This window comes from Chiloscyllium plagiosum, unplaced genomic scaffold (genome assembly GCF_037043375.1).
Source record: "Chiloscyllium plagiosum isolate Xiang-an unplaced genomic scaffold, Cpla_swu_hap1 HiC_scaffold_52, whole genome shotgun sequence".
Classification (NCBI taxonomy): domain Eukaryota; kingdom Metazoa; phylum Chordata; class Chondrichthyes; order Orectolobiformes; family Hemiscylliidae; genus Chiloscyllium; species Chiloscyllium plagiosum.
Window position 1 is genome coordinate 267,508 of NW_028270190.1, and position 72,089 is coordinate 339,596.

Consider the following 72,089-nt stretch of genomic DNA (forward strand, 5'->3'; position numbering starts at 1 on the left):
AATTCTCAGGTCCCACAATATCTGGAATTCTTCTCAAGCTGCTTCCTTTGACTTAATGCAATCTTTAATTTCTTATGTTAACCCTCATCGAGTTACCTTCCCTTTCTTTGGTGTTTGTAACACAGAGTTATATATGTATGTGTCAGACTTTGCAGTAATTCTATCAACAACAAACATTGCTTTTCTAATACTCAATGTGATATCGCATTTTGTGCCCATTCCCTGCAGTTTCCTTCCCCATCCTATGCATCCTAAATCGTGCCTAATCTCATCGTAATTGCCTTTCCCACAGCCATAACTCTTGCCCTGTGGTGTATACCTATCCCTTTCCATCGCTAAAGTAAACACAACTGAATTTGGTCACTATCACCAAATTACGCACTCACCTCCTAATTTAACACCTGGCCTGGTTAATAAACATGTACTAAATCCAATGTGGCCTTAGCCCTTGTTAGACTGTCCACACACTAAGTCAGGAAACCCTCCTGCACACATTGGACCAAACCTGACCCATCCAAAGTACTTGAACTACACTATTTCCAGTCAGTATTTGGACAGTTAAAGTCCCCCATAACAACTAACCTATCTCTCTCCCTCCTATCGAGAATCATCTTTGCTATTCTTTCCTCTACATCTCTGGAACTATTCGGAGGCCTATGGAAAACTTCCAACAGGGTGACCTCTCCTTTCCTGTTTCTGACCTCATCCCTTACTAACTTAGTAGACAAGTCCTCCAACGTCCTTTTTTGCAACTGTAATACTGTCCTTGACTGATAATGCCACACACCGCCCCACCCCACTTTACCATCTTCTCTGTTCTTACTGGGCAATATAATTTCTGGAACGTGCAACAACCATTTCTGTCCTTGCTCTACCCATGTCTCCAAAATGACCACAACATCGAAATCCCAGGTACGATCCCATGCTGCACGTTCACCCACCTTATTCCAGATGCTCTCTGCGTTGAAGTAGACATACTTCAAACCGACTTCTTGCTTGCTAATACCCTCTTGCGACCTTGAAACCTTGTTTCAGACCTGTCTTCTCTCAATCTTCTGTACACTCGAACTGCAATTTAGGTTTCCATCCATCTGCTAAATTAGTTCAAACCCACCTGAAGAGTGTTAGCAAATTTCCCCAAGCACCCCTCAGAATATTTGTGCCCCTTCTGGCTCAGTTTTAGAGGTCCCACCTACCCCGAAAAGAGCCCCAAATATTCAGGAATCCACACCATCCCTCCTACACTATCACTTAGCCATATATCCAACTCTCCCTCGAGGCCAAAGTGGGTACTGAAGATGCTGGAGATTGGAGTCAAGACTAGAGTGGTGCTGGAAAAGCACATTAGAGCAGGTAACATCAGGAAGCAAGAAAAATCGACGTTTCAGGCAAAAACTCTTCATCACGAGTGAGGCCTATCTCCTCTCTCTCTCTCTATTCCTCACCTCAACCCCACGGACATGGGAAACAAACCAGAGATAACAACTCCGCCTGTCCTAGCTCTAAGCTTCCATCCTCGCTCCCTGAATTTCTGCCTTAAATCCTCATCTCTCGTCATACCTATGTCGTTGATGCCTATGTGGACCACGACTTGGCGCTGCTCCCCCTCCCCCTCCCCCTCAAGGATTCCGTAAACATGAGCAGAGACATCACGATCCCAGGCACCTGGGAGGCAACACACCACAAAACCTCCTATCTGTCCCCCGAATTATACAGTTCCCAATTACTAATGCTCTGCTCCTCTTCTCCCTTCCCTTCTGAGCAACAGGAATAGACTTTGTGCCATATACAGGTCCCAATGCTTACCCCGGACATTGAGAAGATTAAGCCTGTAGGGGTGTTGTCTTATTGGGAATAAAAACATTCCCTACTTCCAGCTCATATTGGACAATAGAATTAGTCCTCCCCATTTTGTTCCTGCGGATGTCCTCAGACTCTTGCAACTAAACTTTTATTTCGTTCTTTCCTCCTGGGACAGATATCTCACTATCCTATCCCATTCTTCAAGGAATTCCTCGTTAGTTTACATATTTTGATGCACATCAAAATCGAAGCCATCTGGATTGCTTCTCTATACAGGGCAGCAACTAAGACCTGTTTCTTCAGTCCCCTGTCCCTTTTGTTGTAAGGTTTCAACATACTCACATTAAATCCGATAGAGTTTGTATTTTGTCTGACATCTTTACCAGATTGTTTGTCTGACTCAACTTCTTCTCAATTTGTTAGCGACCACTCAATCTGGCTTTGAAGCGCTCTCCTTTCACTTGTAACAATACCCATGGGAAAACGTACGCAGTTTCGACCTTTTTTTGTCTGCCTCCTGCTTCCGTCTGTGCTTTCCCCTCTTCAGGCAATTCACTTACTCGATTTAATTTCTTCCTTCACTTCAGATATACAATCCAAATGTGAAATCTCTGACGGCGGTCCTGTCAATTGTTTTCTTTCTTAGTTCCAAAGGCCTTCTCACTTCATACCCGAATATTGACTCAAAGGGAGTAAACTAAGAAGATTCGTTAGGAGCATCTCTAATGGTAAACAAGATGAAGGGGATACATTTATCCCCATCATTCGGGAAAGCCTGGCAGTACACTCTTAACATTGTCCTCAGGTTCTGAAGCCACATTTCCAGGTCTACATGGTGGTACAAGCTTGGTTTAACATGCTGCATGTCTAAACTGTCCATGATTTTCATACATAGTTTAGCAGTAAAATTAGACCATTGGAGTGACTGAATCTCCCTGTGTAGCCCATACCACGTAAACAAAATGCCCTTTGCCTTAACAGTAGGTAATGGAATTGCCTCCGAAAAACGGGGAGACCCAGCCAATACGGTTGGTAAGTACTGAGTCCCACTTTTAGTTTTAGAGAGGGTACATACTCAAGTAAGCGTATAACCCATGTGAAATGTTCTGCAAAAGTGACAATAAGCAACAAAGGTGCTGGCTTTGTTATTACCTGTGGCTTCCCTACCATTTGGCACATATGAACTTATAGCATATTTTGCCAACCTTCTTGTGCAGTGCAGGCCAACGGACGGAGACCTGCATCTTCCTCACACTGCGATTAACTCCTACAGGCGATTCGTGCATTACTCGCAATGTTTCCTCAACATAAGCTAATTGCGACACAATCTGGTGCACTGCCGCCCATTTCTTCTCTGCATGAACCTGCTGTTATGTCCATTTTCACCTTCGGATTCTGTCCTTAGGATAATAATACTCGGGAATATATTCTGATTCCTTTTCTGAGTATGCACCATCATATAGGTCTGTTACCGTCTCATTTCTCGGTTGTAAGTCCATTTGCTTTTCAGGACAAGGCAACTCTGCCTGATCCTCGACCTGTTCTCGTTTTTGTTGTACCATGACATCAAGCATGGTACCTAACCGAAGTTCATTCTTGCTGTAACTTACGTTAATGGGATCTTCTTTCTACACGGCCTGGAATAATTCCAATAATTTTGCTTTGAACTACTCAATTCCCTGGTTTTCCTTCGGTTTTCTGCATGACAAGGAACATTACCCTCCGGGTGCTCTAGTTTCCTCCCACAGTCCAAAGATGCGCGGGTCAGGTGAATTGGCCATGCTAAATTGCCCATGGTGTTCGGTGCATTAGTGGGGAATAAGTGAATGGTTCTGGGTGGATTACTCTTGGTAGGGTCGGTGTGGACTTGTTGGGCCAAAGGGCCTGTTTCCACACTGTAGGGAGTGGAATCCAATCCAATTGCGTAACATGTCAGAAAGAGTGCTGATACTTTCATTTTACTATTGGAGACTGACCAGATACAGTATCTCTCAACATTGTCAATTCTTTCCTGTCCCCACACACCCCCCTACCCCCCACCCCCCTTTCTTCCTGAGTAAATTTTACCCACAGAGGTGAAGTCTTTATAGAGATCAGGCACTATCTCAATACCCAGCCCCTGCATAGGCTCTGCACTCTCTTGGAGCTCCTCGACTTTACTTCGGGTTTCCTTGACGACTTCCACTAAGCCCACTGGTTTAGCTTATTTTACACCATCTATTTCTCTCGTGGCTTTCATTAACGAAAAGCACTGGTACTTAACATTTTCTACTTTAACACCTGGTGACTTTCACCTCCTTTTCAATTCCTTGGGATTCTTTTTTACCTGTGATAAGTATTTCCATGGTAATTCGCTCTTCTCCTGATTAATATCCCTCCCGGGATGAAATTCCTGTTGGAAACTAAATTTCACCTTCTGCACAAATGAATATTCATCTGCCATCCGAGACACTCTTCTCACTTTTTGAACCTTCTCTTCATCCACATAAGTTCTTATCACCTCTGGAAGTGAGCTCTTAAACTCCTCCCACCGAGCAATCTCTCTTACAGCCTTATATGTCTTGTCTATTGTTCCGTTGCACATCTATCGGAATTCCCATGTTTAACTCTTGAGATCTCAAAGTAAATCCGACCTTGTTCCTTCTTTATATTTATACACTGTTGTCTATATGGTTCTGGTTCCAATACATAGGCACTCAAAATAACATGTTTGGCATATGCATAATCTCTGGACCCCCGTGACAGATTTGCGCATATCTCACTAGCCCTGCCTACAGCATTAATCAGTATGAGGCGAAAGTGAGTACTGTAGATGCTGGAGATTAGAGTCAACATTCGAGTAGTGCTGGAAAAGCACAGCAGGTCAGGCAGCATCAAAGGAGCAGGAAAATCGATTTTTCGGGCAAATTCCCTTCATCAAGAATTCTGATAAAGGGCTTTTGTCTGAAATGCCGATTTTCCTGTAAATCAGCATTATACATACGTTCACTGGGCACCACACCTGCCTAGCCTATTTTATAAATATGATATCCCTACCATGTTTTTGTCTAAGATGGGTTTGTTCATCATCACTCTCCACTGCCCTAAGCTTGCCGTATTGTTTCATCATTGTAAACTGACTTTCGTGTTCACTTTGCTATTTCCGAAGTTCAAATTCTTTCTTTCTCCCTCTCTTTCACTTTTTGCCCAGCTAGGAAACTTCTCTCTCTTTCTTGATCTTCTAACATGGCTGTTCTTTCATTTTGAAAATTTCTTCTCTCTTTCTCTCTCTGGATCTTTGCTTTGCGAAGATTTTTTCTGTGGAGAGTGTGGTGCTAGAAAAGCACAGCACGTCAGGTAGCATCCGAGGAGTAGGAGAATTGACATTTTGAGCATAAGCCCTTCATTGCCTGGAACGTCGATTTGCCTGCTGCTTCGAAGCTCCCTGACCTCCTGTGCTTTTCCAGCACCACTTTCTCGGCTCTAATCTCCAGGATCTGCATTCCTCACTTTTGCCTAAGAATCTTGTCTCCCTATCTTTCTCCTCTATCTCAAGCTGTTTCATCTGCCATTGAATTTTAGCCATTTCCAAAGCAGCAAATGACCTTTCCAGCAGATGTCAATGTTGAGCTATTTCGGTAATACCCACATCGTTTTTTTTTCCCAAGACACAGGCGAGTCCAGCTCCAGCTGTCTGCTAACTGTAGCAGCTTTTCCTTGCTCACGGCTTATAAAACTCCCTAAGTCACTGCTTCAAACCCCAGAATATACTTAGTAACTGAAAGTGTCATTTCTCTCACTTTTAATCTCACCACCGGAAGCATCTGAAATTAAACAATTTTTTCTCGCCTACATTTTATTTTCCATTCCAGCACAGTAATCGAACAGTGTGATTAAATTTGCTGGGACGTTTCACATCTCAAAGCTGTTCATTAATCTGTCGAAATCGGCCCACATCCGCCTAAATATATCTCACCCTGTTCAAATCCCAGAATGGATCGCTCCAAACCTGCCCAAACCCCGGATGATGAGCTCAAACTGTCCCGACACAGAGGATGAACCCCTGTATTAATTTAAACCAAGCAACCCCCAGAGAAGCTTACCTCGCCTCGTTAAACGTTAACATGCGTGCATGGGTGAAAGAGAACTCATAATTACCACTATTTAAAGAAAAATAATCAGTTATTTGCTTAACTCTGGCAGTGAACGTGAACCAACAACTATAATCAATTCCAAACTGGCTTTTCTTAACTAAACACCTCCTGACCACAACTCGATAAAAATGCTGTTCTAATAACACAAATATTACAGGTTACATTAACTTAATGTCTCAGAGTTCATGCAGATGGTCTTCTCATCTCCCTTCACCCTTCTCTCCTTGTCTTCCCAACTTTGCTGTCTTCTTCCTTTTTGCTTTGAGTATTTGTTTTACTGGAAAATGTAGCCTTTGCTAGATAGTGCCGTCTGGTTACTTTTAGAACTTTTCATATGAGATGGACAGTGAGCTCTCTCGGTGTATGGCAGTTTGTGTGACAGGTTTCAACATAGCTGCGTTTTTATACCTCCAACACGATTCCCTCTCATTGGTTGGATGTCATCAATACAATAAATTCAATTGAATTTAAGTATTGTGGGAACAATTTAAATTGATTGGTTGAGTTTGAAGTATTACCGAAACAGCAACCAAAGTTCAGGAGATTATTTAGCAGCCAATTGTTCCAAGTATCTATTTATGAACAGCCCGTCTCTTGTACTTCGTCTCTTTGGACTTAAGAATGATATATAGACAGACAGATCGATAGATAGATAGATAGATAGATAGATAGATAGATAGATAGATAGATAGATAGATAGATAGATAGATAGATAGATAGATAGATAGATAGATAGACAGATAGATAGACAGATAGATAGATAGATAGATAGATAGATAGATAGATAGATAGATAGATAGATAGATAGATAGATAGATAGATAGATAGATAGATAGACAGATAGATAGATAGATAGATAGACAGACAGATATATAGATAGATAGATAGATAGATAGATAGATAGATAGATAGATAGATAGATAGATAGATAGATAGATAGATAGATAGATAGATAGATAGATAGATAGATAGATAGATAGATAGATAGATAGATAGATAGATAGATAGATAGATAGATAGATAGATAGATAGATAGATAGACAGGTAGATAGACAGACAGACAGACAGACAGATAGACAAACAGATAGATAGATAGACAGATAGATAGATAGACAGACAGATAGATAGATAGATAGATAGATAGATAGATAGATAGATAGATAGATAGATAGATAGATAGATAGATAGATAGATAGACAGACAGACAGACAGACAGACAGACAGATAGATAGATAGATAGATAGATAGATAGATAGATAGATAGATAGATAGATAGATAGATAGATAGATAGATAGATAGATAGATAGATAGATAGATAGATAGATAGATATATAGATAGATAGATAGATAGATAGATGGATAGATAGATAGAGAGATAGATAGGAGTAGTAAAGTTTATTACCACGATATTTCTGTTCAAATCTTCTTTACCATTATGGTTGGCAGAACTTTCAAAGCAGAAGCATGAAATATTTCGAATGGATGCAACATAGTTGAAAATGAAAGACTATTCCTGCCAGCACGCGCTTAATTTTTAAAATCTTGCATCCAACAGAGATAGGCGATTGCTAAAATGTAATTCCCTGACTTCAGCTCGCCCTTGCAGTGTAGAATTGGGTATTACTTGCACCGGAAAACTGGGATTTGCTCTCTAATTATATCGTTGGCTTGTCTAAATCACATGACCTGCAGAGAATCAGACAATCAGCTTGTCGCGACCTTCTGAGCAGTACAAAGTGTGTGAGAAAATTGTTGGCCGAGGCAGTGACTCTTACCACCTGTGAGGAATGTCAACATACACAGAAACGATGCACATGACTGGAAAGATGCATAAACTGATGCAACATGAATGAGAAGGCAAGAAAGGTGCGGCAAGAGACAGCATATGGAGTCAAATATCCAGGAGATTTATGGCAGGGTAACAGGTATGGTATATCTCCAACCCAGCCACCCCGTGGCTCGACACTTCAACTCCCCCTCCCACTCCACCAAGGACATGCGGGTCCTTGGACTCTTCCATCGCCAGACCATAGCAACACGACGGCTGGAGGAAGAGCGCCTCATCTTCCACCTATGAACCCTCTAACCACAAGGGGTGAGCTCAGATTTCACCAGTTTCCTCATTTCCCCTCCCCCCACTTTGTCTCAGTCCCAACCCTCGAACTCAGCACCACCTTCCTAACCTGCAATCTTCTTCCTGACCTCTCTGCACCCACCCGCACTCCGGCCTATCACCCTCACCTTAATCTCCTTCCATCTATCGTATTTCCAACGCCCCTCCCCCAAGTCCCTCCTCCCTACCTTTTATCTGAGCACTGCTTGGCACACTTTCCTCATTCCTGAAGAAGGGCTCAGGCCCCAAACGTCGATTCTCCTGTTCCTTGGATGCTGCCTGACCTGCTGCGCTTTTCCAGCAACACATTTTCAGGTGTGACAGACATGAATGTGACAGGTTGGTGTGTGGTGTTTAATCATTTGATTTATCTTGTGTCAATTTATTATATTGCAACGCATGTTCACTGTGCTTAACGGAACACACTTTGAACAGAATTGGCAACTCAAGACTGAAAATCCGTAAAAGTGCTATTGACCATCAAAACCAGCAGAATTGTACTCTTGTATAATCTCCAGTCTCAAAATCCTGGCTCAGCATATCTCCCACTCAACCATTACAATGAAGCCAGGGGATCAATCCTGGTTCAATGGAGAGTTTTATGGAACATTCTAGAAGCAGCAGCAAACAAAGTTGTCAATGTGGTATCAAACTGGAGAAGGTACTGAGCAGGATTACTTGCATGTTGGACAGTATAAGCAGCAGGTGTTAGACAGAGCCACCCTCACATTTCGCTGCAAATGATTTGCCAGAGTCCATTGAAGCATGAATAAGCCTCTAAAAAAAGACAAATCTGTCTTTTCTCCTGATTTAAATTAAACAAACCAATGTATAAGGCCTAAAGTCTGAAGTGATAACACAACCAGTCTTGATTGGTGATGGACAATTTTTGGTGGAGTTGTTGGACGAGTTGTTCAGAGGACTTTGTGCATGCCTGAGACCGCAGAGACACGTTTATTTCCAGCAAATGCTTAGAAGGACAATTAAAAAGGATTGACTTCACTATCATTCCATTGGAAATTTTGCCACACGTCTCTGTTCCTTCGTTCATCTGGCTTGGAGATGGCTTTGGACGTTGCAACTTTTCTTATGTTAGGTGGTAAGAGGACAAACTCAATCCTGTCAGCGTAGTGAAAGCAATCTTAATCGTGACTGGGGGTTAGATTCATAGTGTGTGAGTCCTCCCAGTGTTGTAGTGGAAGGCAATTCTTCTCATGCAATGCCACATGTCAGACAGACAATCTGAAACAGTGGCATCGTCCTGAATTATAGGATTCGTGTATCGCATTTTCAGGTGATATTGTAAAATGTCAGAATTGATAAGAATTGGATGAGGCTGGGCATTTGCTATTAATTCCATCATTTGTGCCATTCTTGCTCACTAGTTAAATGTGCAGAAAGTTTCGACACGGGCATTGTTTTGAAAGGATCTCCCTCTCCTTTACTTTCTCTCTTACACGATCAGTTGATTTTGGTATTTCTTAAAGTGACACTTGAGCTTTCTCAAATTTACAACGGGTTTCAAAACTCCTGGAACGTTGAAACAATCCAGTTTATGTCAACGTTGTGGAGGAAGATGTTTAATCCGGTGCTGATGTATGACAGTCATTGTAATCACTGAGGCTTGCTTTCGGTTCAGGGCAAAAGAAAAAACCCGATGATTTGGATATTCTTTGAAGAAAAGCAACTTCCAATTGATCAGAATAATTCCAGGCGAGCAATATGGTCATTCTCTTCGAAATGAGTATGGAGTATTTCCGAGAATCAGTTACCTCAACTTAAAAAATGCAAACAGGTATATCTGAAGAAACTAATGCAGGCTGGCAGCACATGTTGATAAAGAGAGTTGATGTTATCTGTCTCATAAATCTGAGAAGTTTTCAGAGAAGTCACAAGTCTTGCTGAAATTGTCAAGCAGGATTTCTTTTTTAACCTCAGTTTTCCGTAATTCACATCTTCTTTTTCGTTTGTGTTATTAGAAGATTACTTTGTTCAAATTCCAGATCTGGGGTGTTTGGTCATCAGTTTTTCAATTATTGGAAACTGAGTTCTCGGTTTTGTGATGGTATTTGTTTCTCTGTGAGAAGTCTTCACACTTCCCTGCAAATGATTCGTAAGAGTCCGTTGAATCAAGAGAAAGCATCTGGAAAAAAAAAGACAAATCTGTCTCTTCTCCTGATTTGAAACAAACAAAATAATATTACCAGTAAATGCATGACACATTTGTAACTTTCAGAACATTTTAAGATATCTCAAACTGTGTCATATATGGTGAAAACGAGTTTTTCCTTTCACCTAAAGAAAACGAATCTGCTTCACATGTCAATAAAAATCTCAAGCCTCCTCTATCTCTATATTAGTGAATAGCCACCACATTTGCCACATTTAAATGAACTAACCCGCTACATTTGAAGAGGGACACTGAATTATCCAGTTGTGAGCAAAGCAGCATGGCTAATAAGTGCAGATACTGCCTCGCTTGGGGGCACCTCCACATCACGAGTGGACAAGAAACCGCTTATCCCTGTTCATCCAGGGTTGTCCCTCAGGCCTGATTGCTTTGTCTGCCAGATTTCTGGATCACCGTGGAAGCGCTTGTACCTCACATTACCAGAAGTCAAACACCAATTCACCACTACCCTCCCCCCAACGCAGTATCTCTTTCCTTCACAGTTGGTAATGGTCATAAATGACGGGTCTGCAAAGCCAGCAAACATAATGCATCAACTCGGTCTTTTGGGCAGCGGTAAGGTTCAGAGTATTAAACTGATTGAGTGGAAGTGTGTGTAGCTGCTGTTGCCGCTTCTCACCAGCGATGTGTCTGTCTCAGCACTCCATTCCTCACTCGCACCATCGCGTTCTCCCTCTTCATTCTGGATGCATTAATAGACCTAAAGACAGTCCACACTTCAGTTGATTGATGGAGTGGAAACAAAGGGCCAGGCAGCTGATTTTTCATAGTATAATGTCTTTATTAATTAATCGAATAATTGCTGTCAGTGGAAGCTTCACCGCACTTTTGACCTGTTTTCTGAACTTGGACTGAGTCACCCGATAAATAAATGCATCTGCAGCAATTTACGTTTCACAGTTTCCAGCTGACTTCTTCGAATATATACAAAGACACAACATAATCATTGAGACCAACACTTGTGAATCTGTCATACGTGTAATATGTGTTTGGAAGGAAGAACTGGAATAAAGATTACTGGGCTAGTGAGAAGATTATTGGCAGTGTAAAAGAGCGGACAGATTTCGGTGTCCACGTACATAGATCCCTGAAATTTGCCACCCAGATTGATAGAGTTGAGAAGACGGTATGTAGTGTGTTAGTTTTATATGGTAGAGGGAGCCACAAGTCATGCTGCAGCTGTATAAAACTGTGGTGCAGCCGCACTTGGAGTATTGTGTACAGTTCTGGTCACCACATTATAGGAAGGATGTGGAAGCTTTGGAAAGGGCTCTGAGGAGACTTACTCAGATGTTGCCTGGTATGGAATGAAGGTCTTATAAGGAAAGGCTGAGGGACTTGAGGCTGTTTTCATTAGAGAGAAGGTTGAGAGGTGACTTAATTGAGACATATAAGATAATCAGCGGATTAGCTAGGGTGGACAGTGATAGCCGTTTTCCTCGAGTGGTGATGGCTAGCACGAGGGGACATGGCTGTAAGTTGACAGGTGATAGGTATAAGAGCGATGTCACAGATATTGTCTTTACTCAGAGGGTAGTAAGGGTGCAGAACGCACTGTCTCGCCAACCTTAAGAGCATTTAAATGGTCACTGGATAAACATATGAATGGAAATGAAATTGTAGGGCAGATAGACTTCAGATTGTTTCTACAGCTCGGTGCACAGAACATGTACTGTGCTGTAATATTCTATGTTCTATGTTCTGTAACATCAGAGCTGAAAATGTGTTGCTAGAAAAGCGCAGCAGGTCAGGCAGCATCCAAGGAGCAGGAGAATCGACGTTTCGGGCATGAGCCCTTCTTCAGGAATCTTTCGGCTCATGCCCAAAACGTCGATTCTCCTGCTCCTTGGATGCTGCCTGACCTGCTGCGCTTTTCCAGCAACACATTTTCAGCTCTGATCTCCAGCATCTGCAGTCCTCACGTTCTCCTGTTCTGTAACATCGGTCAGCCACAAAAGTATGAAACTGCCACGCATGGTGAAGAGGAAGACTACAGATTTCCTTCTGCTCTCCAACTCTGGGTCTCTGTGACATCGGCTCTTGCTCTGGCCCTTCAGTCCCTTCTGAACCTGACCAGTCAATAAACTATGCCTTACAGTAAGAGCATTAAGGAATATAATTGGAGAAAATGGGCAAATTCTTATTAAAATCGTATTAAAAATCGTATCTAGCCAGTCAACACTACTCGTCAATCCAGGGTTAACACAAAAAGCTTGCATTTCTCGAACAAAACAATGATACATTATCAACACTCTTTCCAGGTTCTTACACAAAGTAGAGGGGAATATCCCTGAAAAAAACACGTTTTGGAGAAAAGCAGAACTGCAGTTGCCAGAATTTCAGTCTGACAATTCTCAGCTTCTGGCAACAAATGGCCATAAATCGATCAATGTTAAAGGTAACGGCCAACCAGACGGAACAGAGTGTCCAATCCTTTAATAATCTTATATGTCTCAATCAGATCCCCTCTCAGTCTTCTAAACTCAAGCGTGTACAAGCCCAGTCACTCCGGTTTTTCAGTGGAAGATTGTCCTGCCATTCCGGGAATTGTCCTCGTGAACCTACGCTGCACTCCCTCAATGGCCAGAATGTCTTTCCTCAAATTTGGAGACCAAAACTGCGCACAATATTCCAAGTACAGTCTCACCAGGGCCCTGTACAGCTGCAGAAGGACCTCTTTGCTTCTACACGCAATTCCTCTTGTTATGAAGGCCTGCATGCTATTAGTTTTCTTCACTGCCTGCTGTTACCTGCATGCTTGCTTTCATTGACTGATGTACAAAAACACGTAGATCTCGTTGTACAAACTCCACGTGTGGAAATATAATCAGTCTGACTCAAGTTTGGGAGAAAGACGGATTCTAACCTTGCAGCTTTAATGCATTGTCTGAGCTGAGATGTCACCTTTTTTTAATAAAAAATCTTAAGTTATCTCGAGAGTGTGACTGGGATTTCCATATTAATGAACTGATGCAACCCATTCTAAAAGATGGAAGACTGAACAGACATCAAGGTTTGTTCAGTATATCATTTCAGTTACATGACACTGTAATCTTTTGTTGTAAATTCAGTGTCTTATGATCCTCTCCCAAAGCGATCTGATGAAGGAACAGCTCTCCAAAAGCTAGTGCTCCCAAATAAACCTGTTCGACTATAATCTGGTGTTGTGTGATTTTTACGTTCGTCCACCACAATCCAAATCTGACACCTCCACATCATCGTTACCTGAGGGCGCATAGGCCAGTCGGAGAAAGAGTATTTCAATAGACCCAATACTGAAAACTGTCAGAGACCTGAGGCAATGCATCAAAATCCAGCTCGGGCGATTGGGGACACAATTTTCTGAATAGGAAGATCCTGCTACCAGAAATGATCAACTTGATTTGCTAAATCTGGGAAAATGTCAGAACTGGAGTACACTGTTCGATCTGAATAGGTTTATCACCCTCCATGAATTGCATTGTGGTATTAATCTGAAGTCCACCTGTCATTGGGAAGGGGAACATAAACATAAACTTGGATTTTTAAAAAAAAACGCTCTAAGTGCAACTTACATGCATGCAGGAAATGCTCTCCTTATATCCAGGTTTCATTATTGTTCAGAAATTGAAAACTGGAATTACTGTCCATTTCATGAAAAAAGTAAGTTCAGGGAAAAAAATATATTGATGCACACGCAGGCAGATCTGCACTTGGAATGCAAGTCCTGTAACCCCAAATAACCACAAGTCAGGTCTGTGATATCATACTGCCCACTTCTTTGGATGAGTGAAGCAACAATCAATGTCGGGAAACATCACACACGATAGGATTAAACAGGCCATCAGAGAGACAGTACATCTACCAGGCTATGCATTCTCTCAGTCTGCCACTGGTGTAATGACAGCATTGATTAGCATCAATAGAATGCACAGAAGTAACCGCTTATAACTTGTTCAGCAAGACTTTTGAAACTGCTTTCTAGAATACCTGGATGAGGAAGGACACCGGACGCGTGGGAAAACCACATTCTCAAACATGGTAAAGGCAGTTCTCACTTAAAACATCTTTTACCGTTCCTCCACTGTCAAGCGAACAATTTTATGAAACGTCCTTCCTAACAGCACTCTTTCTGTCGTTGCATCGACCAGGCTCCTTTTGTTCAAGAAGGCATCGCTTCTTCATCTTTGTCAGTTTTACATCAGCATTGGCTGCACATTTCTAACTCAATGTTGCCGTTTCGATGCACTTTCTGACAACGATATCCGTGGAAATAGTAACTCATCACAATCCGAAGCATTTGAACTCTGCATGAGTCTGAAGAGGCTGGATGGTCCTAATCTGAATGGAAACAGAAAATCCTATAGCTCATGCAGCAACATCAGTAAGCGTGAAGGAAATTTCATTATGATTCGCTCATCAGACGTGAATATTGAGGAATGAGCCAGCATTAATTTTCAGTCACTGCTTGACCTTCAGAAGGTAATTATTTCAAAATGATTACTTTTAATCTCATTGTTAGGTCTATAAAAAATGACTATCAATAAAATATTGATAGTCTGGTGTTGATATTAGAACGTTAATATTTTAAGAGTATGATACCAGAAATTGCAAAATATGATCAGAATTAAATGTTGACATTATCAGCTCTTCGTGGTTGTCATTCCAGATGTAAGACACAAAAGGAATGTCATGACTAAGTCTTTCTGCAAAACTCTCCAGCATACAATATTATCAGTATGGACACCGATTGCAGAACTTTGATTCCATGATGCACAAGAAAATCATTGTTTCAGGTATCTGCAGAAAAAATGTGCAGTACAAAGAAAATTAAAATAGAAAATTTTGCAGGAACTCACTGGTGTGGGAACATTTGTAGAGAGAAAATTACGATAACGTTTTATGATCGTTATTTTTGGTATTTTTGCACGGGAAAATAGTAAACAAGAGAGAGAGATAACTTTAAGGGAATGACGCTCGTGCTCTTTAAAAGGACAATATCCTTTCAAAGGAGCCTAGAGTGCAGCAAGAAATACTCCTATTCAGCAATCATAAGGTACAACCATGAAATGGAGCAGTAGATCACTTGAATAAAGAGGGGCAAGAAATGGCTGAAAATGTGTCTTCAATGTTCCTGTTGCTTGTATTTGGTGGGGATGCTGAAGGATAAGGTATTCAGTGTAATGGTGGTTCAAGTTAAAGCTGCACATAAGAGGACAGCAGTCATTACTCTGCATTACTCAGAATAGCAACAAGATATTATGCACACAATACCGAATCAAACCCAGAAAGAATATCACAGATTTAAAAAGTTAAACTTACTGTCATAAAATCCCTGGAACCCCCATTGCAGCAAGCACAGTGTAATATACTTACATCACCATGTCAAATAGACAATAGCCAATAGGTGCAGGAGTAGGCCATTCAGCCCTTTGAGCCTGCACCGCCATTCAATATGATCATGGCTGATCATTCCTAATTAGTATCCTGTTCCTGCCTTATCTCCATAACCCTTGATTCCACAATCCTTGAGAGATCTATCCAACTCTTTCTTATATGAATCCAGAGACTGGGCCTCCACTGCCCTCTGGGGCAGAGCATTCCACACAGCAACCACTCTCTGGGTGAAGAAGTTTCTCCTCATCTCTGTCCTAAGTGGTCTACCCTGTACTTTTTAGCTGTGTCCTTTGGTTCGGCACTCACCCATCAGCGGAAACATGTTTCCTGCCTCCAGAATGTCCAATCCTTTAATAATCTTATATGTCTCAATCAGATCCCCTCTCAGCCTTCTAAACTCAAGAGTACACAAGCCCAGTCGCACCAGTATTTCAGGGTAAGTTAGTCCCGCCATTCCAGGAATTGACCTCGTGAACCTACGCTGCACTCCCTCAATAGCCAGAATGTCTTTCCTCAAATTTGGAGACCACAACTGCACACAATACTCCAGGTGTGGTATCACCAGGGCACTGTACAGCTGCTGAAGAACCTCTATGCTTCTATACTCAATCCCTCTTGTTATGAACACTAACATGCTATTAGCCTTCTTCACTACCTGCTGTACCTGCATGCTTACCTTCATTGACAGGTGTATATGAACTCCCATATCTCTCTGTACTTCCCCTTTACCTAAATTGATTCCATTGAGGTGGTAATCTGCCTTCCTGTTCTTGCCACCAAAGTGGATAACCACACATTTATCCACATTAAACTGCATCTCCCATGCATCTGACCACTCACCTAACCTGTCCATGTCACCCTGTAATCTCCTAACATCCTCCTCACATTTCACCCTGCCACCCAGCTTAGTATGGTTGAGGCATGCTGAGAATTAGATAATTGCCACATTTATGCTCCAGAGTGCCCCTCCTTGTTGAACTACGAGGCAGAGTATCCTCAGAAAACTTTGTTGAGAAACGAGGAATTCTACTGAGACTGTGATGCAAAAGCTTTTCTTCGTTCAGTGTTGAACAAAGACGTTACGTCATCTGGGTTAGTTCCCTTTAAAATCCTCTGATGTAATACTGAAGACACAGGGTTGTTTGTCACAGCGAATGCGGAAAATAGCCACATCAAATTCTGATTGGCTGTTGTAAAGAATCATTTGATCCAGTTATAATAACCTCTGATCCTCCAATAAAATACCCCTCAAGTGCTCATCCATAGCTTTCAGCTCTACTGTGCTCATTGACAGTGAGTTGACTATTGTTTCGGTCATATTTCCATAAAGGACATCTGTCACAACCAATGCAGATCTTTGTCTGAGAAATTTGTAATGGGAAAAATCCATCAATAGCTTCCAAATTAAACTTCGTGAAACCCTCAAATCTGCTCTCTGCCTGAATTCTGCATATGGTAGCATACATTTACTGCTGTTCCGGACTCGTTGCCTTTTCGTCTGTGATCATTCATTTCATTTTCAGGAACAAAATTGCTAAAAAGAATATAAAAACAGTCAAATCCTGAAAACATTGCATTCTCTGAATCAAATACAAATCCCTAAACCAGGAAAAGTCTACAAAATTAATCAAACTGCCAAACAATTACTGCCCTGAAACATTTGAGCCACTCTGACGAATATTCCAATAAAACTACACAGTCCACCAAACGAACACACCGAATCAAGGCAATGCAGTGTCTCAAACTATTTCAGCCTCGTCACCTGAAAGCTGGCTACAGACAAAACGACTGCAGTTGCTGGAGTTCGTGAAGAAGGGTTACACTCGAGCCATTGACTTATTCTCCTCCTGATTCTGCCTGGCTTGCTGTTTTCTTCCAGCCTTCTGCTTGTCTACCTCGTCACGTGAAACTGCCATTAACGATTTAGAATGAAGGGTCTGCAAATGTGTTGGAGGACTCTGGGATATATAGGTAAACATGTAAATGGTGACAAAGTTTTGGAATTGGAAGATGTCGTGGGTTGTTATGGAAAGTATCAATGAATGGTTATGTCAGAAATATTAACTCTCCTGCTATTCAGATGCTACCTGACCTCCTGTGTGTTATCCAGCACCACTTTTTACCACTCAGCTTTTACACTGTCCAAAAATATGTCAGACGCGTCTGCATGAGATACCCGAATCTCATCGTTATGTGCAGGATATTGGCAATGGTGTCATTGGTTACCATTAAAATCTTGAATTCGAAGTCGGAACGTGACCTGGTTTGAATCTCGGTTAAACACAGAAGATAAACCCAGTTTCTGGATTAATAGTTTCGTGTTAATACCACAACGAAATTGCTTCCTCTCAATTGTCTCCTATCAATTCCAAGGCATAAAGAGAAAACCGGACTTTGACAGTAACGCTCCGAACATGCACCAATTATGATCCACAAAGTGCTGTGCACAATGCTTGCCTTCATTCTTTGCACGTTAAAATATTGAGCAGAAATGGAAAACTGGAATGACTGTAATTCTCTTGAGAAAAGTAGACAGATATTTTTTAAACACCAACTCTACAGATAATGGACTGTTCTGCAACTGGAAATCGCCTCTAATGTTCCCAAATTCTGTCAGATTGTCCTAGACGCAAGTAAATAATTCAATGTCATGCTCCATAATTGCCTGGTTGGAAATCCCTTGTAATAGTTTAATGCCCTTCTTGACATGATTATTACACTGTTTAAATTTAAAGCATGTGTATAACTTTGTACGTGGTTATTACTTTTGTGTTTCATTTACTGATTATTTATCTGTAACTAATTGCTTAATTATTGTTTGTGCATGTCTGTGACATATAATGAAATGATGCATGTTCAAATTGAGCATAGTGCAGCAATTCATTTCGGATATGAACCAAAATGGTGGGATCTATTCATCATGTGTAAACTAGCGAATTAGGAGAAAAGACTGTAATGTATAAACTTCAGAACTTCAATAATAGCTCGGACTCGAAATAATCACATGGAATAACCTGTTTCAGACCAAAGCCAAGAAAGTGCATAGGGATTAAAAATAATTGTCCTCCCGAGCAAAATAGTGAGTCGAAATTAGGTGAACAAAATTACCTCAACATTTGCTTGATAACTGACTGCCTTGGACAACAAGGACAACCGGTTGCTCCGCAGAAGAACTAAGAATTATGTGAAGTAAGCTGTGACTTCAAACAGGTAGTCTTATGCCGAATGTGAGGTGACGTGAGAGTGATACCACTTAACATCAAGGCTGTATTCGAACAAGTGTGACATCTAAAAGCTCCAGAAAAATTGCAATGAATGTGTAGCAGGGCGCAAACTGTCCTCTAGTTGGAGTCACATCTGGGACATCGGAAGATGACCGTGTTTGTTGAATGACAGTCATCTGAGGTTCAGGACATCTCTGCAGGAGTCCCTCGGGTTAGTGTCCTAGGTCAAATCATCGTCAGCTGCTTCATGAATGGCCTTCCCTCCATTGTGCTATGAAGGTGTCGGAGTGTACTGTGCCTTTATAAGAGTGTAGGACGAAGGAGGCACACAGAGTGATGGAGCATTTACAATGTAGCATTTTCGTCCAGTAGCTAGCACTGGCTGAGTTGGTATGAGACAAACAGCAACTTCGAATTCGGACAATCAGTTTGAATTATACCCCCAAAATACCAACCTCCAATCAAGTCTGAATTTAGTATATTGACAATATTAAAAACCCAATGAAACAATCCAATGCTTTGGAGTCTAAGACCGGGAAAAATTGAACAATTGAGAGAGAACTGCCAAGCCACCAGCACGTACAGACTGCCTGAAACACAGCTGTCTTAAAGGTACCGTTATCTACCAATAACCTGTGAAATGGAACTTTCCAAGAAGAAGAAAATTCAAAGTTTGTGAGAAGATTTGTAGCTCGGGTGCCCGTTGCTGTGGTTCTGTTCGTCGAGCTGGAAATTTTTGTTGCAAACGTTTCGTCCCCTGGCTAGGTGACATCCTCAGTGCTTGGGAGCCTCCTCTGAAGAACCACAGCAAGAAGAAAATCTACAGAGGAAGGTACAAAGGCAAGATTCGACAGCTCCTGGTTTTGAATTGTGATTTTTCTTTGGTCAATCGTACTCAGGGGTTTTATTGGACTAACATTATAAAAGGGAAAGTAAAAGATAAGTAGGAGGAAGGAGTTGTAAATACCTGTTGGTTAATTATCCTCTGTGAAACTTAAATAAATACAGTTGTTATTTTTTACTTTAAATAGTTCTTGGCTTCTGCACGGGATAAAGCTTTTCTGGCTTAAACTAATCAGGTAGGTTTACCCATATTGGAGCAATTGTCAGGTCAAATGTGGGAATGTTCACTGATGATTCCGCAATGTTCAGCACCATTCAGGCCGCTCTATCTTCTGCAAGGCAAAAATTAGGAATCTAAAAGAAAACGCTCCGCCTGCCTGTATGTGTGAAACTCCAAAGACTGTCAAGGCATTGGTCACTCTCAAGGATAAAGCAGCGCACTCCCTCTCCCATAAACTCACACATACTATCTACAAGAAATTCACCAAAGGTCCTCAGCCAGAACGTTCCATGACCATTTTCATGAATGAAGATAAGGGCAGCACATGTATGGGAGTACCACCATCTTCTACTTCCCACTTCAAACCACTCACACTCCAGACGTGGAAATATAATACTATTCCTTCACGCTCTCTGCGTGAAAATCCTTGAATTCCCTCTTTAATAGAATGGTGATCAACCTACTACAGATGAGATGCAAATGTTCAAATGAGCAGCAAAACACCACCTTCTCAAGGGCAACGAGAGCTGTTCAATAAGTGCTGGCCAAACAGAAATACCAACATCCCACAAATGAATAAGAACATGAATTAAGGAGCAGGGACCTTGTTTCTTATGAGGAAGCAAACTGCAGGCTTGAGGATGCTGAAAAAATAATTAACCATTGGAATGAAAGACTCTAAATAATTATCAATGCCCTGTCTCTGCAGACCTGAAGTACGGATTTCTGTATAACAGGGCAGCAACCGAATTTTTTGACAACTGAACTCTGGCGGCAACACTACACAGGGATCTATCAATGGACACCAAAAGACAGTGTTGGTTAGAACCGTCGCTTTAATCCAGTATAAATCGGGAAATAGATAAGGTCGGTTCTGAGGCTGAACGTGCTCAATTCTGGATTCTCAGCTTAGTTTAAATAGTTGAAGTAAATGTCTCCGCATTTGATGGACTGTGAGGCCTCTTAATAAGAAGCCAAATTACGTGTTCTTATATTTTTTTGAAAAGTTCAGTACTTTGCAATCACGAGGATACAAAAAAAGGACATTTTGTTTGTTTTCCTTTAGCCATATATAACGTCTCAATGAGTTATTTTGTCAGATAGTCCAGTGCATTTCCTGCAGTATTGACATAAAATATGCCTATCACAAGTTTGCGGCAGCAATATGATTGATTATTTTTCCAGACATAAATAAACTTGACCGGGATTTTAAACTGGAGCATTGGATCTGAGTATCTGCAATGGATTAATTTATTTACACGTCAAATGTCAACTCTAACGCTTTCTTTAAAAAAAAACATTGACCTTTGAAAATACGGATAGCTTTTCCATGCAATGCAAAACTTCCAAACAAAAATAATATTTTAAAAATATGCAAAATCAAGATCAAATATCCAATCAAACATCGAAGGAATATCTGCTGAAAGCACGTTTTTGCACAGACCGAGGGACCAAAATAATTCTCTGTTGGTAACATTGTGAAATTCCGGGTCAGCTACAAAGAGAGTCGGCTAAAATACATTTGTCATGTCCGCTGTTCTTTTCTTCAAATAATATATTTTGTTTTCTTCCATAGAGATTTCCCCACCATCATTAGCTCTTCTCTGAATTTGTTCTGGGTTGCTGCATAAATGCATGGGTTCAGGAAACAACTCAACAACTTCAACATATTTCCTGTTTCAGTCGCGATGTATTCAGGGTTGTTAAAGTCACCGCGATAGTAATTAGCGTGTGACAATCTGGTAATGACCAAACTCATAGAATGTGTCAACCAAAGCAATATGAAACTTCCTGATATCGAGAACAATAAAATTATGGTATTCCTCCGTTTGTCCATTCTTGAATTGCTTTGCCTCTCAGTTCTGTGGCCCTGGAGTCCAATGCGAGTTCTATTTGCCACTACAACACGGTGGATGGTTAAAGAATTAAACAAGAAAATTAGGAGAAATGGAAGCCAAGCAACCCAGGCGCTATGGAACCAAACAAAAGTTATCCCTGGAGATGAAGCAATGAAAGTTGCACTTGACCGGCAGCCCCATTCAATTTTATTAATGATTTGCACTGGATCATATGCCAACAAAACCGGGATGTTCTTTAATAAGATCAGAACGGAGACGATTATTAATATTGTGATTGCAGTTTTTTCAGTGCAATGTTTGGTCTTAAACTTCTGACAGCAGATCACCACAAATCTGTCAAATGTGAAGGAAACGGTGAACCAAACAGTTAGATCCAGACCGATGGTTATCAAGTATGCAATGAGCTTGCACACAGGTGTGTGGGACAAGAAGGAAAATGGGAAGTGATAACTCAAAATACGATACACTATAATACTATTGATAATAACCAATAGATCCGATGTTGCCATGGCCACCATGTAAGCCGAGATGCATTTGGACAGACCACAGTTTCCTCGTAAGAGAATTAAAATAGTCATCATGTTCGCTGTCAGAGAAACAGAAATGTTCGTTAATATTGCAATGCATTGTTGAAACAGAGGTGAAGGTACTTATTAAAAGGATGTGAACATATTCTGACTGATTTACAATCTACGAAATTTACCCAAGCATTTATTATGCTGTTCAAGTCATCATTCTATGTGGTATTGTCGGACTGTCTGAAGGTCAACAAATATATTTTCAGAGGCCACTTACGCTGAATTATTATTGTTAAACTATTAATGCTTCTAGAAAAAAAGCTTCAGGAAAAGGTGTCCTGGCACGATTTTTATATTGTTCTTTTAACACTGAGATAAAGCGTATGTGGCATTAACAATGAAAATTTTAAATCAATTAAATACAAACTGGTTGAATGTCTTACCTGGAAGACTTACAGCTGCGAGAAGTGGATAGTAAATCTCTTTCAACAGCACAATCGGTGCTTTTGCCATTTCTGAGAATGAATGTCTTCAGCAGAGGCTGAAGGCCTGTGACTGGTGTGTGGCCAAGGTATGGAAAGGTAATGTGCATTTATACATGCATCAGACCTCTAGAGATGCAATTATCTCAAATCAGCATTGATTCTACTCACATTTACCTGTGAAGCTAAAACAAACTTTTCTTTTTCATAATATCCTAAATAGAATATTATCTGCACCTGGCATCGTTGACTTCACTTCCATTGCCTTCTCTGTTCACTGGATTATATTGTCATGAACTTTGCCTCATTTCTGAATTTAGACGGTTTTCCTTTGTGTGAAATGATCTTGCCTTGGAAATTGGCATCTACGTTTTTTGTCCTTGATTCCTTTATCGACTGAGCTCTTCTCTGACCAATTGCTAATTGTTACTCCAGTAATGCATACCATAGCTCATCACAGTCTAACCACTGTCCAGTTTCTGAAATCGAATACGTCGATTCTCCTGTTCCCTGGAGGCTGCCGGACCTGCTGCGCTTTTCCAGCAACACATTTCCACCTCTGACCTCCAGCATCTGCAGACCTCACTTTCTCCTCAAAGGTTTCTGGCATGAGCCCTTCTTCCTGAAGAAGGGCTCATTCCCGAAACATCGATTCTCCTGCTCCTTGGATGCTGCCTGTCCTGCTGCGCTTTTCCTAATAAATTACACCCTGGAATTCGAAAAGTTGTAACTACAGATGTAGTATGTGCATTGGTTTTAATTTTTCAAAGGAAAATAAAAGATAAGCACATGGATGATTTTGGAATAGTGTCGGGGGACGAGCTGAAAATAGTTCACACGGCTCAACATCGAGGGCCGAAGGGCCTGTTCTGCGCTGTATTGTTCTATGCTCTGTGTTCTATGTTCTAGAAACTGAATTCGGAAAGAGTACCAGAGGATTCAAAAATTGCCGAAGTGTCATACTTTTTGAAAAAAGAAGGGAACGTGACCAAACTTTATTAACCGTGAGCCAATCTGCTGAACATCTATTGTTGATAACACAAATGCAGCAGACTCAACTGTTCATTAAAGAATAGCGGTTCACTTGGAAAATCACAGATTAATCAAGCAAAATTAATGTGTCTTCAGAAAAATAAATCAATTTCTGAAAACTTCCTTCGACCTTTTCGATGAAGCCGTAATCATAATCGAAAGAAAGAGAAACAGTGAAAGCAGAGCGTTCAAACTACCAGAATGTGTTTCACAAGGAACCATGCTAAAAAGGCGAAGACACAGGTGTCCATGGTCTCAGAGATAAGTATATCGGCATAGTTTGAGAATTTGGTATTTGGCAGGAAATAGCAAATGGTGTTCAGGAGTTATTTTTAGAAATGGCGATCTTTATTGATACGGGTTCAACAGGGGTCAGTCCTGGTACTACACGTGTTTTGGAATCATTATGAATGATTTGCAGGAAGGAAAGGGAATGCACTTTGGCCAAATTTTCGAACAAGACAACAACAGGTGACAAGGCAAATTCTAATTCACAGCCCATCTACAGAGAGGCAATGATGGATTAAGTAAGTGGTCAAAAGAAATGTCCAAACGAATAAAAAAATGAAAAAAAGAGAAGATTTTCATGTTGAATGGGAGAACAAGAAAACGCCGAATTATTTAAATGAAAATAACAGAAAAGGGCTCATAAATGCTTGAGAATACATCTACATGAAACATAGAAATGCACAGAGAGGTGCAAGAGATAATCAGGAAAACTAATTGAATTTTGGCCCAAATTTCGGAAGGGTTTTGTGAGAAGAATATGTAATATTTACTGCAAAGTGCTGGTGGGACCACATCTGGATTACTGTGAACAACTTCCACTTCCTTATGTTCAGAAAATATGTTAGTTCTTTAGAGACAGTTCACACAATTTCAGATACTCAACTCCGGTGTAAGAATTTGGTGAATGTGCAAAAGCTAAACCGGTTGGGAACCTACCCCTAGATGTTTATAATTTTGAGAGGTGAAGTCATTGAAATTAGTAGAATTCTGAAGGGACTTGACGAGGTAAATGCTGAGAATGCGTTTTCTGTCATCGCAGAGTCTAGCATCAAATGATTTTGGATCCAAATAAAGGCAATTCATTTTAAGACTCAAATAAGATGGAAATTCTTCTCACAAACGATTGTGTCTCGGCACCCCATGCCACAGAAATTGCAGAACAGAGTCCACGCTTCTATTTGAGGCTGAAACAGATAGATTCTGATCACGAAGGGAATCATTCATTACGGGGAAAGGCAAGGAATGGAAGGTGAACAGTATTGGGTCGTTCATGCTCCTGATGTATGTCAGAGTCAACTCTAGAAGCAGTATGGTCCATTGTTGTTTATACTTCCTGCGACCTAATGGCCTTAATATGTATGAAGTATAGCCTCAAACAGTTGTAGTAAATATTTGGTTGTTTTGCCCATTGCCAGGAAGTGATTTACTTTCGTGTTTTTGCAGCGTGAACTGGTTAGGTATTCCCTTCATGAACAACTCTCCAATCCCCATGAGATTACTGGATGTAAATTTGGTCAATGAACGGCAAAGTTCGCTTTCAGACGTTACGTCACCATACGAGGTAACATCATCAGTGAGTCTCCAGTTAAGCACTGGAGTTGTGGACCACATTCTATTTCTGTGCTTAGGTTTCCTTGGGCTGGTGATGTCATTTCTTATGGTGATGCCATTTCCTGTGCTTTTTCTCAGAAAATGTTCGAATGCAGCTTCGTGTCAATGTTGGGATGATCGCTCCTTCCGTTCTGTATTTGGTCCGTATGTGTTGTTTTCCTGTAGATGTCGGTTTGAAGTTTCCCCCTTAGACTGTTCATTCTACTGTGACATATAGGAATGGTACATTATTGTGGTTTTCCCAAACGTTTTCTTCTTCTTCCACAAATGAAGCTGCATTAGTACGTTATTCCAACCAGCCACCACACACTGCAGCACAGAGGGACAACGACCAGCAGGAGAAAACCGCACTTCCACCGTATTCAAAAAGAATGTGTACCCAATGAGCACAGTCCGTCGATGTCTCAGCAACTAAACCAAAGAAGCAGAAAAAACACTCCCAGAAATCTTGGGCACACTCCCCTTCATTAAACACATCTTAGAAATGACTGCCAGATTCTTCATTTGGCATCATGGCAGTTCAAAAACCCACCAACACACTAAACCAGTAGCTCATGAACTTGAAAGGCTCGATACAGACAACAAGCGAAATTAACGTCATTTACGAAAGACTGTTTTGGACAAAAACATACCCAACTATCACTAGTGTCTATACATACAGATAAGGAAAGACACCACTTCGACTGGGACAATATATCCATTCTCGGACAAGCCAAAAAGAGACACTCACGAGATTCCTAGAAGCGTGGCATTCCAAAACGAACTCTACCAACAAAAACAACGGTGGCTGTCCCACTTATTATCCTCTGAGAAACAGAACAGGAAATGACATTACCAACACGGGAAATGGAATCACCACAGGAAGTAGAGGTGTTACCCACGGTGATCGAATAACCAGCACAGAATCAGACAACTCAAGAATTACAGGAAGTATATACTGGGATTTCTCCTGTCTGTGTGATAACAAGGTCACAAACCCACCAGTTGAAACAGGAGCAGAAATCACAGAATACAGATAAGGAAGTTGAAGTTGAATTATAAGAGGCCATGCTTGACCCAGTGACTCAATCAGAAAAGGAATAAGTGGAGGAAAAAGCGGATAGTTTTCGTGCAAAGCAATTAACTCAGTCACAACAAGAAGTTGAAAACACTGAAGCAATTATATCAAATAGCGTAGACAGACAAATATCTGAGTATATTCCCGAATGTTACGATCTTTAAAATGATATCCTGATCAGGAAATGCAAACTATCAAATATCAGGCGGATCAGAAATAGGCAGAGGTTCATCAAGTTGTATTACCATGGGGTTATAGACAGGTGGTGTTGCATGTAGCACATGAATTAACAATACAAGGTCATTCAGTATTTAAGAAAACCTCAGGCTGAAGAAAAAAAGCATTTCTCCAGGCCTGGACTACAGGGTGTGGTTGACCTTTTTCTGTACTTGGCATACATTTTAGGAATTTGGAAAAACTCAGGCAGTAATAAAAACAGCATACCATTTCAATCTTGTGTTTTTCTCGTGAATAGTAGATATAGGGGAATGGTGTGCTCACTATTTATGTCAGGTAAATAAATTGTTATTTGTGTATCGCAAAATGTGTGTCAGGGATTTATTTCACTTAACTAATAGAAATTGCTGAAAAGCAGGATGACACCACTTTTCATAGTCCTTTTAAAACATTATAAGAAATTACACTCCCCTTAGGGTGATTCAGTTTTTATTCCAAGAAGGATGGTCATTCTCCTTTATATACCACAAAGGCCGCAGATGTGGATCTTGGAACACCTTTTATGCAATGAACAAAATCAGGAGTCAGAAAGAAAACTTTCCAATTGCCTGGATGTGTGAAGCTCCAAAGCCAGTCAAGAAGTTAACCACTCTCCAGGAAAAAGCAGCCCACTTATTTGGTATGACATGCACATGCATCCACTCCCCCCTCCATCAACTCGCAATCGCAGCAGGACATACTGCCTACAAGGCACACTGCAGACATTCACCAAAAATCCTCAGTCATCACGTTCCATCACGTTCCATGACCATTTTCAAGGAAAAAGACAAGGGAAGCACATGTATGGGAGTGCCAACATCTTCAACTTCCCCTCCAAGCCATTCAGAACCCTCACAACCCATTCCTTCACGTTCGCTGTGTGAAAATCGTGGAATTCCCTCCTCAATAGCATTGTGATCAACCCACTGTAGATGAGATGCAAATGTTCAAAGGAGCAGCAGACCACCACCTTCTCAAGGGCACCTAGAGCTGTTTAATACATGCTGGCTGAACAGAAATGCCGACATCCCACAAATGAAAAAAAGACATGCATTAAGGACAGGGGCCTTATTTCTGATGAGAAAGCAAGCTGCAGACTTGAGAACGCTGATAAAGTAATTAATCATTTGAATGAAAGAATCTGAATGATTATCAACACTATGTCTCTATAGACTGATGTACGGATTTCTGTATAATAGGACAACAACAGAATTCATCGATAGATGAACTCTGGAGAAGAGCATTGCACAGGGATCTATCAATGGACACCAAAGACAGACAGTGTTGGTTCGCATCATACTATTAATCTAACATAAATAGCTAAGGTAGGTTCTGAGTCATAACTTGCTCACTTCAGGATTCTCAGCTTTGTTGCTATATGCAATAAAGTTGAAGTAATTGTCTCAGCATTTGAATGACTGTGAGGTTTCTTAATAAGCAGCCAAAGTAAATGCAGATTGGAGTAATTTACATCAAGGGACTTTTTCCAAAATAAATTGTTAAGGGACAAGTATGCGATACAAGGAGATTTGGCTATCTGGATTCCAATGGCTGGCTGAAGCCAGAGAGTGGTTGTCGATGGAAAGTATTCTGCCTGGAGGTCAGTGTTGAGTGGGGTCCCGCAGGGCTTTGTTCTTGGGACTCTACACTTTGTAGTTTTTATAAATGACTTGGATGAGGAGATTGAGGGATGGGTTATTAAATGTGCAGGTGACATAAAGGTTGGAGGTGTCGTCGATAGTACAGAGGGAGACTGCAGGCTGCAGCACGACGTAAACAGGATGCAGAGCTGGGCTGAGAAATGGCAGATGGAGTTCAACCTGGATAAGTGCGAAATGATGCATTTTGGAAGATTGAACTTGAATGCTGATTATAGGATTGAAGACAGGATTCTTGGCAGTGTGGAGGAACAGAGGGATCTGGGAGAGCCAGAACATAGATCCCTCAACGTTGCCACCCAAGTGGATAGGGTTGTTAAGAAAGCATATGGTGTTTTGTCTTTCATTAACAGGGGCTTCAAATTTAAAAGCGTCGAGGTTTTGCTGCAGCTGTACAAGTCCCTGGTGAGACCGCAATTGGAATATTGTGTCCAGTTCTCATCACCCCACTATAGGAAAGAAAAACAGGCTTTGGAGAGGGTGCAAAGGTTTGCCAGGATGCTGCCAGGACTGCAGGGCTTGCCTTATAAAGAAAATTTGAATAAACTCGGGTTTTTCTTCTGGAGAGAAGGATGGAAGATAGGAGACCTGATAGAGGTATACAAGATAATGGGTGGAATAGAGAGAGTCAATAGCCAGAGACTTTTCCCCAGGGCAGGACTGACGGTTATGAGGACTCATAGTTTGAAGACATTAGGAGGAAGGTATAAAGGAGATGTCAGAGGTAGGTTATTTATGCAGAGAGTTGTGAATGCATGGAAAGTGTTGCCAGCTGTGGTTGTTGGGGACATTTAAGCGACTGCTGGACATGCACATGGATAGCAGTGAGTTGAGGGGTGCATAGGTTATGTTACTATATTTTACATTAGGATTAACCTCGACACAACACCTTGGGCAAAGGCCCTGTTCTGTGCTGTACTTTTCTATGTTCTAAGAGTGAAATTCCACTCTCAGGCTGAACTTGCAGACTTAGGAGGTTTTATTTTGTTTGCTACGGGCTATAAAGTTGAAATACTTGCTTCAGTATTTGGTTGTCTGTGAAATTTCTTAAAGAAACTGTCGAATCGAAGGTAGCTTCGATAATTTGCTCGAACAAAGGGATTCAAGACTGACTGGGAGAAGGTCTGCTAATGGCGTGCGAAACATATCAGCCATGATTGTGTGGTGGATGAGTCGAATTTCTTAATTCTGTCTTGTGGTATAACGGTTGTCTGGGAGACAACTCTTCCCTGCGTCTCCCATCACCTCTGATTATTGACTTCCATTTGCCCGATAATAATCAGCAAAGACTGGTTGGACAGAGGATTCTGCTTCCGCACTGTGTGATTCTGTTACTCTCTTACACATTCAGGTCATCCAGTTAACTGAAACCATAAGTGTATTGAAAATTATACCTGCAAGAAGGAAACCTAAATACCCTTCCTCTGGTCACATATAAAGAAGACAGCACTGTACAATTTCAGTCAGACATCAAGGAGTGGGCAATAAGTGTTATATCAAGACACTCAATGCGTTCAAGAAGTAGTCATGGGTATATCTGAGGGACATCGGGATGAAACGGCATCGGAAGAATGCGGGAAAAAAGCACTGAGGTGAAAGATCACTCGTATTTTCGATATTTCCATGAATCTACGGTTCCTAAGCGCACTCATCACTGAATGCTTTAATCGTATGCCATGTGTACTTTGAGATAACTTTTAGAAATTGTAGGCTACGTCTTTTTAACATTTTTAAAATCTCATTAGTATGCAATCACTAGGCTAGCAAGGAAGGGTATTTTGTTTGTTTGTTTTTTTTTAGCCGTATACACCGTTTCAATGAGTTATTTTGTCAGATAGTCGAGTTCCTTTCATGTAGTATTCACATAAAATGTGCAGTACACAAGTTTGCGGCCGCAATGCCATTAATTATTTTCAAGACGTACATAAACTTGACCGGGATTTTAAACTGGAGCATTGGATCTGAGTATCTGCAATTGATTAATTAATTAACACATCAAATGTCGCCTCTACGGCCTTTAAAAAAACACTGATCTTTGAGATTACAGACAGTATATGCATGCAAATGCAAAACTTTCAACGAAAAAAATGAAAATTATACAAGGAATGGAAGAGCCTTGGGAAAAGTTGATGAGCAGAGAAATCTGGGAGTGTAGGTCCTTTGTACCCGAAATGTTGCTGCACAGGTGGATAGAGTGGTTAAGAAGGCATGTGGTAAGCTTGCCTTCATCGGACGGGGTATTGAGTATAATAGCTGGCAAGCCATGTTAAAATTTTACAAGACTTTGGTTCGGCTGCATTTAGAATACAGTGTACTGTTCTGGGCGCCACATTACCAAAAGGATGTGGACGCTTTGGAGAGGGTGCAGAGAAGGTTCACGAGGATGTTGCCTGGTATGGAAGGTGCTAGCTATGAAGAGAGGGTGAGTAGGTTAGGTTTATTTTCACCAGACAAAGGGATATTGAGGGGAGAACCTGATTGAGGTTTACAAAATCATGAGCCGTATAGACAGGATGGATAGAGACAAGTTTTTTTCCAAGGGTGAACGATTCAATAACGAGAGGTCACGCTTTCAAGGTGAGAGGTGGAAAGTTTAAGGGGGATACACGCGGCAAGGCCTTCACACAGAGGGTGGTGGGCGTTTGGAACGCATTGCCAGCAGAGGTGGTAGAGGCAGGCACGGTAGTTTCATTTAAGATGTGTCTGGACAGATGCATGAGTAGGTGGGGAGCAGAGGGATACAGATACTTAGGAATTGGGCGACAGGTTTAGACAGTTCATGTGGATGGGCTCAGGTTTGGAAGGCCGTAAATGTTCCTGGGCTGTAAATGTTCTTTGTTCTTTGTTTTGTGAAAAGCAGTATGTAAAATCGACATTAAATGTCCAATCAAACATCGAAGGAATACCTGCGTGAAGCATGTTGTTTTGCACAAAAAAAGTTTTGAATCGAAGGCAGCTTCGATGATTTACACACAACAAAGTGGTTCAAGACTAACTCCAGAAGGTCTGCTCCATCCCGAGGGACGAAGGAAAATGACGTGATAATCAGTTTCAGCTACAAAGAGATTCGGCTAAAATATATTGTCTTGTCCACGGCATTTCCACATGATATGATTTCTTTTCTTCCATAGAGATTTCCCCACGTTTATTAGCTCTTCTCTGAATTTGTTCTGGGTTGCTGCATAAATGCATGGGTTCAGGAAACAACTCAACAACTTCAACATATCTCCTGTTTCAATCGCGATGTATTCAGGGTTACTAAAGTCACCTCGGTAATAGTTAGGGTGTGACAATCTGGTTATGACCAAACTCACAGAATGTGTCAACCAAAGCAATATGAAACTGCCTGATACCGAGAACAATAAAATTATGGACTTCCTCCGGTTTTCATTCCCTGATTGGTTTCGCTTCTCAGTTCTGTGGCCCTGGAGTCCAACGCGAGTCCTATTCGCCACGACAACACGGTGGATGGTTAAAGAATTAAACAAGAAAATTAGGAGAAATGGAAGCCAAGCAACCCAGGTGCTGTAGTCCCAGACAAACGCCATTCCGGGAGATGAAGCAAAGAAAGTTACACTTGACTGGCAGCCCCATTCAATTTGATTAATGATTTGCTCTGGTTCATATGCAAACAAAACTGGGATGTTCTTTAATAAGATCAGAACTGAGGTGATTATTAATATTGTGATTGCAGTTTTCTTTGTGCAGTGTTTTGTCTTAAACTTCTGACAGCAGATCACCACAAATCTGTCAAATGTGAAGGAAATGGTGAACCAAACAGTTAGATCCAGACCGATGGTTATCATGTATATAATGAGCTTGCACACAGGTGTGTGGGACAAGAAGGAAAATGGGAAGTGATAACTCAAAATACGATACACTATAATACTATTGATAATAACCAATAGATCCGACGTTGCCATGGCCACCATGTAAGCCGAGATGCATTTGGAAAGACCACAGTTTCCTCGGAAAAGAATTAAAATAGTCATCATGTTCGCTGTCAGAGAAACAGAGATGTTCGTTAATATTGCAATGTATGATTGAAACAGAGGAAAAGATACTTTTGTACACATTCTGAGTGATTTACAAAATGGAAAATTTACCCAAGCATTTAATATGCCGTTCCAGTCATCATTCGATGTGGTATTGTCGGACTGTCTAAAGATCAACAGATATATTTTCAGAGGACTCTTATGTTGAATTATTATTGCTAAACTACTGATGCTTCGAGAAAAAGGGAATAGAAAAAATTGTCTCGATATGATTCTCGATATTGTCCTTGTAACACTAAGACATACAGTATGTGGCATTAACATTGTAAAACGAAACTCAATTAAACACAAACTGATTGAATGGCTTACCTGGAAGACTAACAGCTGCGAGAAGTGGATAGTAAATCTCTTTCAACAGCAAAATCGGTGCTTTTGCCATTTCTGAGAATGAATGTTTTCAGCAGAGGCTGAAGGTCTGTGACTGGTGTGTGGCCAAGGTATGGGAAGGTAATGTGCATTTATACATGCATCAGACCTCTAGAGATGCAATTATCTCAAATCATCACTGATACGACTCACATTCACCTGTGCAAAGAAAACAAACTTTACTTTTGCATATTATCCTAAATAAAATATGATCTGCACCTGGCATCGTTGACTTCATTTCCATTGCCTTCTCTTAGTTCACTGGATTCCAATGTCATGTCGTTTACCTCATTTCTGAATTTTGACCATTTTCCTTGGCATGAAATAATCTTGCCTCGTGAGTTGGCATCTATGTCTTTTTTGTCATTGATCACATTGTCGACTGTACTCTTCTCTGACCAATTGCCAATTGTTACATCAGTAATGAATATGGCGGCTCATCACAGTCTAACCATTGTCCAGTTTCTGAAATTGAATCCTCAGTCACGATTTATGGACAAGTGAATATTAAACAATTGATTACCATCCTGGAGATTCATGGCTCTCCACATCCTATTCAGTAAAACCAGTAATTTTCTTTCTTCCCTTTAACAATTCCATCCTCCCAGACAATAACACATTCTAAACAAGGTGGGAATTAAATAATTCATGTGATAGCCTGGAAATGAACACCGAGCACTGAATGAATCTAAGTGTTTCTTTCAGAAAACACAATGAAGCTACTAATGTTTAAGAATATAGAGGGGGAATTGAATATCAACACAACAGGAATGAAGTAGTGTCAGAGAAATTAATTGGGCCATATAATCTCCTGGTCCTGATAAACTGCACTTTGGAAGCGAAAAGATGTAACTCGAATTGTCGTAGAAAAATTGGATTCAATTTTTCACAAAGAAACTGAATTCAGAAAGAGTACGAGAGGATTCTAAAACTGCCAACGTGTCGTACGTTTTGAAAAAAAAGGAACATGACCAATCTGTTTTAACCGTGAGACAAACTGCTGAACATCTCTTGTTGAACAAGAATGCAGCAGATTCAACTGTTCAGTTAAAAATAGCAGTCCACGTGGAAAATCACAGATTAATCAAGCAACAGTGACATGGTTCCAGAAAAGGAAAATAATTTATGAGAAATTGGTTGGAACTTTTCGAGAAAGTCTGACATTAATAGCAAGGAAGAGAAACAGTCAGAGTGTTCAAACTAACAGAAGGCGTTTCGCAGTGAACCATGCATAAGGATAATACACAAATGTCCATGGTATTGGGGATAGTATATCAGCATAGTTTGAAAATTTGATATTTGGCAGGAAATAACAAATGGTCTTCAGGAGTGATTTTTGGAAATGGTGATCTGTATCGGTAGGTTTTATCAAGGCCTCAACAAAGGTCACTCCTGGTACTACAAATGTTTTGTAATCGACGTTAATGATTTGCAGGAAGCAAGGGAATGCACTTTTGACAAATTTTCAGACAACACAACAACAGGTGACATGGCAAATTCTAAGAGAGGTACAACCAATCTACGGAGAGATTATGATGGGTTAAGTAAGAGGGCATAATTATGCCCAACGGAATAAATAGTGAAAACTAGAGAGGTGATCATGTTGAAAGGAAGAACAAGAAAACGCAGCATTATTTAAATGAAAAAAAGCTGCAGAACATAAATGCTTGAAACATAGGAACGCACAGGGAGCTGCAAGAGGTATTTAGGAAAACTAATTGAATTTTGGCCCAAATTCCATAGGGGTTGGATTAGAAGAATATGTAATAGGTACTGCAAAGTGCTGGTGAGGCCACATCCGGAGTACTGTGAACAATTTCCATCTCCTTATTTACGAAAATGTATTATTTCTTTAGAGGCAGTTCACGAAATTTCAGATACACAATCCCCGGTGTGGAGGTTCTGGCAAATGTGCAAAAGCTTAATGGAAATCTGCTGTGGGAAGTTTAGAATTATGAGAGATGATGTTATTAAATGTGTAGAATTCTGAAGGGACTTGACGAAGTAAATGTTGAGAACACGTTTTTTCTTTATCGGAGAGTCCAGAATCAAATGATATTGGATCAGAATAAAGGCGATTCAGTTTAACACTCAGATAAGATGGAATTTCCTCTCTCAAAGGATTATGCCTCGGGGTCCCTTGCCCCAGAGAGCTGTGGGTAAGAGTCCAAGCTTCTAGTTAAGGCTGAGATCGATAGATTCTGATCACGAAATTAGTGGAAAAGGCAAGGATTGGAGGTGAACAATATTGGGTCGATCGTGCTGCTGTTGCATGTCAGAGTCAGCTCTAGAAGCTATGTGGTCTATTTTTGTTCAAACTTCCTGCGACCTGATGGAATTCATAAGTACGATTTATCACCTCAAACCGTATTTGGTTGCTATGTCCATTGCCAAGTAGAGAATTATTTTGTGTTATTGCAGCGTGAACTGATCAACTATTGCCTCCTTAACATCTCAGCAATCACCACGAGATTACTGGATGTAATTTTGCTCGCTGAGATGGAATGTTCATTCTCGGACATTTGGTCACCATATGAGATAACATCATCAGTGAGCCTCAGGCGAAGCACTGGTGTTATTGCTCACTTTCTGTTCATGTTGTTCGGTTTCCTTGGGCTGGTGATGTCATTACCTGTGGTGATGCCATTTGCTGTTCTGATTCTTAGAAAATGTTCTCGTGTTGGCTTTGGGATGGTTGCTTCTGCAGTTCAGTGTTTGGTCCTCATTCTCCTGTGACATTTAGGAATTGCACATTGTTGTGGTTTGAGCCCTCTTTTTCCTCTTCCACAAACGAAGCTGCATTAGAACAGTATTTCCCGAGGCACCGCACACGGCAGCATATGGGAATTACAAAGAGCTGAAGAAAGCCGTATTCAAAATAGGAGGCACCCAATCTACCCTCTCCACTCCCTCCTCCCTGACATATCACCTTCATCCCCTCCCGCACACACCCATTGTACTTTACGCTACTTTCTCCCCACCCCCTCCCTCCTCCAGCTTATCTCTCCACGCTTCATGCTATATTCGACAAATACGCAGAAAGCAAGTCACCAGATACATGAACATCAAATAGCCACTAAAGACATGACCCACTATCACCACTTTCCTTACATACAGATGAGGAAAAGGAATGTTTTAAAAGAAAAGGGAGTTTGCCTAATGTTTTCAGTGAAATCAGTGGTAACAGGAGATGGAGGATAAGTGAAGTGAATGTTCAGAGGGTGTTAGTAAATTGCCAACAATTGAATAGCAAATGAACTGAGGCAGCGAGATTATTGCAAAATGTAAAACAAATGGCGCTGGAGACAAACCAAACATGGCTGCGTAACATGCGCATAAGGGTGTCTGACCAAAGGAACAAGTTATCCAAAACTGTGCAATCTAATTATGGATGAGAGATCATACCACGTTGTCAAGGAGATGGTTTCAAAACACAACGGGAAGCAAAGACCGTTTTCTGTTTACAAATGCAGAACAGAATGGTGGGGTTGTATGTCACGATATAAGAGCCCAACAACATGGTTGAGGCCATCTTCATGGGTACAGACCTTGCCAACAGTATCTGCCTGGCAAGTCTGCGTTGTTGTGTATCTCAATGGCTCCCTTGGAGAGCGCTAACTTCATGGTGCAGACTGAATGTCCTTCATCACTGAAAGTGTTTCCCAAGTTGGAGTGAACATTTCTTTCTGGCGATTGGTTGTGTGGATCCCATTTCTCCAATGTTGCCGTAACTGCATGGTCTTACCAGTGTAGCATGCCACATATCATCCTTGCGTGCAGAGCATGAGGTCGGCAATCTTGGCCCAATCAAATCAGTACCTTCCTTTGACATGGTGAGTGCTGATCCCACATATGATAATAGCATCCATGTCGATGATTTGGCAGCGTTGTGCCATGTTGTGGTCGCTGTTGTCCTGAAGGCTGGGCAGTTTGCTGTGAACGGTGGTCTGTTTAAAGTTTGGAGGTTGTTTGAATTCAATATGACATCAGGTTGACCTTGGTGAGGTATTCGCCACCACCGATGTCATGTTAAAGGCTGCAAATAGCGTGGTATAGTTTCTCCTTTCTGGGGACCTACTGGATGATACAGCGTACTCTGTCCACTGTGTCTGGAACCTACTTTCTGAGGAGATCATTGTGGTGTTTCATCGTGGCACATCGTAACTGGGTTTTGATGATTTGAACATCGTATCCCATTCTTTGGTACCATCAAGTGTCTGTCGCCCTCCATCTCGTTCCCACCAATCCTCTGTATATGCAGAACTTGTCCTCGGGGATGGTGTCCATGCCTTGTTTAAGGTGGAAGCAACAGGTTTGTAGCATATTGGATGCGGAAAATCTGTGACAGAATGTACTACCTGGTCTGAGATCCATTTCGAAAAAAGTGGCGAATCTAAAACCATTGACTTGTGAAGGTGAGGTTTACTCGCATCTACCAGGAGGAGCCGGTAGAGAAATTACAATATTATAAGACATGGAATCATGATAATTTTTGTTGTTGAGATATTCAACTAAGAAGGACTATTGCCAGACTAACGTTCCAGTGCGTGGAATTTAAGGTGAGACGAGAGGTGCTCCTTTATGTAGAGTAAGGTAGGAGTGCCCAGTTTAAGGTGAAGCAGTGGTGGAAGGAGTACTGGAGAAACTCTCAGCTCCAGTAATACAACGTGTCCGTGCCAATTATTTTGCCTACAGTGGTCGAAACCCCAGTGCAGAATCAGGCAACTGAAGAATTACAGAAAGTTTATACTTGGATTTCTCCTGTCTGTGTGATCACAAGGGCACGAACCCACCAATTGAAACAGAAGCAGAAATCATAGAATACAGATGAGGAAGTTGAAGTAGAATTCTCAGAGGCCATGTTTGACCCAGTGACTCAGTCAGAGAAAGAATAAGTGGAGGACAAGGCGGATATTTGTCATGCAAAACAATTAACTCAGTTACAACAGGAAGTTGGAAAACAGAAGCAACTATAGTGAACAGAGACAAGAATCTGAGTATATTCCCGAATGTTACGATCTTAAAAATGATATCCTGATCAGGAAACAGAGACCATGATATATCAGGCGGATGAGAAATAGGCAGAGCGTCATCAAGCTGTGTAATCATGGGGTTACATAAAGGCGATGTTGCATGTAGTATATGAATTACCAATGCAAGGGCATTCACTTGTTAAGAAAAAATCTAGTGAAAATACAAAACCATTTCTCATGGCCTGGAACAAATTTTATGTCCGCATTGTTCCGGCAACTTACAGAATAGTTACGAATACAACAATTCAATCTATTGCAGACCATCTGGAATCGCAAAGGAGCGGTGGAGAGCTGCCATCAGGCTTTGAAGACATGTTGAAGGTTTATGGTCAAGACTATCCAGATGATCAGGATACAGAAATTCCGTGTGCACCTTATTTTCCATTCGAGATGCAACAAACGAATCCAGAAAATTCAGACCATTTCAATTCCCTTTCAAGCATGATGTGAGAGGATCACAGAAAATAATTAAGGAGAAAATGCTGACTCAGAATTCAGGGACCACATACTTGGATGTTTGTCAAATTTTAGAAAATCTGTAAATAGACACTTACCCATGGCTTACCCAATTTGGAGAGACTCAATTGTATTCTTTTAATGCAAGAGTGGGAGTTGTATTTCTTAGAACAGCATACCATTTCAGTCTTGTGTTTTTCTCGAGAATAGTAGTTATAGGGGAATGGTTTGGTATGATAATAGTTTAGTTAATTTGTTCACTGTTCTAGTCAGATAAATAAGTTATGATTTGTGCATTGTAAAATGAGTGTCAGGGATTTGTTTCACTTAACAACAGGAAGTTTCTGAAAAACAGCATGGGACCTCTTTTCCTAGTCCTTTTAACAGATTATGGGGCATGGCACTCCCCTTTGGGTGATGCAGTTTTTGTTCTAAGAGGGGTGGTCATTCTCCTCTGTATGACACAAAGATAGCAGGTGTGCTTCTTGGAACACATCTTCTGCAAGGACAAAGTCAGGAGACCGAATGAAAACTCTCCAATTCTCTGGAGTACTGAAGGGCCAAAGAAAATCAAGAATTTGGCCATTCTCGAGGACAAAGCAGCCAACGCATTTGCTGTTACATGCACAAGTAACCACTCCCTCCCCCACCAAACCACAGTCGCAGCAGAAAGTACTATCTACAAGAAATACTGCAGAAATTCACCAAAAATCCTCAGCCAACATCTTCAACTTCCCCTCCAAGCTACTCTCAATCCTGTTTTCGAAATTTATCACCATTCCTTCACGTACGCTGTGTGAAAATCCTGGAATTCCCTCCTTATCAACATTGTGATTACTCCACTATAGATGAGATTCCAATGTTTAAAATCGCAGCAAACCATTCCCTTCTCAAGAGCAACTAGACCTGTTCAATCAATGCTGGCCAGACAGAAATGCCGATATCCCACAAATGAATAAAAATATACATTAAGGAGAAGGGGCCTTATTTTTTTTATGAGGAAGAAAACTGCAAACTGGAGGACGCTGAACAAATAATTAATCATTTGAACGAAAGAATCGAAATGATCATCAAGGATATGTCTCTCTAGACCTAAAGTATGGATTTCTGTAGAATTCTTCAATAGCTGAACTCGGGAGAACAACACTGCACATGGGTCTATTAATTGACACCAAAACACAGATAGTGTTGGTTAAAATCATAGCCTGAATCCACCATTAATTGGGTTATATCTGAGGTAGGTTCTGAGGCTGAACTTGCTCACTTCAGGATTCTCTGCTTAGTTTAAATATGCAATAAAAAGTGGAAATAATTGTCTCAGTATTTGTTCTCCTGTGAGGCTTCTTAACAAGTAGCCAGATTAAATGTAGATTGGGGTAATTTACTCGAATGGATTGTTTGCCGAAGTAACTTGTTCAGGGACCATGACAAAATTGAAAGCATTTTGCTGTTTCTGTGATGCAACATATGTTCGCGGTTTTCTGTGAGACAGGGAATAATATTACTTGATTACCTGTTGGAACCTGCATGTGGGTTAAATAAGATCGTCTGGAAAAAAGAATGTCCTGGGGAAAAGGGATTAACGGCAGCAAAGGCTGTGCTTCAAAGAGATCGTCAATGCTGAAGGTAAAATGTAACAGGGGAGCTACTCCTGATATGAAAGCAAGCTGCAAACTTGGTGGCTCCATCGCAGTGATCAATAAAGTGACTGAACGTGTCGAAAAGACCATCCACAGTTTCACAGTATAAACTTGATGGACGGAAACTTGTGTAAGAATACAATTTCAGGATGCCTCAGTCTCAGACATTCGCAGAACAATACCATTTAACATTCAACCATTAGGCACATCCAAAGGCAGGCAGTATTACTTGAAATCGGAGCTAAATCCCTCTAATAATTTGGTAAGAGGGAAATTCCATTCTCAGGCTGAACTTGCGGACTTGGGATGTAACAACTTGGTTGCTACGGGTTATAAAATGTTTCAGTATTTAATTGCCTGTGAGATTTCTTAAAGCAACTATCGAATTGAAGGTCGCTCCGATAGTTTTCATATAACAACGGGATTCAAGACTGACTGGGAGAAGGTCTGCTAATAACGTGCAAAAGCATATCAGCCATGACTGATGGATGAGCCGAATCTCCTAATTCGGTTTCTATGGCGTAGGGTCTCATGGTTGTCTGCTACACGGTGTTTCCCTGGGTCTTCCCTCACTTCTGATGGTTGAGTTCCATTTGCCTGAAAATGATCAGCTAAAACTGGTTGGACCGAAGACTCTTCTTCCGTGCTGTGTGACTCTGTGAGTCTGTTACATGTTTATGCCGTCTAATTAAATGAGAGCATACGTGTATTAAAAATTGTACCTGTGTGAAGAAAAGTCGGTGAGCAAACCTAAATAGCCTTCATCTGGTCCCAATAAAGAAGACAGCACTACACCATTTCAGTCAGACAGAATGAGTGGGCATTAAGTATTGGCTTAGACAGTGACTTAACCTTCCTTTCGTTGAATCTAATACAAATATTAGGATTTGATTAAGGAAATCTTATTTTATGAGTTAGAAAAAAAGCATGTTGTTCTGATTTCCCACAATGTCACTGCGAGCTGGAACCATGGGTCACAGTCTCAGAACAGGGCGTAAAACGTTCAGTATTAAGATGATCAGAGAGTTTCCAAACGGACACTGTGGAGTACACCCCAAACGTTGATTTCTTGATGTCTTCATTCTCACTGCGATGCTGTGCTCTTTCACCTTACTGTTGTTTACCTGTGGATCTCTCTGGCTCAGAACGTAATTGAGGTCAAGACTGCCAAATTGTTAAAGATGGAGACTCGTGTCTTTCTGAGGGCAATCGGGATGAACTGACAGAGGATGAATGCGGAAAAAAAGCAATGTGGTGAAAGATCGCTCGTACATATGTCTATGTGTACTGTGGGATAACTTACAGAAATTGTCGGCTACATCTATTCAATTATTATTTTTTATTCAGCATTATGCAATCGCTAGGATACCAAGGAAGGACATTTTGTTTGTCTATTTAGCCATATATAACGTTTCAATGTGCTATTTTGTCAGATGATCGAGTGCCTTTCCTGCAGTATTCACATGAAAAATGCATTTCACAAGTTTGAGGCAGCAATATCTTAAATTATTTTTTCCAGACAGAAATAAGCTTGACTGGGATTTTAAACTGAAGCATTGGATCTGAGTGTCTGCAATGCACTAATTTATTTATTTGTCAAATGTCACCGCTCATGCTTTTTAAAAAAAAACATTGATTTTTGAGATTAAAGGTAGAATATACATACAAATGCAAAATTTTAAACTAAATAAATGAAAACAGGATGTAAAATCGAGATCAAATGTTCACTCAGACATTGAAGGAATATCTGCATAAAGTATTTTTTTTACGGAGCCCGATGGACGAAGATAATTCTTTGGCAAACATCGACATGAAATTCAGTTTCAGCTACAAAGAGATTCCCGTTAAATATATGCCTCTAGTCCACGGGTTTTTCATATAATGTGATTTCTATTCTTCCATAGAGATTTCCCCACGTGCTTTAGCTCTTCTCTGAATTGGTTCTGGGTTGCTGCATAAATGCATGGGTTCAGGAAACAACTCAACAACTTCAACATATTTCCTGTTTCAGTCGCGATGTGTTCAGCGTTGCTAATGTCACCCCGGTAGTAGTTAGGGTGTGGCAACCTGGTTATGACCAAACACACCGACTGCGTCAACCAAAGCAATATTAAACTACCTGATACCGAGAACAATAAGATAATGGACTTCCTCCGATTTTCCATCCCTGATTGGTTTCGCTTCTCAGTTCTGTGACCCTGGAGTCCAACGCGAGTTCTATTCGCCACGACAACACGGTGGATGGTTAAAGAATTAAACAAGAAAATTAGGAGAAATGGAAGCCAAGCAACCCAGGTGCTGCAGAACCAGACAAACGCCATTCCGGGAGATGACGCAAAGAAAGTTACACTTGACCGGCAGCCCCATTCAACTTGATTAATGATTTGCACTGGTTCATATGCAAACAAAACCGGGATGTTCTTTAACATGATCAAAACTGAGATGATTATTAATATTCTAATTGCAGTTTTTTCAGTGCAATGTTTTGTCTTAAACTTCTGACAGCAGATCACCACAAATCTGTCAAATGTGAAGGAAACGGTGAACCAAACAGTAAAATCTAGACTGTTCGCAATCATGTATGCAATGAGCTTGCACACAGGTGTGTGGGACAAGAAGGAAAATGGAAAGTGATAACTCAAAATACGATACACTATAATACTCATGATAATAACCAATAGATCCGATGTTGCCATGGCCACCATGTAAGCCGAGATGCATTTGGAAAGACCACAGTTTCCTCGGCAGAGAATTAAAATAGTCATCACGTTCGCTGTCAGAGAAACAGAAATTTTCATTAATATTGCAATGTATTGTTGAAACAGAGGAAAAGATACTTTTGAACACATCCTGAGTGATTTACAAAATCCAAAATGTACCCAAACATTTAATACACTGATCCAGTCATCAATCTATGTGGTATTGTCTGACTCTCTAAAGATCAGCAAATATATTTTCAGACGACTCTTATGTTGAATTGTTATTGTTAAACCAGTACTGCTTCCAGAAAAAGGGAATAGGAAAAAGTGTCCTGACGTGATTCTCGATATTGTTCTGGTAACACTGAGACATTCAGTAAGTAACATTAACAAGGAAAAACCTAAAATCAATTAAATACAAACGGGTTGAATGGCTTACCTGGAAGACTAACAGCTGCGAGAAGTGGATAGTAAATATCTTTCAACAGCACAATCGGTGGTTTCGTCATTTCTGAGAATGAATGCCTTCTGCAGAGGCTGGTGTGTGGCCAAGGTATGGAAAGGCAATGTGTATTTATACATGCATCAGACCTCAAGAGAGTTAATTACTTCAACTCATCACTGACATTACTCACAATCACCTTGGCAATGAAAACAAAGTTTTCTTTTGCATAATGTCTCAAATAAAATATGAACTGAACCTGGCACCGTTGAATTCACTTCCTTGCCTTCTCCATTCATTGGATTCTGATGTCATGTGGATTGCCTTATGTCTGAATTTAGACAGTTTTCCTTTGAATGACATAATCCTGCCTCGTGAATTGGTATCTAAGTTTCTGTCATTAATCCCTTAATCGACTGTACCCTTATCTGGCCAATTGCCAATTGTTCCATCATTAATGCATGTGGCTGCTCATCACAGCCTAACCATTCCCCAGTTTCTGAAATCGCATACTCAGTCGGGATTAATGGGCAAGTGAATTCTGAACAATTGATTACTCTCTTGGAGGTTCACTCATTTACACATCATATTCAATAAAACCTGTAATTTTCCTCCTTACCTTTAAGAGTGCCACCAGCCGAGCCAGTAACATATTCTATTCAAGCTGGAAATCAATTAGTTCATGTACGAGCCTTGGTATGAACACCGAGCACTGAATGAATCTGATTGTTTCTCTTACAAAACACAAAGCAGCTTGGACTATTTTCAAAGAAGATACTAATGTTTAAGAATAGAGAAGAGGATTCTAAAACGACCAACGTGTAATACTTTTTGTTAAAAAAAGGGAACGTGGTCAATTGTTTTTAACCATGAACCGATCAGCTGAACATCTCTGGTTGAAATTTAAAAAGTAGCCGACTCAACTGTTCAGGAACGAATAGCAGTCCACTTGGAAAATCACAGATTAATCTAGCAGAATCGGAATGGCTCCAAAATAGGAAAACAGTTTCTGAGAAATTCCTTCGACCTTTTCGAGTAGATCTGAGCCATAATCGAAAGAAAGAGAAGCAGTCAAAGCAGAGTGATCAAACTACAAGAAGGCGTTTCACAAGGAACCGTGCAAAAGGATAAGACACGAGAGTCCATGGTATTAGAGGTTGCATGTCAGCATAGTTTCAGAATTTAGCATTTGGCAGGAAATAGCAAATACTGTTCAGGAGTTACGTTTACAAATGACGATCTGAATGGTTGGGGGTTCAACAAGGGTCAGTCCTGGTACCACAAATGTTTTATGACCTTTATTAATGATTTGTAGGAAAGAAGGAAATGCACCATTTTGCCAAATTTTCAGACAACACAACTACAGATGACAAGGTAAATCCAAAAAGGTGTGCAACCAATCGACGTTGAGGTGCTGATCGATTAAGTAAGTGGGCAAAGAAAATGCCCAACGTAATAAAACGCGAACGCAATGAGAGGTTCTTCATGTTGGAAGGGAGAGGAAGAAAACGCAACATTATTTCAATGAAAATATCGGAAAAAGGATGCAGCACATAAATGCTTGAGAGAACTTCTGCATGAAACAGAGAAACGCATAGGGAGGTGCAAGGGGTAATCAGGAAAACTAATTGAATTTTTGCCCAAATTTCAAAGGGTTTGGATGAAAAGAATGCGTAATAGTTATTGCAATGTCTTGGTGAGACCACATCCGGAGTACTCTGAACAGTTTCCGTCTCCTTATTTAAGACAATATATGACTTCTTTCAAGCCAGTTCACGAAATTTCAAACACTCAAACCCAGAGTGTGAATTTTCCGCTTGTGTAAAAGCTAAACTAGTTCGGAATCTACTCCTAGATATTTAGAATTATGAGAGGTGAAGTCACCGAAATATGTCGAATTCTGAAGGGACTTGACCAACTAAATGCTGAGAACAGGTTTCCCTTCATCGGAGAGTCTCGAATCAAATGATACTGGATCAGAAGGAAGGCAATTCAATTTGAGACTCAGAGAAGATGCAAGTTCATCTTAGATTAGATTACTTACAGCGTGGGAACAGGCCGTTCGGCCCAACAAGTCCACACCGACCCGCCTAACATTACGGGCAATTTCGCATAACCGATTCACCTGACCTGCACATCTTTGGACTGTGGGAAGAAACCGGAGCACGCGGAGGAAAGCCACGCAGACACGGGGAGAATCTGCAAACTCCACACAGTCGCCTGAGGCGGGAATTGAACACGGGTCTCTGGCGCGGTGAGGCAGCAGTGCTAACCAATGTGCCACCGTTCCGCCCAAAGGATTATGGCTCGGGACCCCTTGCCACAGACAGCTGTGGGTCAGAACCCATTGCTCTATTTCAGGCTGAGATAGATATATTCTAATCACGAAGGGAATCATTCATTATGGGAAAACGCAGGAATGGAACTACATTGGGTCGATCATGTTCCTGTTGCATGTCAGAGTCGGCTTTAGAAACAGCATCGTCTATTCTAGTTTATATTTCCTGCAAACCTATGGACTTAGTATGTACGAAGTATCAGCTCAAACCGTTGTAGCAAATATTTGGTTGCTGTGCCGATTGCCAGACAGAGAATTATTTTGTTGTTTTTGCAGCATGAGCTGGTCAACTATTGCCTTCATGATCCTGTCCGCAATCACTATGAGATTACTGGATGTAACTTTGCTCGCTTTGTTGGTTTTTAAACGTTTCATCACCATACGAGGTAACATCATCAGTGAGCCTCTAGTGAAGTACTGGCATTATGGACCGCATTCTACTTATGTGCTTGGGTCTCCGTGGGCAGGTGATGTCATTTCCTGTGGTGATGCCATTTCCTATGCGTTTTCTCAGAAAATGTTCTAATGCAGCTTCGCATGGATGTTGGGATGATTGCTCCTGTCGTTCTGTATTTGTTCCATGTGTGTCGTTTTCCTGTAGACCTTGGTTTGAAGTTCTCCATTGACTGTTCATTCTACCGTGACATCAAGGAATGGCACATTATTGTGGTTTTCCTCCACTATTTCTTCTACTCCCACAAATGAAGCTGCATTGGAACATTATTTTAACGAACCGCCACACACTGCAGCACAGAAGATCTATGAAGATTAAAAGAAAACCACATATACAGCGCATATAAAAAAGTGGTTAGCCAATGAACACTGTCCGTCAATTTCTCAGTAAATAATAGCAGCAGACAAAACCCTCCCAGAAACCTTAGCCACTCTCCCTTTCATCATACACATCAGAGGAAGGACTGCCAGACTACTCAAACCTCTTGGTATTATGGTAGCCCACAAACCCCATACCACACCCCAACACACTAAAATGAACTTGAAACCCCCGGTGCAGACAACAAGCAAGACGTACGTCATTTACAAAATACTACTTTGGACAAACAGGCAGAAAACTAGCCTCCAGGATACATGAACATCAACTTGCCACGAAAAGACATGACCCACTATCACTAGTATCCTTACATACAGATGAGGAATGTCACCTCATCGACTCTGACAACATATCCATCCTTGGACAAGTCAAACTGACACACTCGCGAGATTCCTAGAAGCATGGCATTCCAACAGGAACTCTATCAACAAAAACATCGATTTCTATCCAAATATCATCCTCTGAGAAAAAGAAGAGGAAATGATATCCCCAACACAAGAAATGGCATCACAAGCATGGAACAAATCAACTTCTCTTATTTTCCGTCGATAATCATTATATCGTCAGTCAGATCTTTGGCCAAACTGAGTCTGTATGGTGGTTTTCGGCTCCACAGTTTGAGCAGTCTACACTTTTAGGGGTTCAATGTTCAGTTTCAGACATCGATGCATCGACAACGTTTAGAAGTCAGATAGCCTGAAACTGGAATAATCGACCAGTGATTTTTCATTCCTTTATTTGAAAATTGGCAGATCTGGGATGCCCATATCTCTGTCTGCACCAGTGAAAAAGAACGTGCTGTTCCATGGATCGGTGACATTGCAGGTGAGCAGTGGACATGGTCCTGATCAACGTGTACACCAAAGCGACACTGTGCAGACTGAAAATGCCAGATCCTGCAACACAATAACGATCCAACATTTCAGCAATTTAAGATGGGACCTTGATCAAAAATAAGTTGAGCTTGAAAGGAGCAAAGAACCAAAATTTGACTGGTGGATAAGGACAAAAAAACTGGATCAAACACATGGACCTCTTAGAGAAACGATAATTTTGGAGGAGTCCAAAAATTCAGTTTCTGAGGTAATAAGAGCTCATGTGAAAGAGCAGACGGTTGAAATGGCAAGAATCGCAGCTGAAATGGCTGATCATTATGAATTGGCTCATAAAGCAAAGTTCGGCCTCCAACATCAAGTTCTTTTGTCTCTGTGATAACAAGGTCACAAACCGCCCAGGTGAAACGGGAGCGGAAATTACAGAACACAGATAGGGAAGTTGAAGTAGAATTATCAGAGGCCATGTTTGATCGAGTGATTCAATCAGAAAAAGGATCAGTGGTGGATAAAGCGGATATTTTTCGTGCAAATCAATTAACTTCGTCACAACAGGAAGTTGGATAACTGAAGCAAATGTATCAGATAGTGTACACAGACAAATACAAATCTGAGTATATTCCAGAATGTTGCAATCGTAAAAACGATATCTTGATAAGGAAGTAGAGGTCATCATATATCAGGCAGATGAGAAATAGGCAGAGGTTCATCAAGTTGTATTATCATGGGATTATGGAAAGGTGGTGTTGCATGTAACACATGAATTACTAATGCAAGGTCATTCAGTTTTAAGGAAACTTCAAGCTAAAACTTATAAAGTATTTTTCATGGCCTGGTCTGCATATGATGGGGTTGGCCTTTTTCTCGACATGCCATACATCTCAGGCAGTAATAAAACAAACAACTTTAATACTCATTCGTGCATTTGAGAAAACGTCGATTGTGTAGGATACCTACTGATGATAAAAAAAATAAGAATTAGCTTTTGTTGACAACTGTGCACGTGTCTTCTAGATTTCCAAATCTAGAAGATTTGGAAATAATCAGATCAAGGGTGAAATATACATCCAAATTATTCCGGCAAGTTATGGAAAATTACAGACACAACATTTCAAATCTACTGCAGACCATCTGTAATCACAACATTGCAGTAGAAAGCTGGCATCAGGCTTTTAAGGCATGTTGAGGGTTTATAATCAGGACTATCCAGACGATCAGGATACAGGAATTCCATGTGTACCTTTTTTGCACTCACTTTGCAACAAACGGACCCAGCAAATTCTGTCCATTTGAATTCACTTTGGACCATGATGTGAGAGGAGCACTGAAAATAATTAAGGAGAAATTAGTGACTCAGAATTCAGAGACCACATCCTTGGACTTTTGCCAAACTTTAGGAAATCAGTAAATAGACACGTACCCTGGCTGCAATTTGGAGAGAGTAAACTGTGTACTTTTATTGCATGTGTGGGAATTGTATTTCTTAGAGCAGCATACCATTTCAGTCTTGTGCTTTTCTCGTGAATAGTAGTTATGCAGGAATGATTTAGTATGACAATACTTCAGTTAATTTGTTCAATTTTCGAGTCAGATATATAAAATATTATTATAAAATGAGTGTCAGGGATTTCTTTCACTTAACTACTGGAAGTTGCTGAAAAACGGGATGACACCTCTTTTCATGGTCCTTTTAACAGATTATAGGGCCTGGCGCTGTCCATTTGGTTTATCAGTTTTTGTTCTAAGAAGGGTGATCCTTCTCCTCTATATAATACAAAGACAGCAGATGTGGATCTTGGAACTCATTTCCTGCAAGGAAATAAAAACGGGAGTCCAATGAAAACCCTTCAATTGCCTGGATGTGTAAAGCTCCAAAGACAGTTTAGAAGTTGGCCACTCTCCAGGACAAAGCAGCCCACGCATTTGGTATTTGATGCACAAGCATCCACTTCCTCCCCCACCAGCTCGCAGTCACAGCAGGACATACTATCGACAAGACGAACTGCAGAAATTCACCAAAACTCCTCAGCCATCACGTTCCTTGATCATTTTCATGTCGAAAGACAAGGGCAGCACATGTATGGGAGTACCACCATCTTCAGCGTCCTCTCCAAGCTACTCACAACGCTGACTTGGAAATATATCACCATTCCTTCACGTTCGCTGTGTGAAAATCCTGGAATTCCCTCCTTAATAGCATCGTGGTCAACCCACTGTAGATGAGATGCAAATGTTCAAACGAGCAGCAAGCCACCACCTTCTCAAGGTCAACTTCAGCTGTTCAATAAGTGCTGGCCAAACAGAAATGCTGACATCCCACAAATGAATAAAAACATGCATTAAGGAGCAGGGCTCTTACTTCTTATGAGGAAACAAAGAGCAGACTTGAGGACGTCGAAAAAGTAATTAATCATTTGAAAGAAATCATCGAAATGATTAAGAGTGATATGTCTCTATAGACCTTAAGTACGGATTTCTGTACAATCGGGCCACAACAGAACTCTTTGATAGCTGAACTCTGGAGAACAACACGGCACATGGGTCTATCAATGGACACAATAAAAAACAGACAATCTTGGTTGGAATCATAGCCTGAATCCACCATTAATCGGGCAATAACCATGGTAGCTTCTGAGGCTTAACCTGCTCTCATCAGGACTCTCGGCTTAGTGTAAATATCCAATGAAGTTGAAGTAATTGTCTCAGCCTTTGTGCGACTGTGAGGCTTCTTAATAAACAGCCAAATGAAATGTAGATTTGGGTAATTCACTCGAAGGGACTTTTTTTCCAAAGTAACTTGTTAAGGGACGTTGACAAACTGTCGTACAGGAATTGAAAGCAATTAGCTGTTTCTGGGATGCAACCTTTGTTACCTGTTTTCTGTGACACAGGAAATGACATTGCTTGATAACCCGCTGGTCCATGACTATCAGTTCAATAAGATCGTCTGGAGAAAGAATGTCGTGAGGAAAAGGGATTAACAGAAGCATAAGCTGCGCTTCAAAGAGATATTCAATGCCAAAGGTAAAATGTAACAGAGGAGCTACTTCTGATATGAAAGCAAGCTGTATACATGGTGGCTCCATCGCAGTGATCAATGAAGTGAATGAACGTGTCGAAAAGACCATCCATAGATTCACACCATAAACTTGATGGACAGAAACGTGCATAAGAATTCAATCTCAGGATGTCTCAGTCTCAGACATTCACAGAACAATACCGTTTAACAATCAAACAGTAGGCACATTCAAAGGTAGGCAGTGTTATTTAAGATCGGAGCGAGATTCCTCCACTAACTTGGTGAGAGTGAAATTCCATTCTCAGACTGAACTTGCAGACTTGAGAGGTGTCATTTTGTTTGCTATGTGCTATAAAGTTGAAATAGTTGTTTCAGTATTTGATTGTCTGTGAGATTTCTTAAAGAAACTGTCAAATCGAAGGCAGCTTCGATAATTCACATTGAACAAATACCTGACAGGGAGAAGGTCTGCTAATGGCGTACAGAAGCATATCAGCCATGAGCGAATGGTGGATGAGTCGAATTTCCTAATTCTGTTTCTATTTCTTGTAGTCTAACGGTTGTCTGGCAGACAACTCTTCCCTGGGACTTCCATCGTTTCTGAGGATTGACTTCCACTTGCCTGATGATGATCGGCACAAACTCATTGGACCGAACATTCAGCTTCCGTGCTGTGTGACTCTGTGGGTCTGGTACATGTTTATGTCATCTAATTAACTGAGAGCATAAGTGCACTGAAATTGTAGCTGTATGAGGAAAGGTAGGTGAACAAACCTAAATACCCTTCCTCTGGTAACATATATGAAGACAGCACTGGACAATTTCAGTCAGACAACAACAAGTGGGCATTAAATACTGGCTTGGACAGTGACTCAACTTTCCCCTCGTTGAATCTAATAGAAATATTAGGATTTGATTGAGACAAAAAAATTGCTCAGGTTTCCCCCAGTGTCACTGCGAGCTGGAACTATGGGTCACAGTCTACGAACACAGGGTAGAGCGTTCAGCACTGAGATGATGAGAGAGTTTTCAAACAGAGACTGTGCAGTACACCGAAACGGTAAATTCTCCACCACCTGACACTGCCTGCCATGCTGTGTTCTTCCACCTTTCCTGTTTGTTTCTCTGTGCAGTTCTCTGGCACAATATAGAATTGATGTCAAATCAATCAATGCGCTCAAGAAGTAGACATGCGTATTTGTAAGGGCTATAAGGACGAAGGGGTACAGGAATAATGCAGAAAGAAAAAGCACTGATGGAGAAGATCACTCATATTTTTGATATTACCACGAATCTACGGTTCCTAAGTGCACTCATCCCTGAATATTTTAGTCATCATACCTGTGTGTAAACTGTGAGATCAATTTATTGAAATTGTAGGTTACGTGTGTTCAAGTTTATTAAAACAAATTTCAGTATTTTACAATCACTGGGATACCAAGGAAGGACATTTTCTTTGTGTTTTTTTAACCATACATAACGTTTTAATGAGTTACTTTGTCAGATAGTCCGGGGCAGTTCACGAGTTTGCGGCAGCAATATCATTGAGTATTTTTTCCAGACATAACCGGGATTTTAAACTGGAGCATTGGATCTGGGAATCCGCAGTGGATGTATTTATTTAAACGTCAAATGTCACCTCTAATGGTATTTTTAAATAAACATTGACCTTTGAAAATACGGATAGTTTTTTCCATGCAATGCAAAACGTTCAACCAAAAATAATATTAAAAATATGCAAAATCGAGATCAAATGTCCAATCAAACATCGAAGGAATATCTGCTGAAAGCATGTTTCTGCACAGACCGAGGGACCAAAATAATTCTCCGTTGGTAACATTGTGAAATTCAGGGTCAGCTACAAAGAGAGTCGGCTAAAGTACATTCGTCATGTCCACTGGTCTTTTCTTCAAATAATGTTTTGTTTCCTTCCATAGAGATTTCCCCACGTTGTTTAGCTCTTCTCTGAATTTGTTCTGGGTTGCTGCATAAATGCATGGGTTCAGGAAACAACTCAACAACTTCAACATATCTCCTGTTTCAGTCGCGATGTATTCAGGGATGTTAAAGTCACCGCGATAGTAATTAGCGTGTGACAGTCTGGTCATGACCAAACTCACAGAATGTGTCGACCAAAGCAATATGAAACTGCCTGATACCGAGAATAATAAAATTATGGTATTCCTCCGTTTGTCCATTCTTGAATTGCTTTGCCTCTCAGTTCTGTGACCCTGGAGTCCAACGCGAGTTCTATTCGCCACGACAACACGGTGGATGGTTAAAGAATTAAACAAGAAAATTAGGAGAAATGGAAGCCAAGCAACCCAGGTGCTGTAGAACCAGACAAAAGTTATCCCTGGAGATGAAGCAATGAAAGTTACACTTGACTGGCAGCCCCATTCAATTTTATTAATGATTTGCACTGGTTCATATGCAAACAAAACTGGGATGTTCTTTAACAAGGTCAGAACGGAGACGATTATTAATATTGTGATTGCAGTTTTTTCAGTGCAATGTTTGGTCTTAAACTTCTGACAGCAGATCACCACAAATCTGTCAAATGTGAAGGAAACGGTGAACCAAACAGTTAGATCCAGACCGATGGTTATCATGTATATAATGAGCTTGCACACAGGTGTGTGGGACAAGAAGGAAAATGGGAAGTGATAACTCAAAATACGATACACTATAATACTATTGATAATAACCAATAGATCCGATGTTGCCATGGCCACCATGTAAGCCGAGATGCATTTGGAAAGACCACAGTTTCCTCGGAAAAGAATTAAAATAGTCATCACGTTCGCTGTCAGAGAAACAGAAATGACCATTAATATTGCAATGCATGATTGAAACAGAGGAAAAGATACTTTGAACACATTCTGAGTGATTTACAAAATAGAAAATGTACCCAAACATTTAATACACTGATCCAGTCATCAATCTATGTGGTATTGTCGGACTCTCTAAAGATCAGCAAATATATTTTCAGACGACTCTTATGTTGAATTGTTATTGTTAAACCAGTACTGCTTCCAGAAAAGGGAAATAGGTAAAAGTGTCCTGACATGATTCTCGATATTGTTCTGGTAACACTGAGACATTCAGTAAGTAGCATTAACAAGGAAAAACTAAAATCAATTAAATACAAACGGGTTGAATGGCTTACCTGGAAGACTAACAGCTGCGAGAAGTGGATAGTAAATCTCTTTCAACAGCACAATCGGTGGTTTCATCATTTCTGAGAATGAATGACTTCTGCAGAGGCTGGTGTGTGGCCAAGGTATGGAAAGGTAATGTGTATTTATACATGCATCAGACCTCAAGAGAGTTAATTACCTCAAATCATCACTGACATTACTCACAATCACCTTGGCAATGAAAACAAAGTTTTCTTTTGCACAATGTCTCAAATAAAATATGAACTGAACCTGGCACCGTTGAATTCACTTCCTTGCCTTTCTCCATTCATTGGATTCTGATGTCATGTGGATTGCCTTATGTCTGAATTTAGACAGTTTTCCTTTGAATGGCATCATCCTGCCTCGTGAATTGGTATCTAAGTTTCTGTCATTAATCCCTTCATCGATTATACCCTTATCTGGCTAATTGCCAATTGTTCCATCATTAATGCATGTGGCGGCTCATCACAGCCTAACCATTCCCCAGTTTCTGAAATCGCATACTCAATCGCGATTAATGGACAAGTGAATTCTGAACAATTGATTACTCTCTTGGAGGTTCACTCATTTACACATCCTATTCAATAAAACCAGTAATTTTCCTCCTTACCTTTAAGAGTGCCACCAGCCGAGCCAGTAATATATTCTATTCAAGCTGGAAATCAAATAGTTCATGAACGAGCCTTGGTATGAACACCGAGCACTGAATGAATCTGGTTGTTTCTCTTACAAAACACAAAGCAGCTTGTACTATTTTCAAAGAAGATACTAATGTTTAAGAATAGAGAAGAGGAATTGAGCATGAACACATCACGAGAGAAATTGTGTCAGAGGAATTTATTGAGCTATATATCTCCTGGTCCTTATCAATTGCACGCTGGGATCAGAAAAGATGTAGCTACAGATGCAGTAGATGAATTGGTTTTAATTTTCCAAAAAACACAATGAATTTGGGAAGAGTAGCAGAGGATTCTAAAACGGCCAACGTGTAATACTTTTGTTAACAAAAAGGGAACGTGGTCAATTTTTTTTTTTAAGTATGAACCGATCAGCTGAACATCTCTGGTTGAAATTTAAAAAGTAGCCGACTCAACTGTTCAGGAACGAATAGCAGTCCACTTGGAAAATCACAGATTAATCTAGCAGAATCGGAATGGCTCCAAAATAGGAAAACAGTTTCTGAGAAATTCCTTCGACCTTTTCGAGTAGATCTGAGCCATAATCGAAAGAAAGAGAAGCAGTCAAAGCAGAGTGATCAAACTACAAGAAGGCGTTTCACAAGGAACCGTGCAAAAGGATAAGACACGAGAGTCCATGGTATTAGAGGTTGCATGTCAGCATAGTTTCAGAATTTAGCATTTGGCAGGAAATAGCAAATACTGTTCAGGAGTTACGTTTACAAATGACGATCTGAATGGTTGGGGGTTCAACAAGGGTCAGTCCTGGTACCACAAATGTTTTATGACCTTTATTAATGATTTGTAGGAAAGAAGGAAATGCACCATTTTGCCAAATTTTCAGACAACACAACTACAGATGACAAGGTAAATCCAAAAAGGTGTGCAACCAATCGACGTTGAGGTGCTGATCGATTAAGTAAGTGGGCAAAGAAAATGCCCAACGTAATAAAACGCGAAAGCAAAGAGAGGTTCTTCATGTTGAAAGGGAGAGGAAGAAAACGCAACATTATTTCAATGAAAATAACGGAAAAAGGCTGCAGCACATAAATGCTTGAGAGAACTTCTGCATGAAACAGAGAAACGCATAGGGAGGTGCAAGGGGTAATCAGGAAAACTAATTGAATTTTTGCCCAAATTTCAAAGGGTTTGGATTAAAAGAATGCGTAATAGTTATTGCAATGTCTTGGTGAGACCACATCCGGAGTACTCTGAACAGTTTCCGTCTCCTTATTTAAGACAATATATGACTTCTTTCAAGCCAGTTCACGAAATTTCAAACACTCAAACCCAGAGTGTGAATTTTCCGCTTGTGTAAAAGCTAAACTAGTTCGGAATCTACTCCTAGATATTTAGAATTATGAGAGGTGAAGTCACCGAAATATGTCGAATTCTGAAGGGACTTGACCAACTAAATGCTGAGAACAGGTTTCCCTTCATCGGAGAGTCTCGAATCAAATGATACTGGATCAGAAGGAAGGCAATTCAATTTGAGACTCAGAGAAGATGCAAGTTCATCTTAGATTAGATTACTTACAGCGTGGGAACAGGCCGTTCGGCCCAACAAGTCCACACCGACCCGCCTAACATTACGGGCAATTTCGCATAACCGATTCACCTGACCTGCACATCTTTGGACTGTGGGAAGAAACCGGAGCACGCGGAGGAAAGCCACGCAGACACGGGGAGAATCTGCAAACTCCACACAGTCGCCTGAGGCGGGAATTGAACACGGGTCTCTGGCGCGGTGAGGCAGCAGTGCTAACCACTGTGCCACCGTTCCGCCCAAAGGATTATGGCTCGGGACCCCTTGCCACAGATAGCTGTGGGTCAGAACCCATTGCTCTATTTCAGGCTGAGATAGATATATTCTAATCACGAAGGGAATCATTCATTATGGGAAGACGCAGGAATGGAACAACATTGGGTCGATCATGTTCCTGTTGCATGTCAGAGTCGGCTTTAGAAACAGCATCGTCTATTCTAGTTTATATTTCCTGCAAACCTATGGACTTAGTATGTACGAAGTATCAGGTCAAACCGTTGTAGCAAATATTTGGTTGCTGTGCCGATTGCCAGACAGAGAATTATTTTGTTGTTTTTGCAGCATGAGCTGGTCAACTATTGCCTTCATGATCCTGTGCGCAATCACTATGAGATTACTGGATGTAACTTTGCTCGCTTTGTTGGTTTTTAAACGTTTCATCACCATACGAGGTAACATCATCAGTGAGCCTCTAGTGAAGTACTGGCATTATGGACCGCATTCTACTTATGTGCTTGGGTCTCCGTGGGCAGGTGATGTCATTTCCTGTGGTGATGCCATTTCCTATGCTTTTTCTCAGAAAATGTTCTAATGCAGCTTCGCATGGATGTTGGGATGATTGCTCCTGTCGTTCTGTATTTGTTCCATGTGTGTCGTTTTCCTGTAGACCTTGGTTTGAAGTTCTCCATTGACTGTTCATTCTACCGTGACATCAAGGAATGGCACATTATTGTGGTTTTCCTCCACTATTTCTTCTACTCCCACAAATGAAGCTGCATTGGAACATTATTTTAACGAACCGCCACACACTGCAGCACAGAAGATCTATGAAGATTAAAAGAAAACCACATATACAGCGCATATTAAAAAGTGGTTAGCCAATGAATACTGTCCATCAATTTCTCAGTAAATAATAGCAGCAGACAAAACCCTCCCAGAAACCTTAGCCACTCTCCCTTTCATCATACACATCAGAGGAAGGACTGCCAGACTACTCAAACCTCTTGGTATTATGGTAGCCCACAAACCCCATACCACACCCAACACACTAAAATGAACTTGAAACCCCCGGTGCAGACAACAAGCAAGACGTACGTCATTTACAAAATACTACTTTGGACAAACAGGCAGAAAACTAGCCTCCAGGATACATGAACATCAACTTGCCACGAAAAGACATGACTCACTATCACTAGTATCCTTACATACAGATGAGGAATGTCACCTCATCGACTCTGACAACATATCCATCCTTGGACAAGTCAAACTGACACATTCGCGAGATTCCTAGAAGCATGGCATTCCAACAGGAACTCTATCAACAAAAACATCGATTTCTATCCAAATATCATCCTCTGAGAAAAAGAAGAGGAAATGATATCCCCAACACAAGAAATGGCATCACAAGCATGGAACAAATCAACTTCTCTTATTTTCCGTCGATAATCATTATATCGTCAGTCAGATCTTTGGCCAAACTGAGTCTGTATGATGGTTTTCTGCTCCACAGTTTGAGCAGTCTACACTTTTAGGGGTTCAATGTTCAGTTTCAGACATCGATGCATCGACAACGTTTAGAAGTCAGATAGCCTGAAACTGGAATAATCGACCAGTGATTATTCATTCCTTTATTTGAAAATTGGCAGATCTGGGATGCCCATATCTCTGTCTGCACCAGTGAAAAAGAACGTGCTGTTCCATGGATCGGTGACATTGCAGGTGAGCAGTGGACATGGTCCTGATCAACGTGTACACCAAAGCGACACTGTGCAGACTGAAAATGCCAGATCCTGCAACACAATAACGATCCAACATTTCAGCAATTTAAGATGGGACCTTGATCAAAAATAAGTTGAGCTTGAAAGGAGCAAAGAACCAAAATTTGACCGGTGGATAAGGACAAAAAAACTGGATCAAACACATGGACCTCTTAGAGAAACGATCAGTTTGGAGGAGTCCAAAAATTCAGTTTCTGAGGTAGTAAGAGCTCATGTGAAAGAGCAGACGTTTGAAATGGCAAGAATCGCAGCTGAAATGGCTGATCATTATGAATTGGCTCATAAAGCAAAGTTCGGCCTCCAACATCAAGTTCTTTTGTCTGTGTGATAACAAGGTCACAAACCCACCAGGTGAAACGGGAAATTACAGAACACAGATAAGGAAGTTGAAGTAGAATTATCAGAGGCCATGTTTGATCGAGTGATTCAATCAGAAATAGGATCAGTGGAGGATAAAGCGGATATTTTTCGTGCAAATCAATTAACTTAGTCACAACAGGAAGTTGGAAAACTGAAGCAAATGTATTAGATAGTGTAGACAGACTAATACGAATCTGAGTATATTCCAGAATGTTGCAATCGTAAAAACGATATCTTGATAAGGAAGTCGAGGCCATCATATATCAGGCAGATGAGAAATAGGCAGAGGTTCATCAAGTTGTATGAGCATGGGATTATGGAAAGGCAGTGTTGCATGTAGCACATGAATTACTAGTGCAAGGTCATTCAGTTTTAAGGAAACTTCAAGCTAAAACTTATAAAGTATTTTCCATGGCCTGGACTGCATATGATGGGGTTGGCCTTTTTCTCGACCTGCCATACATCTCAGGCAGTAATAAAACAAACAACTTTAATACTCATTCGTGCATTTGAGAAAACGTCGATTGTGTAGGATACCTACTGATAAAAAAAAATAAGAATTAGCTTTTGTTCACAACAACAATGCACGTGTCCCCTAGATTTCCAACGGCCTTTCCATTCCGTCATATGACAGCTAAAAGGACTGCAGACGTGGTACACAAGCTTTTCACTAGATGCAAACTACCCACAAAGAAATAATCAGATCAAGAGTGAAATATACATCCAAATTATTGCGGCAAGTTATGGAAAATTACAGACACAACAATTCAAATCTACTGCAGACCATCTGTAATCACAAAGTTGCTGTAGAAAGCTGGCATCAGGCTTTTAATGCATGTTGAGGGTTTATGGTCAGGACTATCCAGACGATCAGGATACAGGAATTCCATGTGTAACTTTTTTGCACTCGCTTTGCAAAAAACGGACCCAGCAAATTCAGTCCATTTGAATTCACTTTGGACCATGATGTGAGAGGAGCACTGAAAATAATGAAGGAGAAAATGCTGACTCAGAATTCAGAGACCACATACTTGGACTTTTGTCAAACTTTAGGAAATGAGTAAATAGACACGTACCCTGGCTGCAATTTGGAGAGAGTAAACTGTATACTTTTATTGCATGTGTGGGAATTGTATTTCTTAGAACAGCATACCATTTCAGTCTTGTGTTTTTCTCGTGAATAGTAGTTATGCAGGAATTGTTTGGGATGATAATACTTTAGTTAATTTGTTCAATTTTCGAGTCAGATATATAAAATATTATTTGTGTATTATAACTACTGGAAGTTGCTGAAAAACGTGATGACACCTCTTTTCATGGTCCTTTTAACAGATTATAGGGCCTGGCGCTGTCCATTTCGTTTATCAGTTTTTGTTCTAAGAAGGGTGATCCTTCTCCTCTGCATAACACAAAGGCAGCAGATGTGGATCTTGGAACACATTTCCTGCAAGGAAAAAAAAGACGGGAGTCCAATGAAAGCCCTTCAATTGCCGGGATGTGTAAAGCTCCAAAGACAGTTTAGAAGTTGGCCACTCTCCAGGACAATGCAGCCCACGCATTTGGTATTTGATGCACAAGCATCCACTTCCTCCCCCACCAGCTCACAGTCACAGCAGTACATACTATCGACAAGACGAACTGCAGAAATTCACCAAAACTCCACAGCCATCACGTTCCATGATCATTTTCATGTAGAAAGACAAGGGCAGCACATGTATGGGAGTACCACCATCTTCAGCTTCCCCTCCAAGCTACTCACAACGCTGACTTGGAAATATATCACCATCCCTTCACGTTCGCTGTGTGAAAATCCTGGAATTCCCTCCTTAATAGCATCGTGGTCAACCCACTGTAGATGAGATGCAAATGTTCAAACGAGCAGCAAGCCACCACCTTCTCAAGGTCAACTACAGCTGTTCAATAAGTGCTGGCCAAACAGAAATGCTGACATCCCACAAATGAATAAAAACATGCATTAAGGAGCAGGGTTCTTACTTCTTATGAGGAAACAAAGAGCAGACTTGAGGACGTTGAAAAAGTAATTAATCATTTGAATGAAACCATCGAAATGATTAAGAGTGATATGTCTCTATAGACCTTAAGTACGGATTTCTGTACAATAGGGCCACAACAGAACTCTTTGATAGCTGAACTCTGGAGAACAACACTGAACATGGGTCTATCAATGGACACAAAAAGACAGACAATCTTGGTTGGAATCATAGCCTGAATCCACCATTAATCGGTTAATATCAAAGGTATCTTCTGGGGCTTAACTTGCTCTCATCAGGACTCTCAGCTTCGTGTAAATATCCAATGAAGTTGAAGTAATTGTCTCAGCCTTTGTTCGACTGTGAGGCTTCTTAATAAGTAGCCAAATGAAATGTAGATTTGGGTAATTCACTCGAAGGGACTTTTTTTCCAAAGTAACTTGTTAAGGGACGTTGACAAACTGTCATACAGGAATTGAAAGCAATTAGCTGTTTCTGGGATGCAACCTTTGTTACCTGTTTTCTGTGACACAGGAGATGACATTGCTTGATAACCCGCTGGTTCATGACTATCAGTTCAATAAGATCGTCTGGAGAAAGAATGTCGTGAGGAAAAGGGATTAACAGAAGCATAAGCTGCGCTTCAAAGAGATATTCAATGCCAAAGGTAAAATGTAACAGAGGAGCTACTTCTGATATGAAAGCAAGCTGTATACATGGTGGCTCCATCGCAGTGATCAATGAAGTGAATGAACGGGTCGAAACGACCATCCATAGATTCATACCGTAAACTTGATGGACAGAAACGTGCATAAGAATTCAATCACAGGATGTCTCAGTCTCAGACATTCACAGAACAATACCGTTTAACAATCAAACAGTACGCACTTTCAAAGGTAGGCAGTATTACTTAAGATCGGAGCTAAATCCCTCCACTAACTTGGTGAGAGTGAAATTCCATTCTCAGACTGAACTTGCAGACTTGAGAGGTGTCATTTTGTTTGCTATGTGCCATAAAGTTGAAGTAGTTGTTTCAGTATTTGATTGTCTGTGAGATTTCTTAAAGAAACTGTCAAATCGAAGGCAGCTTCGATAATCCGCATTGAACAAATACTGACTGGGAGAAGGTCTGCTGATGGCGTGCAGAAGCATATCAGCCATGAGCGAATGGTGGATGAGCCGAATTTCCTAATTCTGTTTCTATTTACTGTAGTCTAACGGTTGTCTGGTAGACAACTCTTCCCTGGGTCTTCCATCGTTTCTGAGGATTGACTTCCATTTGCCTGATGATGATCGGCAAAAACTCATTGGACCGAACATTCTGCTTCCCTGCTGTGCGACTCTGTGGGTCTGTTACATGTTTATGTCATCTAATTAACTGAGAGCATAAGTGCACTGAAATTGTAGCTGTATGAGGAAAGGTAGGTGAACAAACCTAAATACCCTTCCTCTGGTAACATATATGAAGACAGCACTGGACAATATCAGTCAAACAACAACAAGTGGGCATTAAATACTGGCTTGGACAGTGACTCAACTCTCCCCTCGTTGAATCTAATAGAAATATTATGATTTGATTGACACAAAAAAAATTGCTCAGGTTTCCCCCAGTGTCACTGCGAGCTGGAGCCAGGGGTCACAGTCTACGAACACAGGGTAGAGCGTTCAGCACTGAGATGATGAGAGAGTTTTCAAACAGAGACTGTGTACTACACCGAAATTGTAAATTCTCCACCACCTGACACTGCCTGCCATGCTGTGTTCTTCCACCTTTCCTGTTTGTTTCTCTGTGCAGTTCTCTGGCACAATACAGAATCGATGTCAAATCAATCAATGCGCTCAAGAAGTAGACATGCGTATTTGTAAGGGCTATAAGGATGAAGGGGTACAGGAATAATGCAGAAAGAAAGGCACTGAGGTAGAAGATCACTCATATTTTTGATATTACCACGAATCTACGGTTCCTAAGTGCACTCATCACTGAATATTTTAGTCATCATACCTGTGTGTAAACTGTGAGATCAATTTATTGAAATTGTGGGTTACGTGTGTTCAAGTTTATTAAAACAAATTTCAGTATTTTACAATCACTGGGATACCAAGGAAGGACATTTTCTTTGTGTTTCTTTAGCCATACATAACGTTTTAATGAGTTACTTTGTCAGATAGTCCGGGGCAGTTCACGAGTTTGCGGCAGCAATATCATTGAGTATTTTTTCCAGACATAACCGGGATTTTAAACTGGAGCATTGGATCTGGGAATCCGCAATGGATGTATTTACTTCAACGTCAAATGTCACCTCTAATGGTATTTTTTAATAAACATTGACCTTTGAAAATACGGATAGTTTTTCCATGCAATGCAAAACGTTCAACCAAAAATAATATTAAAAATATGCAAAATCGAGATCAAATGTGCAATCAAACATCGAAGGAATATCTGCTGAAAGCATGTTTCTGCACAGACCGAGGGACCAAAATAATTCTCTGTTGGTAACATTGTGAAATTCAGGGGCAGCTACAAAGAGAGTCGGCTAAAATACATTTGTCATGTCCACTGTTCTTTTCTTCAAATAATGTTTTGTTTTCTTCCATAGAGATTTCCCCACGTTTTTTAGCTCTTCTCTGAATTTGTTCTGGGTTGCTGCATAAATGCATGGGTTCAGGAAACAACTCAACAACTTCAACATACCTCCTGTTTCTATCGCGATGTATTCAGTGTTGTTGAAGTCACCGCGATAGTAATTACCGTGTGACAGTCTGGTCAAGACCAAACTCACAGAATGTGTCGACCAAAGCAATATGAAACTGCCTGATACCGAGAATAATAAAATTATGGTATTCCTCCGTTTGTCCATTCTTGAATTGCTTTGCCTCTCAGTTCTGTGGCCCTGGAGTCCAATGCGAGTTCTATTTGCCACGACAACACGGTGGATGGTTAAAGAATTAAACAAGAAAATTAGGAGAAATGGAAGCCAAGCAACCCAGGTGCTGTAGAACCAGACAAACGCCATTCCGGGAGATGAAGCAATGAAAGTTACACTTGACTGGCAGCCCCATTCAATTTGATTAATGATTTGCACTGGTTCATATGCAAACAAAACTGGGATGTTCTTTAACAAGGTCAGAACAGAGACGATTATTAATATTGTGATTGCAGTTTTTTCAGTGCAATGTTTGGTCTTAAACTTCTGACAGCAGATCACCACAAATCTGTCAAATGTGAAGGAAACGGTGAACCAAACAGTCAGATCCAGACCGATGGTTATCATGTATATAGTGAGCTTGCACACAGGTGTGTGGGACAAGAAGGAAAATGGGAAGTGATAACTCAAAATACGATACACTATAATACTATTGATAATAACCAATAGATCCGACGTTGCCATGGCCACCATGTAAGCCGAGATGCATTTGGAAAGACCACAGTTTCCTCGGAGGAGAATTAAAATAGTCATCACGTTCGCTGTCAGAGAAACAGAAATGACCATTAATATTGCAATGCATTGTTGAAACAGAGGAAAAGAAACTTTGAACACATTCTGAGTGATTTACAAAATAGGAAATGTACCCAAATATTTAATACACTGATCCAGTCATCAATCTATGTGGTATTGTCTGACTCTCTAAAGAGCAGCAAACATATTTTCAGACGACTCTTATGTTGAATTGTTATTGTTAAGCCAGTACTGCTTCCAGAAAAAGGGAATAGGAAAAAGTGTCCTGACATGATTCTCGATATTGTTCTGGTAACACTGAGACATTCAGTAAGTACCATTAACAAGGAAAAACTAAAATCAATTAAATACAAACGGGTTGAATGGCTTACCTGGAAGACTAACAGCTGCGAGAAGTGGATAGTAAATCTCTTTCAACAGCACAATCGGTGGTTTCGTCATTTCTGAGAATGAATGCCTTCTGCAGAGGCTGGTGTGTGGCCAAGGTATTTAATCATGCATCAGACCTCAAGAGAGTTAATTACCTCAAATCATCACTGACATTACTCACAATCACCTTAGCAATGAAAACAAAGTTTTCTTTTGCACAATGTCTCAAATAAAATATGAACTGAACCTGGCACCGTTGACTCCAATACCTTTCCTTCTCCATTCATTGGATTTTGTTGTCATGTGGATTACCTCATGTCTGAATTTAGACAGTTTTCCTTTGAATGGTATCATCCTGCCTCGTGAATTGGTATCTACGTTTCTGTCATTAATCCCTTCATCGATTAAAGCCTTATCTGGCCAATTGCCAATTGTTCCATCCTTAATGCATGTGGCGGCTCATCACAGCCTAACCATTCCCCAGTTTCTGAAATCGCATACTCAATCGCGATTAATGGAGAAGTGAATTCTGAACAATTGGTTACTCTCTTGGAGGTTCACTCGTTTACACATCCTAATCAATAAAACCAATAATTTTCCTCCTTACCTTTAAGAGTGCCACCAGCCGAGCCAGTAACATATTCTATTCCATTTGGAAATCAAATAGTTCATGTACGAGCCTTGGTATGAACACCGAGCACTGAATGAATCTGGTTGTTTCTCTTACAAAACACAAAGCAGCTTGTACTATTTTCAAAGAAGATACTAATGTTTAAGAATAGAGAAGAGGAAGTGAACATCAACACATCACGAGAGAAATTGTGTCAGAGGAATGTATTGGGCTATATATCTCCTGGTCCTTATCAATTGCACGCTGGGATCAGAAAAGATGTAGCTACAGATGCAGTAGATGAATTGGTTTTAATTTTCCAAAAAACACAATGAATTTGGGAAGAGTAGCAGAGGATTCTAAAACGGCCAACGTGTAATACTTTTGTTAACAAAAAGGGAACGTGGTCAATTTTTTTTTAACTATGAACCGATCAGCTGAACATCTCTGGTTGAAATTTAAAAAGTAGCAGACTCAACTGTTCAGTAACGAGTAGCAGTCCACTTGGAAAATCACAGATTAATCTAGCAGAATCGACATGGCTCCAAAATAGGAAAACAGTTGCTGAAAAATTCCTTCGACCTTTTCGAGTAGATCTGAACCATAATCGAAAGAAAGAGAAGCAGTCAAAGCAGAGTGATCAAACTACAAGAAGGCGTTTCACAAGGAACCGTGCAAAAGGATAAGACACGAGAGTCCATGGTATTAGAGGTTGCACGTCAGCATAGTTTCAGAATTTAGCATTTGGCAGGAAATAGCAAATACTGTTCAGGAGTTACGTTTACAAATGAGGATCTGAATGGTTGGGGGTTCAACAAGGGTCAGTCCTGGTACCACAAATGTTTTATAACCTTTATTAATGATTTGCAGGAAGGAAGAAAATGCACCTTTTTGCCACATTTTCAGACAACACAACCACAAATGACAAGGGAAATCCGAAAAGGTGTACAACCATTCGACGGAGAGATGCTGATCGATTAAGTAAGTGGGCAAAGAAAATGCCCAACGTAATAAAACGCTAAAGCAATGAGAGGTTCTTCATGTTGAAAGGGAGAGGAAGATAACGCAACATTATTTCAATGAAAATAACGGAAAAAGGCTGCAGCACATAAATGCTTGTGAGTACTTCTGCATGAAACAGAGAAACGCAGAGGGAGGTGCAAGGGATAATCAGGAAAACTAATTAAATTTTTGCCAAATTTCAATGTGTTTGGATGAAAAGAATGCGTAATAGATATTGCAAAGTGTTTGTGAGACCACATCCGGAGTACTCTGAACAGTTTCCGTCTCCTTATTTAAGAAAATATATGACTTCTTTCAAGCCAGTTCTCGAAATTTCAAACACTCAAACCCAGAGTGTGAATTTTCCGCTTGTGTAAAAGCTAAACTAGTTCGGAATCTACTCCTAGATATTTAGAATTATGAGAGGTGAACTCACCGAAATATGTAGAATTCTGAAGGGACTTGACCAACTAAATGCTGAGGACAGGTTTCCCTTCATCGGAGAGTCTAGAATCAAATGATACTGGATCAGAAGGAAGGCAATTCAATTTGAGACTCAGAGAAGATGCAAGTTTATCTTAGATTAGATTACTTACAGCGTGGGAACAGGCCCTTCGGCCCAACAAGTCCACACCGACCCGTCTAACATTACGGGCAATTTCGCATAACCGATTCACCTGACCTGCACATCTTTGGACTGTGGGAGGAAACCGGAGCACCCGGAGGAAGCCCACGCAGACACGGGGAGAATGTGCAAACTCCACACAGTCAGTCGCCTGAGGCGGGAATCGAACCCGGGTCTCTGGCGCTGTGAGGCAGCAGTGCCAACCACTGTGCCACCGTGCCACCCAAAGGATTATGGCTCGGGACCCCTTGCCACAGACAGCTGTGGCTCTATTTCAGGCTGAGATAGATATATTCTGATCATGAAGGGAATCATTCATTATGGGAAAATGCAGGAATGGAACAACATTGGGTCGATCATGTTCCTGTTGCATGTCGGAGTCGGCTGTGGAAACAGCATCGTCTATTCTAGTTTATATTTCCTGCAAACCTATGGACTTAATATGAACGAATTATCAGCTCAAACCGTTGGAGCAAATATTTGGTTGCTGTGTCGATTGCCAGACAGAGAATTATTTTGTTGTTTTTGCAGCATGAACTGGTCAACTATTGCCTTCATGATCCTGTCCGCAATCACTATGAGATTACTGGATGTAACTTTGCTTGCTTTGTTGGTTTTTAAACGTTTCATCACCATACGAGGTAACATCATCAGTGAGCCTCTAGTGAAGCACTGGCATTATGGCCCGCATTCTACTTATGTGCTTGGGTCTCCGTGGGCAGGTAATGTCATTTCCTGTGGTGATGCCATTTCCTATACTTTTTCTCAGAAAATGTTCTAATGCAGCTTCGTGTGGATGTTGGGAAGATTGCTCCTGCAGTTCTGTATTTGTTCCATGTGTGTTGTTTTCCTGTAGACCTTGGTTTGAAGTTCTCCATTGACTGTTCATTCTACTGTGACATCAAGGAATGGCACATTATTGTGGTTTTCCTCCACTATTTCCTCTTCTCCCACAAACGAAGCTGCATTGGAACATTATTTCAACGAACCGCCACACACTGCAGCACAGATATTCTACGAAGATTAAAAGAAAACCACATATACAGCGCATATAAAAAAGTGGTTAGCCAATGAACACTGTCCATCAATTTCTCAGTAAAAACAGAGCAGCAGACAAAACCCTCCCAGAAACCTTAACCACTCTCCCTTTCATCATACACATCTCAGGAACGACTGCCAGACTACTCAAACCTCTTGGTCTTATGGTAGCCCACAAACCCCCCACCACCCCCAACACACTAAAATGAACTTGAAACCCCCGGTGAGACAACAAGCAAGACGTACGTCATTTACATAATACTACTTTGGACAAACAGGCAGAACACTAGCCTCCAGGATACATGAACATCAACTTGCCACGAAAAGACATGACCCACTATCGCCAGTATCCTTACATACAGATGAGGAATGTCACCACATCGACTCTGACAACATATCCATCCTTGGACAAGCCAAACTGAGACACTCACGAGATTCCTAGAAGCATGGCATTCCAACAGGAACTCTATCAACAAAAACATCGATTTCTATCCAAATATCATCCTCTGAGAAAAAGAACAGGAAATGATATCCCCAACACAGGAAATGGCATCACAAGCATGGAACAAATCAACTTCTCTTATTTTCCGTCGAGAATCATTATGTCATCAGTCAGATCTTTGGCCAAACTGAGTCTGTATGGTGGTTTTCTGCTCCACAGTTTGAGCAGTCTACACTTTTAGGGGTTCAATGTTCAGTTTCAGACATCGATGCATCGACAACGTTTAGAAGTCAGATAATAATCGACCAGTGATTTTTCATTCCTTTATTTGAAAATTGGCAGATCTGGGATGCCCATATCTCTGTCTGCACCAGTGAAAAAGAACGTGCTGTTCCAAGGATCGGCGACATTGCAGGTGAGCAGTGGACATGGTCCTGATCAACGAGTACGCCAAAGCGACACTGTGCAGACTGAAAATGCCAGATCCTGCAACACAATAACGATCCAACATTTCAGAAATGTAAAGTGGGACCTTGATCAAAAATACGTTGAGCTTGAAAGGAGCAAAGAACCAAAATTTGACCGGTGGATAAGGACAAAAAAACTGGATCAAACACATGGACCTCTTAGAGAAACGATCATATTGGAGGAGTCCAAAAATTCAGTTTCTGAGGTAGTCAGAGCTCATGTGAAAGGGCAGACGGTTGTAATGGCAAGAATCGCTGCTGAAATGGCTGATCGTTATGAATTGGCTCATAAAGCAAAGTTCGGCCTCCAACATCAAGTTCTTTTGTCTCTGTGATAACAAGGTCACAAACCCACCAGGTGAAACGGGAGCGGAAATTACAGAACACAGATAAGGAAGTTGAAGTAGAATTATCAGAGGCCATGTTTGATCGAGTGATTCAATCAGAAATAGGATCAGTGGAGGATAAAGCGGATATTGTTCGTGCAAATCAATTAACTTAGTCACAACAGGAAGTTGGATAACTGAAGCAAATGTATCAGATACTGTACACAGACAAATACAAATCTGAGTATATTCCAGAATGTTGCAATCTTAAAAAGATATCTTGATAAAGAAGTAGAAGCCATCATATATCGGGCAGATGAGAAATAGGCAGAGGTTCATCAAGTTGTATTAGCATGGGATTATGGAAAGGTGGTGTTGCATGTGGCACATGAATTACTCATGCAAGGTCATTCAGTTTTAAGGAAACTTCAAGCTAAAACTTATGAAGCATTTTTCATGGCCTGGACTGCATATGATGGGGTTGTACTTTTTCTCGACCTTCCATACATCTCAGGCAGTAATAAAACAAACAACTTTAATACTCATGCGTGCATTTGAGAAAACGTTGATTGTGTAGGATACCTACTGATGATAAAAATAATAAGAATTAGCTTTTGTTCACAACAACAATGCACGTGTCCCCTAGATTTCCAACGGCCTCTCCATTCCGTCATATCACAGCTAAACGGACTGCAGACGTGGTACACAAGCTTTTCACTCGATACAAACTACCCACAAAGAAATAATCAGATCAAGGGTGAAATATACATCCAAATTATTGCGGCAAGTTATGGAAAATTACAGACACAACAATTCAAATCTACTGCAGGCCATCTGTAATCACAAAGTTGCAGTAGAAAGCTGGCATCAGGCTTTTAAGGCATGTTGAGGGTTTATAATCAGGACTATCCAGACGATCAGGATACAGGAATTCCATGTATACCTTTTTTGCACTCGCTTTGCAACAAACAGACCCAGCAAATTCAGTCCATTTGAATTCACTTTGGACCATGATGTGAGAGGACCACTGAAAATAATTAAGGAGAAATTAGTGACTCAGAAATTCAGAGACCACATACTTGGACTTTTGTCAAACTGTAGGAAATCAGTAAATAGACACGTACCCTGGCTGCAATTTGGAGAGAGTCAACAGTATACTTTTATTGCATGTGTGGGAATTGTATTTCTTAGAACAGCATACCATTTCAGTCTTGTGTTTTTCTCGTGAATAGTAGTTATGCAGGAATGGTTTGGGATGATAATAGTTTAGTTAATTTGTTCAATTTTCGAGTCAGATATATAAAATAGTATTTATGTATTATAAAATGAGTGTCAGAGATTTCTTTCACTTAACTACTGGAAGTTGCTGAAAAACGTGATGACACCTCTTTTCATGGTCCTTTTAACAGATTATAGGGCCTGGCGCTGTCCATTTGGTTTATCAGTTTTTGTTCTAAGAAGGGTGATCCTTCTCCTCTATATAACACAAAGGCAGCAGATGTGGATCTTGGAACACATTTCCTGCAAGGAAAAAAAAGACGGGAGTCCAATGAAAGCCCTTCAATTGCCTGGATGTGTAAAGCTCCAAAGACAGTTTAGAAGTTGGCCACTCTCCAGGACAATGCAGCCCACGCATTTGGTATTTGATGCACAAGCATCCACTTCCTCCCCCACTAGCTCGCAGTCACAGCAGTACATACTATCGACAAGACGAACTGCAGAAATTCACCAAAACTCCTCAGCCATCACGTTCCTTGATCATTTTCATGTAGAAAGACAAGGGCAGCACATGTATGGGAGTACCACCACCTTCAGCGTCCTCTCCAAGCTACTCACAACGCTGACTTGGAAATATATCACCTTTCCTTCTCGTTCGCTGTGTGAAAATCCTGGAATTCCCTCCTTAATAGCATCGTGGTCAACCCACTGTAGATGAGATGCAAATGTTAAAACGAGCAGCAAGCCACCACCTTCTCAAGGTCAACTACAGCTGTTCAATAAGTGCTGGCCAAACAGAAATGCTGACATCCTACAAATGAATAAAAACATGCATTAAGGAGCAGGGCTCTTACTTCTTATGAGGAAACAAAGAGCAGACTTGAGGACGTTGAAAAAGTAATTAATCATTTGAATGAAACCATCGAAATGATTAAGAGTGATATGACTCTATAGACCTTAAGTATGGATTTCTGTACAATAGGGCCACAACAGAATTCTTTGATAGCTGAACTCTGGAGAACAACACTGCACATGGGTCTATCAATGGACACAAAAAGACAGACAATCTTGGTTGGAATCATAGCCTGAATCCACCATTAATCGGGTAATATCAAAGGTAGGTTCTGAGGCTTAACCTGCTCTCATCGGGACTCACAGCTTCGTGTAAATATCCAATGAAGTTGAAGGAATAGTCTCAGCATTTGTTCGGCTGTGAGGCTTCTTAATATACAGCCAAATGAAATGTAGATTTGGGTAATTTACTCGAAGGGACTTTTTTTTCCAAAGTAACTTGTTAAGGGACGTTGACAAACTGTCGTACAGGAATTGAAAGCAATTATCTGTTTCTGGGATGCAACCTTTGTTACCTGTTTTCTGTGACACAGGAGATGACATTGCTTGAAAACCCGCTGGTTCATGACGAGCAGTTCAATAAGATCGTCTGGAGAAAGAATGTCGTGAGGAAAAGGGATTAACTGAACCACAAGCTGCGCTTCAAAGAGATATTCAATGCCAAAGGGAAAATGTAACAGAGGAGCTACTTCTGATATGAAAGCAAGCTGTATACATGGTGGCTCCATCGCAGTGATCAATGAAGTGAATGAACGTTTCGAAAAGATCATCCACAGATTCACACCATAAACTTGATGGACAGAAACGTGCATAAGAATTCAATCTCAGGATGCCTCAGTCTCAGACGTTCACAGAACAATACCGTTTAACAATCAAACAGTAGGCACATTCAAAGGTAGGCAGTATTACTTAAGATCGGAGCGAGATTCCTCCACTAACTTGGTGAGAGTGAAATTCCATTCTCAGACTGAACTTGCAGACTTGAGAGGTGTCATTTTGTTTGCTATGTGCTATAAAGTTGAAATAGTTGTTTCAGTATTTGATTGTCTGTGAGATTTCTTAAAGAAACTGTCAAATCGAAGGCAGCTTCGATAATTCACATTGAACAAATACTGACTGGGAGAAGGTCTGCTAATGGCGTGCAGAAGCATATCAGCCATGAGCGAATGGTGGATGAGCCGAATTTCCTAATTCTGTTTCTATTTCCTGTCGTCTAACGGTTGTCTGGTAGACAACTCTTCCCTGGGACTTCCATCATTTCTGATGATTGACTTCCATTTGCCTGATGATGATCGGCAAAAACTCATTGGACCGAACATTCTGCTTCTGTGCTGTGTGACTCTGTGAGTCTGTTACATGTTTATGCCATCTAATTAACTGAGAGCATAAGTGCACTGAAATTGTACCTGTATGAGGAAAGGTAGGTGAACAAACCTAAATACCCTTCCTCTGGTAACATATATGAAGACAGCACTGGACAATATCAGTCAGACAACAACAAGTGGGCATTAAATACTGGCTTGGACAGTGACTCAACTCTCCCCTCGTTGAATCTAATAGAAATATCATGATTTGATTGACACAAAAAAAAATTGCTCAGGTTTCCCCCAGTGTCACTGCGAGCTGGAGCCAGGGGTCACAGTCTACGAACACAGGGTAGAGCGTTCAGCACTGAGATGATGAGAGAGTTTTCAAACAGAGACTGTGTAGTACACCGAAACGGTAAATTCTCCACCACCTGACACTGCCTGCCATGCTGTGTTCTTCCACATTTCCTGTTTGTTTCTCTGTGCAGTTCTCTGGCACAATACAGAATTGATGTCACATCTATCAATGCGCTCAAGAAGTAGACATGCGTATTTGTAAGGGCTAT

General features: G+C 40.8%; 2 protein-coding genes across 2 annotated transcripts; both read right to left on the reverse strand.

Annotated features, from left to right (window-relative positions):
* Positions 1–21,450: 21,450 nt before the first annotated feature.
* LOC148134720 (putative G protein-coupled receptor 139) lies at positions 21,451–22,794 on the reverse strand. Its single transcript, XM_087985342.1, has 2 exons — positions 22,725–22,794; positions 21,451–22,349 (listed from the first exon to the last, which is right to left on the reverse strand). The coding sequence occupies exons 1-2, from the start codon at positions 22,792–22,794 to the stop codon at positions 21,451–21,453; spliced, it is 969 nt and encodes a 322-aa protein (XP_087841468.1).
* An 8,623-nt stretch (positions 22,795–31,417) lies between these two features.
* Positions 31,418–32,780, reverse strand: LOC148134721 (putative G protein-coupled receptor 139). The gene is made up of 2 exons (XM_087985343.1): positions 32,711–32,780; positions 31,418–32,346 (listed from the first exon to the last, which is right to left on the reverse strand). The coding sequence occupies exons 1-2, from the start codon at positions 32,778–32,780 to the stop codon at positions 31,418–31,420; spliced, it is 999 nt and encodes a 332-aa protein (XP_087841469.1).
* Positions 32,781–72,089: the final 39,309 nt, after the last annotated feature.

Bases quoted from the DNA above. Each gene is read 5' to 3' on its own strand.
- LOC148134720 (XM_087985342.1), bottom strand. From the start codon at position 22,794: ATGGCAAAAGCACCGATTGTGCTGTTGAAAGAGATTTACTATCCACTT. The intron at 22,350-22,724 runs GTAAGACATTCA...TTTCTCTGACAG, and splicing joins CGCAGCTGTAAGTCTTCCAG to CGAACATGATGACTATTTTA.
- LOC148134721 (XM_087985343.1), bottom strand. From the start codon at position 32,780: ATGGCAAAAGCACCGATTTTGCTGTTGAAAGAGATTTACTATCCACTT. The intron at 32,347-32,710 runs GTAAGCCATTCA...TTTCTCTGACAG, and splicing joins CGCAGCTGTTAGTCTTCCAG to CGAACATGATGACTATTTTA.